The sequence below is a fragment of the Cupressus sempervirens genome, chromosome 4 (assembly GCF_028749045.1).
Source record: "Cupressus sempervirens isolate cs-2001-9-10 chromosome 4, ASM2874904v1, whole genome shotgun sequence".
NCBI classification, from domain to species: domain Eukaryota; kingdom Viridiplantae; phylum Streptophyta; class Pinopsida; order Cupressales; family Cupressaceae; genus Cupressus; species Cupressus sempervirens.
In genome coordinates this window covers 827,571,461-827,643,549 of record NC_143121.1, presented here as the reverse complement: position 1 = coordinate 827,643,549, position 72,089 = coordinate 827,571,461, and the positions used below count along the sequence as shown (strand labels likewise).

Below are 72,089 nucleotides of genomic sequence, written 5' to 3'. Positions count from 1 at the left end.
TCCATTTTTAGCATTTTTAAGGATAAAACATTTGCAACCAAATACTTTGAAATGTTTTACATTGGGTGAGTGACCATACCATAATTCAAAAGATTTTGTGTATGTACCTTTCTTGACTTGTACTTGGTTCAGTGTATGAACAACTATACTTACAGCTTCTCTCCAATATTTTAGAGCAACAGTCTTTTCCATCATTAGTGTTCTGGCACAGTCAATCACAGATCTGTTTCTTCTTTCAGCAATTCCATTCTGTGGGGGAGTTCTAGGAGCTGACATTTGTCTTTTGATTCCTTTATCATTACAAAATATCTCGAATTCATTTGATGTGAATTCACCACCTCTGTCTGATCTTAGGCATTTCAAGCTTTTTTCTGTTTCCTTTTCAACTCTAGCCACATACCACTTAAACATTTGAAAAGCATCAGATTTTTATTTTAAGAACATAATAGTCATCATTCTAGAATAGTCATCAACAAACAACATTATGTATTTATCTCCTCTATAGCTTTGTACTTCCATTGGACCACATAAGTCAGTATGAACTAATTCAAGTACTTCTTTAGATGTATAATTTTTTCTCTTGAAACTTGACTTAGTCATCTTTCCTAGCTGACATTGTTTGCACATGATATTATCAGGCTTCTTCAATTTTGGTAAACCTCTGACTTTCTTCATTTTACTGATGTTGACCAGATTGTCAAAGTTGACATGACATAATCTTCTATGCCATAACCATTCATCATCAAATTTTGCAATAAAACAAGAAACATCATCCATATCAAGGTAAAACATATTACTTTTTTTTTTATCTCCTTTTCCTATCAGTTTACCATCAGTATCATAGATTTTTGCAGTTTTGTTTCCAAATTCCACTTTGCATCCTATATTGCCTAACTGTGAGACACTTAGTAAATTGTAGTTTAATCCTTCAACATAGTATGCATTATCACATGAAATTTGTTCTGTGAGCTTAATAGAACCTTTTCCTTTGATTTGACATGGAGCATCATTACCAAATCTAACACTATTTCCATCATACTGAGTAAAGTTAACAAACTTACCTTTATCTCCTGTCATGTGATGTGAGTATCCACTATCTATGATCCATCTATCATTCTTGTTCATACATGTTACCAGTGTTGTGGGTTCTTCTTCATTAGATTGATCCTTCATGGCTACATAAACAACTTCATCATCATTTTCATCAAAATTTTCTTCAACAATGTAACACTTTTTACCTTTTTCTTTGTAATCTCTTTTGTCATCATCTCTTCTAAATTTTTTTTTGTTGCCTTCCTTGTAATCCTTTTTCTATGGACACCTGGCTACAATATGACCTACTTTATTGCAATTGAAACAAATGATAGGCATCTTACCTTTGAATTTTCCTTTTCCTCTGTGAAATCTTCTAGCAAGCAGTGCTTCCAATTGTTCCACATCTTCCTCATCAGTGTTGCTGTCACTGGATACATACTTCATTTTTCTTCCTTTCTTTGATTTTACCTGTTCAGCATCTTTTAGTGATAACTTGGCCTTAAAGGAAGATTCAACATTCTCTGTTCTGTAGTTGTCAAAATTAGATAACTCAAATGCAGTGAGTCTACCTATTATACTTTCAAAACTTAGATTGTTTCCTGGTATACATCTTAGCTCTTGTATTGCTGATACTCTAATAGCATAGATAGGAAGCAAGGTTCGTAATAACTTACTATTAATAGTATCTTCATCCAATTGACCACTCAAGCATCTTATTGCACTTACCACTTCCTTTATTCTTGCACCATACTGAGCAAAATTCTCATTTTCTTCCATTTTCGTGTCATCAAACTTTCCTCTGAGACTTTTTCTTTTTTCTCTTTGTACATTCTGGTCTCCTCCATAAATTTTTGATAGGGCTTTCCACATTTTGAATGCAATATCACATCCTTTGATATCATCAAATTCAGCATAATTGAGTGCAGAGGCAATTTCCAGCATTGTCTGATTGTGTTCTTGCTTGTTTTTCATATCTTCTGCAGTAGGAGCACCTGTTGGATCTGCATGTTCAGTGACAATTGAATTTTGGGCATAATCTCTTATGGATCCAAGATGTAGCTTCATCAAGCTTTTCCATGCAAAAAAGTTATCTTTATTGAGCTTGGGAACTTCTCTCTTAGACATTTTGATCTTTTTTGCTTATAGTTCCCTTAAACTGAGTCAGCAGTAAAGCTCTGATACCAATTGTTAGAATTCTTTAGAATAATTGAGGAGGGGCGGGGGTGAATCAGTTATTCAAGGTCCAAATGCCCTATTAATACTTTTTCACTACTTTTAATGAATCTATACACTTTTCATTCATCCAAACTTTAAATCAACCATATTAGCAAGTTACAGTAAATCAACATGCAAAGATAAAACATGCAAGATCAACACATGACACAATGATTTACTTGGAAACCCAATTTGAGAAAAACCACCTATAACATGCTACTTGATTCTCAATCTTCTGAAGTGATGCTCTATTAAAGGCTTACAACACACTATTAAATGTGACCTTGTTAGAGGATTTCACCAAATTGTTAGGAATGTGCCTTGTTAAAGGACTTTAGAACATTCACTTGGAATGTCACCCTGTTAAAGGATTTATCTCATGGCTATTAAACCAAACTAAGTCCATAGGATTTAAACTTTACTGTTACAATTGCTAGAAAGTAACGATAATGGTCTTTTGATCTGATATAACTTACAACATACTTTGCAGATTTCAGATCACACTTTCAGTTCAATCCTAATGCTTGGCTTCAATCACTTCAGCTCTGACTGCTTGACTTCTTCTCAAGCTTCATCTCCTTGAGTCTTCTAACTCATTGTACCAATGCATCCATATCAGGGGTCTTCTTACTGAAACAGAGTCACTATGCTCTCTTATCTCCTTAGTACCTCCTTTAGCATTTCATGCTTTCATGCTTGACTGCCTTTCTCTCTTTTTTTCATTAACTTATGACTCATGAAATAGAAATCTGATTTTCCTTTGCCGCTCATTTTTCCCTCTTCAATTTTAGGGTTTCGAATGGATTAGGTAGGATACAATGTATCTACCCCATATCTTGTTCTTATCTTCAAACTTCATTAGTTGTATCCTTAAGACATTTTACATAGTGTTCTGTGCCACCAGCTCATCATTCTTATCTTCCATTTTAATTCACAAACTTCTAGATAACAACCTTGTCGGCTTAGATCTGGCGAATTTTTGATTTTCAAAATAATGCAGCAACTTGACATTATTGATTTATTGGTGCTCGGCATCTCTGTGTTACTCGGCACTATTGGTTTTACTGGTGCTCGACATCTCTATGTTACTCAGTACCTGAACTTGCTCACCACTTAAAGTTTACTCAGCACTTGAACTTGCTCGGCACTTGAAGTTTACTCTGCACTTGAACTTTTTGGGCACTTGAAGTTTACTTAGCACTTGAACTTGCTCGACACTTGAAGTTTTCTCGGCACTTACTAAAAATTTGCTCAGCACATACTAGCTTGCTCAGCTCCTTCTCTCTAATGAACTTAGTTGAGCTTTACAAATATCTTAGCTAAAACCTTATATCTTTGATATGTTTCAGTGTGCCCATTCTCTGTATCTTATAATATGTCATCAAATACACTTTTTCATCAATGGCTTAGTTGATCCTTGTACTTCATTACAACATCATAACTTCAACCTTTCTCTAGGTGTTCTAGTTACATCTTATTGATTGCCTCCTCCTTGACAATCAACTAATTGATAGTATTTGGATCACTAAAGCAATTGTCATTCCTGCAAGTAGCAAGTTTGACATCAATGACAAAAAATGATTGAGAACATTCTTTACCAGTTCCATATATCATTCCAACATCTTTTCTTATGATCATTTCAATCATTTCCAACACCACCAACTCTCTAATGAAGTGATATATGATCTCTATGTGTTTTGCTTCTCCCATGGAAGAATAGATTCTTAGACAATGCAATTGAAGAGATGTTGTCACAATAAATTATGGTTCCATCTTCTTGCCTTTCATTCAAATCATTCAAGATCCTCCTTAGCCAAATTGCTTGATATGCTACTGCATTTGCTACTATGTATTTAGCCTCTACTGTAGATTGAGCAACAATGGGTTGCTTCTTGGATACCCATGAAATTGCACCCAATCCCATATGGAACATGTATTTGAAAGTGATCTTCCTATCATCTAAACTTCCAACCCAATCACTATCTATGTATCCCACCAACTTGAAATTATCATTTGCAGTATAAAAAATTATGAATCCCTTGGTACCTTTCACATACCTTAAGATCCTTTTTTCCATTTGCCAATAGGAATCCTTTGGTGTTTCTATAAATCTCAAAATCAAACTTACTACATGCATTAGGTCTGGTAGAGTTGCAATCAAATACATTAAACTTCCAACCATACTCTTGTATAGTGTTGGATCCACTCTCTTGCTAGAGTTTTCCTTGCTGAACTTTAGACCTACTGTTGTTGGTGTGGGGGCTACCTTGCTGTTTTTCATTTTGAATCTCTCAAAGATCTGCCCTGCATATTTTTCTTGAGAGATAAAGATGCCATCATGCATTTGTTTTACTTTTATGCCTAGAAAGTATTTCAAGAGACCTAGGTCTGTCATCTCAAATTCGTTTTTCATGGCCTCTTTGAACTCACCAATTAGAGTCTTTTCATTACCAATAAAAATTAAATCATCTACATACAAGACAACAACTAACACATTTCTATTTGATGCCTTGATGTAGAGAGTAGGCTCACCATTGCTTTTTCTAAAGCCATTGCTCATCAAATATGAGTCAATCCTATTGTACCATGCCTGTGGAGCTTGCTTGAGCCATAAAGAGCTCTCTTCAATCTATATACTTTGTTCTCTTCACCTACAACTTCATAACTAGGTGGTTGCTCCACATATACTTCTTTCAACACACCATTTAGGAAGGTAGACTTCACATTCATTTGAAATAACTTCCACTTGTGCTAAGTTACAATTGCTATGACAACATGCACAATTTCCATTCTTGCAACTGGGGCATATGTCTCGTCATAATCTCTTCCATACTACTATTTGTAGCCCTTGACTACCAGCCTTGCCTTATGCCTATCAATTTTGCCTTCAGCATTGCATTTGGTCTTGTAGACCCATTTCACTCCAATCACTTGCTTCTTGGGAGGCAATTCAGTTAGCTCCCATGTCTCATTTCTTTCTATAGCATCTAGTTCCTCATCCATGGCCTTGCACCATTTCTTCTCTTTGATTGCTTCTTCAAAATATATTGGATCACTATGAGAAAATAATGCAAAATTAACACACTCATCATAATCTTCATACCTTTCATCTTGGTATAACTCCCTAAGACTCTTTGTCTTTCTTGGTAATAGGGAGGAGAGTGTGAGATCAAAATCTTGACTACTGTTGCTTTGCCGACTAGCTCGATCTTCACTGTTACTCGGCACTAACGCTTGGTCATGTCTAGAGGAGCTTGGTAATGACTAAAGTTGCTTGCATTTTCTTCTATCTACTCCTTATTCTTTCTATTCATCAGCATATTCCCTCATAATTGGCACTTTACTTTTTGTGCTCGATGACTCATCAATTGAACCATACCAAGACTGATTTTCAAGAAATTCCACATCTCTTGAAAGAGTCATCTTGTTGTTCAATGGGTCATACAATTTGTATGCCTTTTGTTCTGAGTTGTACCCTGTGAAGATGCACTTCACACCTTTGTCATCTAGTTTTTGCCTTTGCTCTTTAGGCACATGTGCATATGCAACACATCCAAACACCCTTAGGTGTTCAACTATCCATCTTCCTCGTGACCATGCTTCCATTGGAATTCTATCACAGACTGTCTTTGTAGGACACCTATTAATTAGGTAAATTGTTGTTGCCATAGCCTCTCCCTAAAATTCAGTTGGGAGACCTTTCTCTTTCATCATACTCCTTGCCATTTCAACAATGGTCTTGTTCTTTCTTTCAGCCACTCCATTCTACTGTGATGTATAGCTGGCTATGAGCTCTTTCTTTATGCCATGTTTCTTACAAAAGTTTACAAAAGAATTGGAGGTATACTCCCCTCCTCTATCTAATCTCAAGACCTTGATATAGTGTTCACATTCTTTTTTAGCATAAGCTTTAAATTCTACAAATTTATCAAATGCTTTAGATTTATTCTTTAATAAATACACCCGTGTCCTACGACTGAAATCATTAATAAATGTCATAAAATAAGTACTCCCCCCAATGAAAGTAACTTGCATAAGACCAACTAGGTCAGTATGCACTAATTCTAATGGATATCTAGCCCTCTTAGAATTTTCAGAATTAAAGGGAAGCCTATGTTGCTTACCCAAAATACAAGCCTCACACTTGTCACATGAATTTCTTATTCATGGCAAACCTTCTACCATTCTTTTATTTGTCAACAAATTTAAACTAGCATAGTCTAGATGACCATACCTGAGGTGCCATAGTCATGAGGGGTCTTCAATCACACTTCTTAGAGCTGATTGTGTGGGAGGTGAAACACCAACTTGAGATGAGAAACATGTATCTATCCTCAAGGGAAACATTCTGTTCTTTGTCATTTGAACTGTTGCAAGTAAGTTCTTACTCCCATCCTTTTCTTGAATGACACATGTGTCATTCTTCATCAACACTTTGTATCCATTTTGAATGAGCTGACCAATGTTCATCAAATTATGCTTCATACCAGGGGTGAAATACACATTTTGTATTTCCTTCTTCTCAACTTTCTTGGTGCGGACCATAATAGATCTTTTGCCAACAATTGGTAGGGTTATATTGTTACCCATCTTAATTTCTAATTTGAAACTCTTGTCCATGAATGAAAAAAAGGTTTCATTGCCACTCATGTGGTTGCTACATCCACTGTCAAGGTACCAAACCTCAGGGCTTCCTTCTTCACGAACATTACACATGATGAAAGCAGTGACATTGTTTCCACTTCCCATGTTCACATCAGCCACATTTTCTTGTCCTGACTGATCATTTTGCTTCTTCCAGCATTCACTTGCATAATGCCCATATTTATGATAGTAGTATCATTCTACATTACTCCTATTTGAGTTATAGTTTTTCTTACCTCCTCTTGAAGTATTTTGTGAGCTAATTGCTCCATCTGCTCTTCCTGAGCTTTCTGCTGCAGCATTCCTTTGTCCTCCATTACCTCAGCCTCTGGAGTTTCTACCTGAGCTATTTCTTCCTCTCCCCCTTCCTCTTGGATTTTTCTGAGCTTTGAATTCTTTCTCTTGGGAAGAAGAAGATATAGATCTATAGATCATATGCTCATGGGTTTGAAGTGTACCCATTAACTCATCCATTGTCAAAACAATGAAGTATTTTGCCTCTTCTATGGTCATGACCAAATTGTCATATTTATGAGGTAAACTCCTCAATATCTTTTCCACTATCCTCTACCCTTTATAGTCTTCTCCATTTGACTTTATTTGGTTAATCACATTGGAGGTGTTTGAACTGAAGTCTGCAACTGATTCATTTTCCTTCATCTGAAGGTTCTCAAACTCCCTCCTTATATTTTGTAGCTTTACTGTGCAGAATTTATCAGTACCCTTGAAGTTCATCTCAAGGATATCTTACTCTTCTTTTGCATAATTTGTTGCTGCAATCTTAGGGAATACTGTCTCTGTCATTGCTGCTTCAATCAAACTTAATGCTTTTGCATCTTTTCTCCTTGACTCTTTCAAATGGGTCTTCTGTGTATTTGTGAGAGCAGCATACTGAGTTGGGTTTATCACATCATTGAACCCATTAATTATGAACTCCCATAAATCATTTGTAACCATTATGGTCTTCATCTTCTTTTCCCATGTATCATAGTTTTGTCCATTGAATGATGGTGGCTACTGCCATATCTTTCTTGTATCTACTACCATGTCAAATATCCCAAGAAAACAAATTCCCTAACTCACTGTGGATGTGAGGCCTCAAAGCTTTGATACCTTGTGATAAATATAAATTAAAGTTTAAAACTCACAACCCTAAACCTAAAAATCTGCTCGACACATGAAGGTGTCGAGTGCCAATTTTACTCAAAACTTGAAGGTGCCGAGTCATAGATTGCTCGGCACTTGATGGTGCTGAGTGAACTTGGCACAAAGAGGAGCTCGACACATAGAGTAAATGCTCGGCAATAATAGATGCCAAGTGAGCTCGGCTCCAACTGAGAAAGAGGATGTCGAGTGTTCTGTTCAACTAAAAAATTATAACTTAGGAAATTCCAACGTGAATGCTTTCACCATTAAAACTAGAGAGCCAATACTTGAAACTTTCAAACAAACTTGTCAAATGCAATAAACAAGGGAAGAGCAATAGATTCAAGTATGCCTACTTACTTTTCTATTCAACTAAGATTAAACTATTACAAAATCTAGGAGCATTTGGCTTTAACCAGAAAACCTTAAAACAACCCTAAACTAGTAAATCTTCAAACTTCAATAAACTTTAAACTTGCAACACTAATGGCTGCATACAATGGTGCTTGGAGCAATCCCTGCTTCAATAGGAAAAATCCAACAATAACAAACTTACAGAGAGAACAGGGGAGACACGTGCAACTGTAGCCACAAACTTCTTTTCTTCTTCCTTCTTCTGCTCTGCAACTACTGATCTGCTAAATAATCTGATTGAATTAAATGAATGTAGAAACATTCCCTTTTTTCACATTCTATTTTCCCCCTCATTTCTAATTTCAAAATCTCACCCACTGTATTTATGTCTCTATCTATTCTGAACGTCAGAGGTGGTAGGTGAGTGTTTGGCTCCAAGAAGAAACAACCACTGCATTTAATTTTCCAACAATAAGTTTATCGAAATCCCTCAGTACGGTGAAGAAATTTCTGGATAGATTTAAAAACCACATTTCTTAGGGAAAAATTTGTAACAAGTCATGTACATGGCTGCTGTTGAACCATCCTCTATTGCCTCCTTTTGGTAAGTAAACCCATTTTCTATTACGTAGGGGTCTTGCATAAGCTCTATCAAATAAAATGAGCCCCAAAATAAATGAAAAGCTAAGGTCTTTTTAATTATTTTTTCAGGGGGGCGAGGGTGCTCTATTTCTTCCCCTACATCAAAGCCTAACTAACAAAAAAAGTGATTAAGCATTCTCTCCAGCAAGATGAGAATCAAAAGGCTTACCAAATAATGTTAAGAGTCTATTTCAAGCCAAGGCCCCTTATATCTAGGGCAAGAACGATAACTGGAGAAAAAGTGGACCTTTATGCCTTGGCCTCGAGCACAGATGTCAACTCGGTTCCCATGATTCATAGCCCCTTCCCACATGATCTCCAGCCCAATCCATATCACTAGTAGGATATAAGCACCCTAGTGAGGCTGGGGATTAATCAGAACCTCAATTTTCATTTCACAATAAATCAGAGATGTCGAAGACTCAAATACTTTAAATCAGCTACAAGTACAAAAAATTCTTATTTTGGATTCAGCTACTATGAAATGATGAAAAATTTGGTCTTTACTTAAAAATAGGATAGGTGAAGAAGGTCGAAAATATGCTTTTCTCTAGAGAAAATTGCACTGACATTTGTCTGCCTTCTGCTAGTCTGCAGGGGTTCAATGCCGCAACTACAAAGTTTCAAAGATCATCCAAAAATATATTGACATCTGGTAGACATTTGAATAAATTCTAAGCATGAGCTATTAAAATTACTTAGAGCATCAATTTTGATGTTTCATTGAATGAGGAGATCAGCACGATGGATAAATTTGAATATAGATTTAAAAACCCCATTTTTTAGGGGAAAATTTTGGGGGATTTTAAAAGCCCCATCTCTCGTGTCAATGGATTTTTTTTAAGACTTAAAATATAATTTCAATAGCGTGGAAGTGAATCTCATATCCTTTGTTTTCTTAGTTTTAAGGTTGTAAGCATGCCCAACCTATAAAAAATAGAGGACAATCATGGTACAAGAAATTAGAAGCAACAAAAACATAGTATTATCCCTGCTAGAACATTTCTATCATGCTAGATGAAACCCATGTCAAAACCCTCAAACTAAAATGACTTGGTCAAGAGATGGCTCTAGCTGTACAACAACCCATTCTCTTCGACCAATCCATCCAAGAGAACAGATAGCCCTAGTAGGCCAGTGAAATGTCCCTTTTTTGATTTTGTATGATATTTCCAACCTCTAATCAGATCTTTAAGATCAAACAACTAATATCACAAAGATCCACCAAATTTCTTAAGAAACCCCAAATCGGGTATGTCGAAAATAGTGCCAAAAAGCTTCACAGCTTCACCTGTTATTAATAAATCTGAAAGTAGAAATTTTTACAGAAATTTGAGCAGCATAAAAGCCTATAAAATTTCATTTCCAGATCTATATAGCCTTTACAAAACAGCTCACAAATGTAGGACAAAAACTATGCTCATCGGGCTCCCGAAATTAACACAAAAATGCCCGGAAACACCACAAAAATACTAATAAACTATCTCAGAAGTTTAATCACGTCCCAATACATATATTTAGCTCTATTTTAACAGATTAAAGTCTGAAATACAGCAGCAACCAAAACTGATATGAAATGCTCAACTGAAAACACCAAACTCATGCAAAAAACCACACCCAAAAACCCACAAATCTACACTGTTCAGCACAAAGGCAAACTCTGTATGAGCATGCACATGGAATGGCTTCAAAATCTCATCCTTAGCCTTCTTGGAAACCTGCAAACTCCCGTTCTTGGGTCTCCCTAGAAACCTGCAAACTCCCGTTCTTGGGTCTCCTTCTCCACAGGTTTGGCAGCCTCTGAAGAATAACAAAGAATGAGCAAAAATCAAGTTTTGGAATGAGCCCAAAATCCCTCCAAACCCCTTAAAAGAGGGCATAACTGTAACTCACATCCAAGAGAGGTTAATGAAACTTATTTTAATAATAATTTTCATTTATTAGTCCAACGGTTTCCAAAGATTAACCCCCTTTTTCCGAAACTTCACTTTCTTGGGCCTGCCTGCCTTAGCAAAGATTTTTTTTTTTAATTATTTGAAAAGGGGACATGACAAGTCCTCCCCTCCCAATCATTGCTTGTCCTCAAGCAATGGCTGAACAATAAACCAATCAATCCACCTGGATCCCAAATGTAGTCATGAACTATACTACTACCAATTAACACAGGCTCTTGTAATATCCTCTGCAATATGACCAAGAGGAATCCATAATCAAATTGACAATTATAGCTCAACCAAACTCTGAAATCACCACTACCACAATCAAAAACCCATGAGGCACAAACTCTTAGAACATCAGAACCCAAGTAAAGTGGACAAATCAAACTACCAACACAGTAAATACCATCAACGCATCCCACTGGCCTATATGGAATGTACAATCCAACTCTGCAACAATGGTGAACCCTCTCGAATGAAACTGTACCAAGTATGGAGAATCCACACACTGTACAACTCCTGCAGTCAACACAACTCTGCAAATCATCGGCCACTATCTCATAACCATAACTCCCATACACTGCTGATGGTGAAAAGACATTACAAGATAAAGAGTAAGAAATGGAATCAAAACCAAATTTGTCTGCCATCAACTCCTTAGCACAAGGATCAAATGCTAACTGATGTACATACCCTGCAATATAATGTTGATAAAAAAAACCAACCTCAGTCAACAACTCACCATGAAGAAGTGATACAACCCACTGTGACTGATCACCAGCTAAGTCAAGAGATGTCATAGCCAAAGGAGTAGAATCAATAACAACACATGCTAAAGCATCACTCCAAAAATCCTGCTCTAAGTCATGTATTATCAACCTGTCAGTTGCAAGACCTATCACCATGTCATGCCCATCACAACTCTCATCCTGAGGCATCAAACTATCCCATAACTGATGATAAGCACTAGGAACCAAAGTACATCTCTGTATCATCATCTCATCAACATGGTCATCAAAGGTAGATAGATGAGCATACCTCACAGTGTAATGCTGATAGAATGCACCAATATCAGTCAGTGGCTTAGACTGCAATCCAGATGTAACTAACTGCAATCGATCATTAACCAAGTTGGAACTGACTACTACCTCTGAAGACATTGCGAAGGGAGTAGTATTACTAGTAGGAACCATGCCAACTATCAGCTCACCAACATCACACATGGTCTTTGATACAACATCTCTAGTCTTCATGCCATTAGTACTAGAGGTCACCACCATGTCAGGCACACCACAAAAATCTTCTACAGCACCCAACTCAATTGAACCTGACTCTAGTGGGAATGAACCTGATATGCCAATGTTAGTATCAAGGATGGATGCATCCCCATCTTCACTGTCTCTAACAATCTCGGCCATGGACATCCTCAGATCACCAAACACTACAGCTTGTGACTATATAGAATCAGGTAAAGACTGTAGTCGCTCTAACTCCATGGTCACCTTAGCCAAATGAAACTGTGACTCCTTGAGAGCCAATTGTGTACTCTCAAGAATCTCAGAAGTCACCTCAAGCTTCTCAGTAAGATCACTCACCTCATCTTCCTTGGCCAACAATGCATCATATGCTGTACTGCCCCACTCCATAAGATAATCTCTGTCGGCTACTAGCTACATATAATTTTTTCTCAAAATCTGAATAGCCTCCCATAAAGAGTGGATCTCTATCAAGGAAAGATAACTTCCTCCCTGCTCATCACTAGTAGGAGAACCCCATCCATAAACTGCTAACAACTGACGAGCAGCATCGAAATGTTGGCAAGTGATAGCAATGTCTTGGTCACTAACTCTCAACTGATTAGACACATGATGGCACTGGCTTGACTGTCTCCTACAAACCTCCTCTGATGCACTGTCTGAAGGAGTGTCCTCAAAGTTACTAGTCTCTAGAGTATTACCATCCATATCCTGTGAATCAAATCTAAAGCTCATATCAACATACGGAGTATCAAAAACATTAGCATTGCTGTCCAACTCCTCTATACCCAAGGAAACTAAGTCTTCAAAACTGCCCATTGCATCCTTCTGGATGTCATCAATGTCAATATGATCCCGGGACTCATCTATACACACTGCCAAATATGAAATATCATCAACACATTCCAGCAAGTATGGCCGACTGGATATATGAACAAAGCCCAACATTGGTGTATAAAAACTAATACCAACATCAGACAAGATACTGGCACAAGAAAAGACAACACCATGTAATCTGCTAATCAAATCCATGATAGCACCCAAACAAACACTGCTACCAAAAAGTGTTAAAGATCTCCAGTCAACTGAATCCCAAATGCCAATATAACAATCTCGAGTCCATATCCGTAAACTAGAATCAACTGGTAACTCAAGCAAACTCCTCACCTGAGTAATATGACCAATACCAACTAACTCCACATACCTGTCATGATGAGATAATGAAGTCACACTACTATCTTTGTTCACCTTCAGCTGGCTGGACAAATCATGTGAAGTACTACCAGCCTCAACCTCATGTGATGAAGCATCTAACTGTGTCTGGTACTCTTTCTCAGCAAAGTCATGAATGCTCAATGTCTGCTCATCTCTACCAGGTATCTCACCATCCTGCACAACAACATCCTCATAATCATCATCTGAACCCACTACACTGTAGTCACTGCCTGTTGTAACTATACCATCCTGAATACTTGTGGCATCACCCTTTGACGACCTGTAAACAATTGTCTCAATTTGAGTATCAAGTTGACCATTACTATCAATCTGTGTAATATCCCTTCCCACCACCTCCTGTGGTAGAGTAGAATCTGAGACCTCTACCTGGCTATTAGCTAGTTTCTCAAACTCCTCATGCAAGTTCTTGGGAATTGTGTCATCTGTCTTGTGAAAAAATTTGCGAAATACAAATCCAGTCAACTTATCCACATTAGCTGGGTCAAATAACATGTCATTCATTATACGGTGGTGCTCAACCAACTGTTTAGACATGTCATGGCTTATTTTCATAAGTTTATCTCGAATGTCTAAATAACCATCCTTTCTACTGTTTTGACTCTGGCTATCAATTTTCCAAGATCGTTTCCTCTGAGACTCTGTACTATACCTGTCCATTCTGGATAAAGTAGAGTGTAACCCCAATAGGATATAACTTCTTCAAACACCAAGAACTAACATGCAAATGATTAGAAGTAGCATGCAACCATAGATTTGGACATGCAACTGATTAGAAGCAACATGCAACTACCAAATTATGACATGCAAGATCTGGGTAGTTGTCAAAACTGACATGCAAGATCTGGGTAGTTGTCAAAACTGACATGCAAACTTCTACAACCACCAAATTCGCCAACAACTAACATGAAAATGATTAGAAGTAGCATGAAACCATAGATTTTGACATGAAAATAATTAGAAGCAACATGCAACCACCAAATTATGACATGCAAGATCTAGGTAGTTGTCAAACTGACATGCAAGATCTGGGTACTTGTCAAAACTGAAATGCAAACTTCTACAACCACCAAATTCACCAAGAACTAACATGAAAATGATTTGAAGTAGCATGCAACCATAAATTTTGACATGCATCTGATTATAAGCAACATGCAACCATAAATTATGGCATGCAAGATTTGGGTAGTTCTAAAAACTGAAATGCAAGATCTGGGTAGTTGTCAAAACTGACCTGCAACTTCTACAAACCCTCAGGCTGGCAAGATCATGGCTCTGATACCACTGAAATGTCCCTTTTTTGATTTTGTATGATATTTCCAACCTCTAATCAGATCTTTAAGATCAAACAACTAATATCACAAAGATCCACCAAATTTCTTAAGAAACCCCAAATCGGGTATGTCGAAAATAGTGCCAAAAAGCTTCACAGCTTCACCTGTTATTAATAAATCTGAAAGTAGAAATTTTTACAGAAATTTGAGCAGCATAACAGCCTATAAAATTTCATTTCCAGATCTATATAGCCTTTACAAAACAGCTCACAAATGTAGGACAAAAACTATGCTCATCGGGCTCCCGAAATTAACACAAAAATGCCCGGAAACACCACAAAAACACTAATAAACTATCTCAGAAGTTTAATCACGTCCCAATACATATATTCAGATCTATTTTAACAGATTAAAGTCTGAAATACAGCAGCAACCAAAACTGATATGAAATGCTCAACTGAAAACACCAAACTCATGCAAAAAACCACACCCAAAAACCCACAAATCTAGACTGTTCAGCACAAAGGCAAACTCTGTATGAGCATGCACATGGAATGGCTTCAAACTCCCATCCTTAGCCTTCCTGGAAACCTGCAAACTCCCGTTCTTGGGTCTCCCTGGAAACCTGCAAACTCCCGTTCTTGGGTCTCCTTCTCCACAGGTTTGGCAGCCTCTGAAGATTAACAAAGAATGAGCAAAAATCAAGTTCTGGAATGAGCCCAAAATCCCTCCAAACCCCTTAAAAGAGGGCATAACTGTAACTCACGTCCAAGAGAGGTTAATGAAACTTATTTTAATAATAATTTTCATTTATTAGTCCAACGGTTTCCAAAGATTAACCCCCTTTTTCCGAAACTTCACTTTCTTGGGCCTGCCTGCCTTAGCAAAGATTTTATTTTTTAATTATTTGAAAAGGGGACATGACAGCCAGTATAGCCAAATGTTTTGAGAAGTGTGAAGGTAGTAGCTGTAATATCAATATCAGAAACTAGCCCTTAAGAGTCCTACAAGTGATACATGTGATCAATATATCAGAACAGAAGGCTTTTCCATTTAGAGAGGAAGTTCATAGATATATATAACACTAGGATGTCAATACTCCAAAGTCTTGCTGAGCCTTCCAATATCCAAATCAGCATCCAAGTGTGGAACTCAGTGTTGGAAAATGACAACTCATCATGGTAGCACTTGATGAAACACTTGGTGAATTAAAGAGCCATAGAGTAGGCAAGTTCCTACCAGAGGTGGTGCAGGTTTCTTAGATGGAGGGAAAGATTTGTATGATAAGGAATAGGGTGCACACTTTTGTTGTTGGAGATAAATCAGACTCAAGAGGAGGAAAAAATATGTGTTGATTGCAAGTTTTCATAGGAAAATGAAGGTAGCAAGGCATGTGCTTGATATATTTGCCTTGGCCTATGATGTAGAATAATAAGTTCTAAAACATATTCCTCCATCACAATTTGGCTCCTTTCACACTAGGAGATGTATATTAAAAAATTTTCTCTATGTAACAATTGACCTGTCCTAACCTTGTCCATATTGTGTAAAGCCTATAACATGTAGGCCTAATTTTCTATAACTTATTCAAATTAACAGACCTGTATTAGAAAGGTAGTAATCAAGAGAAAATAGTCATATTTCTCAATCTGTTGAGCTATGCCTACATGTGATCTTCCAATTTGAAACCTAGATGGTTGAAATTCAACCTAAACTAAGCAGCAATCTCTTACCAAGACCGACCCCTCTGAATTGAATTCATAACTAAGATCTTAACTAGCCTTTTGGACTATTTAAGTTTAATAGGCTTTCCCTTAGGGTACCCCAGACACACATATATATCTATCATTTTGGGATTTGACTATAATCTATTTTTTTACCAATGTTTGAGACCAAAGCTCCATAATTTATGATCTTTTCTAGGACAACATTGAGCATGATTCAAAACTTAGATTAAAAAAATTAATCACAGTGAACCTAGAAATAGTGAACTTTATATATTTTTGTATTAATATAAATATATAATCTGATACAAATTATTTAAATTTTTATTTTTTCTGATTTAGATAAACATATAATCTGGTAGAAATATGATATAACAACATGTCATGAGGAAAGGATGATGAGGATTATAAGTATGAATAAATGAGGTGGGTTAATAAAACAAAGTCAATATAGGAACATAAGTGGGAGAAGCAAAGGTCATAACCAAGCCAGTATTATAAACATTGCCAACCCCTACTGAATTATCATCCTAAATTAGAGAAACAAGTTAATGTTACAGTCTATGTTTTTGGAGGCTTCATCCTCTCAAAATGTATTGATCCCACTCCACCTTCACTTGCTTAATATTTTGATTGCAAAAATGATGTTTGTAACCACTATAGTGGATATCTGAAAAAATCATGAGGTACTATGATACACTGGATCTTGACCCTAAAACTGATATAATCTATAACAAATTGCAATATTAGCCCAAAAATGTTCCAGGCAATAATTCATGGCAATTAACAGTAATGCGGGATGATTATTCACACAAACAACGCACCATATCATTGAATCCTGAGTTTTTGAAAGACTTCATTGGTTTGGACTTGAAGGCGACTCTGATTAAATTTTATAAACAATACTTAATATTTGAATTTTAAGTACAAAAAATTTTTAAGACCCAAATATTTTTATTAAGGTTCCCATCGTAAGAATTTTGAAATTGTTGCTCTTAAGTAAGTGTATTCCTACAAATTTACAACATGAAAATTGTGCATAGTTTTGGTTTCCACTGATATTTCTTTTTTAACACAATTTGTTTCCTGGTATGATAGAAAAAAAATATTATTCTATTTAGGTTGATGTTACAATTGAGATCAGGTAAAGTAATAAAGCTAGTTTATATCATGGTTAAAAATGAGTAGTTCTGGTGCAATTTGAATCTAGTGGATTTTCTGGGGAAATGGTGAACACCTCATGGGATTTAAGGATTTTTTTGTTAAAGCGAAATCTAAATTTAATGAGTTTTGTTCTTGCAATGTGTTCTGGAGTTGATTTTGTCTCTATTACTTCTTGTTCCAATTGTTCCAACTCATTTACTAATTTTGAGTAGAAGGGTATGTGCAGGATCATGGTGTGCCAAAAAACTGGCGATGTGAAAAAAATAGAGTTTGAAGATGTCTAAAAGCGCTTCAAAATTCACTCTAACTTTTTTCCACCTATCTAGGTACCAAACCTAGAAGGAAAGGCCTAGCCTTATCGGATATCTGATAATCAACGCCTTATAATAATATAAAAATATTATATTATAATAGTATATTATATTATTTAATATTATATAATATATTATTATTATACTATAATATAATAATATTATTATTATATTATAATTGTATAATATTATACTATAATAATAATATTATATTATAATATATATTAATGTAATATAATATATATAAAATATAATATAATATAATATAATAATAAAAAAGTAATATATTATAATATAATATATAATAAAAAAGTATAATATATTATAAGTTATAATAATATAATATAATAATTATATTATAATTTAATATAATATAATATAATATATTATATATAAAATATCATATAAAATATAAGATATATGTTATATGGTATATATGTTATATCTTATATAAAATATAATATACCATATCGGATATCCGATATCTATGACATTACATTAAAAAAAATTAGACCTGTGGGCCCTTATTTTGCATATTAGGGGGCCAATATTGTGCACCATGGTCAGATATCAGATCTACGATCAAATATTAGATATTTAAATATGTTTTTTTTTTTTTTTTAAATCTCATTTTTAATCTAAATTCAATAGATTTTAGCACATGATTTTGTTTGTTTTAGTTGAATCTAGGGTTTTTTTGAAAAAAATGGTTAAAATTAAGGTTTTTTTTTAATATATATTATGTTTTGCAATTCAATAGGAATGGTTGATTAGAATGATGACACTGAGGCAGGGAATAATATTCCTCGTAACCTCCCACCAAATGATCTAGTACCCCCACAAAACCATCCACCAAATGATCCTCTACCCCCTCAAAACCCTCCTCGAATCAAGGATTTGATAAATGAAAATCTCACCGAGTTGAGAGGTTTGCATAGAACATATAATAGTGTACCCGCATTTGCTCCTATGTTATTCATGTTAAACACCATAGTGGATAACATTGAAACCCTTATGAACCAACAAAATGGCACTCTTCATTGGCGTGATGAAATGCAGGAGATGTTTGATGATGGCTTGGACTATGATGACATTGCAGCCCTCAACATAACCAAAGACGATTTGGCTAGCCTTTTTGCAAACCTGAAAATGGGTTTACTAGTCGACCCAAAAAAATCCAAACTATTGATTAAATGGTGCACAAATGATGACATACCTGAAAAATTTTGGGATCGTTGGTGGATGGTCTTTGATATCCCTCTACATGGCAATTTAGACATACCATTTTATTTCCTTAAAAAATTATACGCAGAATTTGTGTTGAAACTTAAAGTGAACTATTGGAGCATGAAGCCCAACATGAGCTTAGGACTAGGAGCTCCTCAGGATAGACCCTCTTCCCAGCAGAAGAAACCTGGCACTTTTGTCCCCCCCACTGATATCTCTCCTCCTCCTCAAGTGTAGCATCCAAATATTATGATAGAGGCTAGCTCTCAGACCATCAGAGCCATTCATAGCCTGAGTAGCCTAATGATACATCAGGCTAGGTCAGTCTTGCCTCCTTGTGTTGATGATGCTAGTGCCAGTTCATCATCGGCTAGCTCATCACACTGTTGTGTACCTCATACTATTGTGTGCCTCACACTTGCATTACATGCAAGAATATTTGCCTAGGTCCCATGGGTGATCTTCCTGAGTATCATTTTGTATTAGATGAGGATACACCAGACACACGTGCAAAGGCTACAAACCTTGATGCGAGAGAGGAGGGGAATGTAGAGGCATGGACTCCTTTGGTTTCAGTACGTGTATACATTTTTTTGTTATGACATATGCGATTTAAAGTTAATTTTTATAATATAGTAATTTTAATTTTTAAGCCATATTGACTTTTATATGTATGTGATCTTCACTCATGTTTAGTTCATGATCGAGGAGGAGCTAAGACAGATTGATGATGCCATGCTCTCAGCCATTTCATTTGGCCTTGAGACATCTATGGTACATTATGTTTTGTTCACATTTTTTTTCTATTTGATATTGTAGCATATATGGTTGCTAATCTTTCTTTATCTTGCAAGTAGCACCTGTCTCAGGGGGGACAAAGTGTGGGGGGTGAGCCAGCACGCATTGACAAAGGAAAGGTAATTAGGAACTTTATATTTGATTAAATAACGATGCATTCTTGTAAAATGTTTTTGGTAATATCATTTAATTACATTCTTTATTGTATATAGGGTGTGGCTACTGGTGATGACCCTATACAAATTTTGCGTTGTAGACCATCAGGGATTTCCATTCGCACTGAGAGCCCCATTGTATGTATAAGTATCATTTATTTTTTATTATCCTTATCTTCATAAATAAATTCAAAATTGATTTCCCTGATATTAACAACTACTATTTTATATCTCATAGGAGACTCATAGTGCACATGAGGTCCGATAGGAGAGTTATGTAGATTTGATGATGCAGCCACTCACTCATGAGGAGGAGCCTACAATAGTAAGTTTTAGTTTGAATTCATGATTAAATATTTTATAAATTTAGCATGCTATGAATTATAATGTTATAGTTTAAATTGTAGATTCATCTGACAAATGTATTTGAACATATATAGCCCACAATCAGAGAGGTACCAACATTGCCGAGGGCATATGAGAGGACTCCTGACCAACGCAAGAGGTTGATGAGAGAGGTATTTATTATGAAATTTTGATAGTATAAATCTCCATTAATAAAAAGATCATTATGAATTTGAGTAATTCAATGTTAGATACGTAGAATCATATAAATTTAGTAGTCTAACTTTGGGTTTTCCTTTTTTGTTTATGTAGGAGGCATCTGATCCACCTAATGCAGCGAACAAGCTGCATTTTGATCATCCACCAACACCCTAGGATAGTATAGTTTTTTTAGGATGCATCATGAGACATTTTGAGATAGCATATGCCACATTGTATATAGAAACATTGATATTATACACATTCTGATGGCATGATCAGCCACATTTTGTATATGGATCTATGTATGTTGATATATATTTGAGTACTTTTTCTATGGATACATGATCTTTGATATATATTTGTGTAAAATTTTGTCTATGGATACATGTATTTTGATATTTTTTTTTCATTTATGTACACAATGATATACATATTAATTTAGTATCTAGTATTGTTCAATTTATCGTGGATCATGTGTATTGTTCATGTTTATGGAATATCATTAATTTTGATTATGTTTGTTATATTCGATTCAAATGAAATAATTTTTGAATAAAATTTTAGCAACCTTTATTATCAAATTTGGATGCAATGTATAATTTGAAGTGCTATCATGACATAAACACACTTGTTAATCTCCTACACAAGGTTCAAATAACCCCAAATCTAATTTTAAACTCTACCTTCAACCTTGAAACTAACTCTTGGCTTCAAATATAATCTCAACACAATTAAGGACTCCACTTTTCAACCATGGATTCTATTCCCAACCACCAAGTCATTCATAGATTCATAATCTTTGATAACTAGCACTTCACTTTGTTACTATCCTCATACTACAACTTGTCAATTTCAACATAACTTCAAAATATCTCAATGTAAGAGACTTGATTGGATAGTTCATCGATAGCCCTCATGAGCTCCGACTTATTTTAGGCCTCATCATCACCATCCTATAGCATTCAATGGTTCATTGATAGCCCTCATGATTTATGAGTTATGACTCTCGAAATATCGACCTCAAAATGCACTTAGAGCACCTTGGAGACTCCTCGGTACAGGGTGGCCATAGATGATGGATGGTCTCCATGGCCAGAACAAGGGTGTCACTAAGGTTCACCTGCCCTCCCAGAGCTAATGGTATTGACAATTTGATGCCAAGATCAGTGGTTTCAAAATTACGTTGTGGTGCACCTATGAACTGAGGCACACTGCAAGTTTTGGCATCAAGCAAGATCATTGTGCCGAATCTAAATGGAATGTGATTTCTCAAAAATGAGATAGATTATTTTAGGTCTCAGCATCATTGTCCTATAGCATTTGATAGTTCATCGATAGCCCTCATGAGGTCCAAGTTATGACCATCGAAAGATCGAGCTCAAAATGCACTTAGAGCACCTTGGAGACTCCTCGGTACGGGGTGGCCGCAAATGATGGATAGTCTCTGTGGCTGAAACAAGGGTATCACTAAGGTTCACCCACACATCTGGAGCTAATGGCCCTAATAATTTGATGCCAAGATCAGTGGTTTCAAAGTTATGTTGTGGTACACCTATGAACTGAGACACATTGCAAGTTTTGGCATCGAGCGAGATCACTGTGTTGAATCCAAACAGAATGTGATCTCTCAAAAATAAGATAGGTTATTTTAGGCCTTAGCATCATCATCCTGTAGCATTTGACAGTTCATGAATATCCCTCACGAGCTCTGAGTTATGACCCTCGAAAGATCAACCTCGAAATGCACTTAGAGCACCTTGGAGACTCCTCAGTACAAGGTGGCTGCAAATGATGGATGGTCTCCGTGGCCAAAACAAGGGTGTCACTAGGGTTCACCTACCCATTTAGAGCTAATGGCACCGATGATTCGATGCCAAGATCAGCGGTTTCAAAGTTACGTTGTGGTGCACCTATGAACTGAGGCACACTGCAAGTTTTTGCATTGAGCGAGATCATTGTGCTAAATCCAAACGAAATGTGATCTCTTAAAAATGCGATAGGTTATTTTAGGACTTAACATCACTATATTGTAGCATTCAACAGTTCATTGATAGCCCTCATGAGGTCTGAGTTATGACCCTCGGAAGATTGACCTTAAAACACACTTAGAGAGCCTTGGGGACTCCTCGGTACAAGGTGGCCGCAGACGATGGATGGTCTCTGTGGCCAAAACAAGGGTTTCAATAGGGTTCACCCACCCATCTAGAGCTAATGGCACTGACAATTTGATGCCAAGATTAGTGGTTTCAAAATTACATTGTGGTGCACCTATGAACTGAGGCACACTGCAAGTTTTGGCATCGAGCAAGATCACTGTGCTGAATCCAAATGGAATGCGATCTCTCAAAAATGAGATAGCTTATTTTAGGCCTCAGCATCACTGTCCTGTTGCATTTGATAGTTCATCAATAGCCCTCATGAGCTCTGAGTTATGACCCTCGAAAGATTGACCTCAAAATGCACTTAAAGCACCTTAGAGACTCCTCAGTACGGGGTGGTCGCAAATGATGGTTGGTCTCCGTGGCCAAAACAAGGATGTCACTAGGGTTCACCCACCCATTCAAGGCTAATGGTGTTGATGATTTGATGCCAAGATTAGTGGTTTAAAAGTTATGTTGTGGTGCACCTATGAACTGAGGCACGTGAGTTTTGGCATCGAGTGAGATCGTTGTCCCGAATCCAAATAGAATGTGATCTCTCAAAAATGAGATAGGTTATTTTAGCCCTCAACATCACCGTCTTATAGCATTTGATAGTTCATTGATAGCCCTCATGAGCTCCAAGTTATGACCCTCGAAAGATCGACCTTGAAATGCACTTAGAGCACCTTAGAGACTCCTCAGTACGGGGTGGCCGCAAATGATGGATGGTCTCTGTGGCTGGAACAAGGGTGTTACTAGGGTTCACCCGCCCATTCAAAGCTAATGGTATTGATGATTTGATGCCAAGATTAGTTGTGTCAAAGTTACGCTATGGTGCAGCTATGAACTGAGGCACATTGTGAGTTTTGGCAACGAGCGAGATCACTATGTTGAATCCAAACGGAATGTGATCTCTCAAAAATGAGATAGGTTATTTTAGGCCTCAACATAATCATCTTGTACCATTTGACATTTCATCAATAGCCCTCATGAGGTCTGAGTTATGACCCTTGAAAGATAAACCTCAAAATGCACTTAGAGAACCTTGGGGACTCCTCGATACGGGGTGGCCGCAGATGATGGATGGTCTCTGTGGCCAAAACAAGGGTGTTACTAGGGTTCACGCACCCATCCAAAGCTAGTGGGGCTGATGATTTGATGCCAAGATCAGCAGTTTCAAAGTTACATTGTAGTGCACCTATGAACTAAGGAACAGTGCAAGTTTTGGCATCGAGTGAGATCACTGTGCCAAATCCAAATGAAATGTGATCTCTCAAAAATGAGATAGGTTATTTTAGGCCTCAGCATCACTATCAACTAGCATTCAATAGTTCATTGATAATCCTCACTAGCTCTGAGTTATGACCCTAAAAATATCAACCTCGAAATGCACTTAGAGCACCTTGGAGACTCCTCAGTATGGGGTGGCCACAAATGATGGATGCTCTTATGTCCCTAGGGGTCCTAGGACAACTAGGGATATATTAGAATCATTCTTATAGGTCAAAGGGGATCATAGGTTCACCTATGACCCCCTTCGACCCATTACATGATGACATATGTCCCTAGGGGTCCTAGAACCCCTAGGGACATATTAGAATGCTTCATATGGGTCAAAGGGGGTCATAGGTTGACCTACCCCTAGGGACATATGTCATCATGTAATGGGTCAAAGGGGGTCATAAGTTGAGCTTTGACCCATTACATGATGACATATGTCCTTAAGGGTTCTAGGACCCCTAGGCACATATTAGAATTGTTCTTGCGGATCAAAAGGGGTCATAAGTTGACCTATAACACCCTTCGACCCATTACATGATGAAATATGTCCCTAGGAGTCCTAGGAACCCTAGGGACATATTAGAATCATTCTTGTGGGTCAAAGTGGCTCATAGGTCGACCTATGACCCCCTTCAACTCATTACATGATGGCATATGTCCCTAGGGGTCCTAGGACCCCTAGGGACATATTAGAATTCTTTTTGTGGATCAAAGGAGGTCATAGGTTCACCTATGACCCCCTTTGACCCATTAAATGATGACATATGTCCCTAGGGGTCATAGGACCCCTAAGTACATATTAGAATTGTTCTTGTGGGTCAAAGGGGGTCATAGGTTGACATATGACCCCCTTCAATGTATTACATGATGACATATGTCCTCAGGGGTCCTAGGACCACTAGAGACATATTAGAATCATTCTTATGGGTCAAAGGGGATCGTAGGGTGACCTATGACTCCCTTCGACACATTAAATGATGATATATGTCTCTAGGCATCCTAAGACCCCTAGGAGCATATTAGAATCATTCTAATGGGTCAAAGGGGGTCATAGGTTGACCTATGACCACCTTCAACCCATTAGATGACTACATATGTCCTAGTACCCCTATCGACATATTAGAATGCTTCATATGGGTCAAAGGGGGACCCATTACATGATGGCATATGTCCTTAAGGGTCCTACGACCCCTAGGGACATATTAAAATGTTTCATATGGGTCAAAGGGGGTCATAGGTTGACCTATGACCCCCTTCAACCCATTATATGACAACATATGTCCCTAGGGGTTCTAAGACCCCTAGGGAAATATTAGAATCATTCTTGTGGGTCAAAGGGGGTCATAGGTTGACCTATGACTCCCTTCGACCTATTAAATAATGACATATGACCCTAGGAGTTCTAGGACCTCTAGGGACATATTAGAATCATTCTTGTGGGTCAAAGGGAGTCATAGGTTGACCTATGAGCACCTTCGACCCATTACATGATGACATATATCCCTAGGGGTCCTAGGACCCCTACGGACATATTAGAATCATTCTTATGGGTCTTCGACCCATTACATGATGACATATGTCCCTAGGGGTCCTAGGACCCCTAGGGACATATTAGAATTTTTCTTCTTGGTCAAAAGGGGCCATAGGTTCACCTATGACCTCATTCGACCCATTAAATGATGACATATGTCCCTAGGGGTCCTAGTACCCCTAAGGACATATTAGAATCATTCTTATGGGTAAAAAGCGATCATAGGGTGACCTACGATGCCCTTCAACCCATTAGATGATGACATATGTCCCTAGGGGTTCTATGTCTCCTATGGACATATTAGAATCGTTCTTGTGGGTCAAAGGGGGTCTGACCTATGACCCCCTTCGACCCATTACATGATGACATATGTCTCTATGACCCCTTCAACCCATTACATGATGCACATATTAGAATCATTCTTATGGGTCAAAGGGGGTCATAGGTCAACCTATGACCCCTTTCAACCAATTACATGATGGCATATGTCCCTAGGCACATATTAGAATCGTTCTTATGGGTCAAAGTTGACCTATGACCCCATTCAACACATTACATGACAAAATATTTCTCTAAGGCTCCGAGGACCGCTAGGGACATTTTAGAAAGATTCTTGTGCGTCAAAGTGGGTAATAGGTGTACCTATGACCGCCTTCGACCCATTAAATGATGACATATGTCCCTAGGGGTCTTAGGACCCCTAGAGATATATTAGAATCGTTCTTATAGGTTAAAGGGGGTCATAGGGTGACCTATGACCCCCTTTGACCCATTAGATGATTACATATGTCCCTAGGGGTCCTAAGACCCCTAGGGACATATTAGAATCATTCTTATGGGTCAAAGGGGGTCATAGGTTGACCTATGACCCTCTTCGACCCATGACATGATGACATATGTCTCTAGGGGTCCTAGGACCCCTAGGGACATATTAAAATGCTTCATATGGGTCAAAGGGGGTCATAGGTTGACCTATTACACCTTTCGACCAATTACATGATGAAAAATGTCCCTAGGGTTCCTAGGACCCCTAGTGACATATTAGAATTGTTCTTGTGGGTCAAAATGAGTGATAGGTTGACCTATAACCCCCTTTGACCCATTACATGATGACATATGTCCCTAGGGGTCCTAGCACCCCTAGGGACATATTAGAATCATTCTTGTGGGTCAAAGGGGGTCATAGGTTGACCTATCACCCCCATTGACCCATTAAATGATGAGATATGTTCCTAGGGGTCCTAGGACCCCTAGGTACATATTAGAATCATTCTTGCGGGACAAAGGGGATCATAGGTTCACCTATGAACCCCCTTTGACCCATTACATGATGACATATGTCCCTAAGGGTCCTAGGACTGCTAGGTATATATTAGAAGTATTCTTATGGGTCAAAGTGGGTCATAGGGTGACCTATGACTCCCTTTGACCCATTAAATGATGATATATGTCCCTAGGCATCTTAGGACCCCTAAGGAGATATTAGAATTGTTCTTATGGGTCAAATACCTATGACCCCCTTCGACCCATTACATGACTACATATGTCCCTAGGGGTCATAGGACCCCTAGAGACATATTAGAATGATTCATATGGGTCAAATGAGATCATAGGTTGACCTATGACCACCTTTGTCCCATTACATGATGACATATGTTCCTAGGGATCCTAGGACCCCTAGTGACATATTAGAATGCTTCATATGGGTCAAAGCGGGTCATAGGTTGACCTATGACCCCCTTCGACCCATTACATGATGACATATGTCCCTAAGGGTCCTAGGACCCTTAGGGACATATTATAATAGTTCTTGTGGGTCAAAAGGGGTCATAGGTTGACCTATGACCCCCTTCGATCCATTACATGAAGACATATGTCCCTAGGGTTCCTAAGACCCCTAGGGACATATTAGAATCATTCTTATGAGTCAAATGGGGTCATAGGTTGACCTATGACCCCCTTCGACCCATTACATGATCATATATGTCCCTAGGGGTCCTAGGACCCCTAGGGACATATTAGAACCGTTCTTATGGGTTAAAGGGGGTCATAAGTTGACCTATGAAACCCTTTGATGCATCCCATGACGACATATGTCCCTAAGGGTCCTAGGACCACTTAGGACATATCATAATCATTCTTGTGGGTACCCCCTTCGACCAATTACATGATGACATATGTCCCTAGGGGTCCTAGGACCCCTTGGGACATATTAGAATGCTTCATATTGGTCAAAGGGGGGTCATAGGTTGACGTATGAGTCTCTTTGACCCATTACATGACCACATATGTTCCTCGAGGTCCTAGGACCCCCAGGAACATATTACAATCATTCTTGTGGGTCAAATGGGGTCATAGGTTGACCTATGACCCCCTTCGACCCATTAAATAATGAATATGTCCCTAGGGGTCCTAGGACCCCTAGGGACATATTAGAATCGTTGTTGTCGGCCAAAGGGGTCATAGGTTGATCTATGACTCTTTTCAACCCATTAAATGATGACGTATGTCCCTAGGTGTCCTAGGACCACTAAGGACATAATAGAATCATTCTTATGGATCAAAGGGGGTCATAGGGTGACCTATGACCCCCTTCAACCCATTAAATGATGATAAATGTCCCTAGGCATCCTAGGACCCCTAAGGACATATTAAAATGCTTCATGTGGATCAAAGGGGGTCATAGGTTGACCTACAACCCCCTTTGACCCATTACATGACTACATATGTCCCTAGGGGTCCTAGGACCCTAGGGACATATTAGAATGCTTCATATGGTTCAAACCTATGACCCCCTTCAACCCATTACATGATGACATACCTCCCTAGGTGTCCGAGGACCCCTAGGGACATATTAGAATGCTTCATATGGGTCAAAGGGGGTCATAGGTTGTTCTATGACCCGCTTCAACCCATTACATGATGACATATGTCCTTAGAGATCATAGGACCCCTAAGGACATATTAGAATCATTTTTGTTGGTCAAAGGGAGTCATAGGTTGACCTATGACCCCCTTCGACCCATTACATTACAACATATGTCCCTAGGGGTCCTAGGACCCCTAGGGACATATTAGAATGCTTCATATGGGTCAAAGGGGGTCATAGGTTGACCTATGACCCCCTTCGACCCATTACATGATGACATATGTCCCTAGGGGTCCGAGGACCCCTAAGGACATATTAGAATTGTTCTTGTTGGTCATAGAGGTCATAGGTTGACCTATGACCCCCTTCGACCCATTACATGATGACATATGTCCTTAGGGACATATTAGAATGCTTCATATGGATCAAAGGGGGTCATAGGTTGACCTATTACCCCTTTTGACCCATTACATGATGACATATGTCCCTAGGATTCATAGGAGCCCTAAGGACATATTAGAATGCTTCATATGGGTCAAAGGATGTCATAGGTTTACGTATGACCCCCTTCAATCCATTACATGATGACATATGTCCCTAGGGGTCCTAGGACCCCTAGGGACATATTGGAATTGTTCTTGTGGGTCAAAGGGGGTCATAGGTTGACCTGTGACCCCCTTCAACCCATTACATGATGACATATGTCCCTAGGGGTCCTAGGACCCCTAAGGACATATTAGAATCATTCTTTTCGGTCAAAGGGGGTCATAGGTTGATCTATGACCCCCTTTGACCCATTAAATGATGACATATGTCCCTAGGGGTCCTAGGACTGTTAGGGACGTATTAGAATCATTCTTATGGGTCAAAGGGGGTCATAAGTTGACCTATGACTCCCTTCGACCCATTACATGACTACATGTATTAGAATGCTTCATATGGGTCAAAGGGGGTCATAGGTGTACCTATGACCCCCTTTGACCCATTACATGATGACATATGTCCATAGGGGTCCTAAGACCCCTAGGGACATATTAGAATGCTTCATATGGGTCAAAAAGCGTCATAGGTTGACCCATTACATAATGACATATGTCCCTAAGGGTCCTACGACTGCTAGGGACATGTTAGAATCATTCTAATGAGTCAAAGAGGGTCATAGGGTGACCTATGACACCCTTCGACCCATTACATGTCAATATTATATTAAATAATTATATTATGTTGTATATTTTAATATAATATTAATATATTATTAGATTATATAACAATAATAATCATATATGTTACTAGATTATATATTTAATAATAATAATAACAATATATATTATTATATAGAATAATTTTGTCATATAATGCTATTAAATATATTTAATAATAATAATCATACATATTAGTATAATGTAATATTAATTATAATATTAATGTTCACACAGTCACGAAATACATAATTTCTTCTAAAATTGTCTAAAGTTATTGTTTTATGTTCATTTCCATTTAAATTTGTTTCCCTCCATATTTAAAATTAAAAAAAACTTGCCTTTTAAAATTTCCTATCAAATAGGCATGGGAAGTCACCGAGCCTAATCGGATATCCAATTAGACCTGGTGTTTACCAACCCTCCCTGGTCAACTAAAAAAAGGTGTTTGAGGAGGGTTTTAGTGACACTCAGACTTCGGGTAGCCATCTGACAATGTTATTTTGATCGAAATTGAATGAAACGAAAAGAATTTTTTAATATCACTCTCAAGATTCCATCAATATTATTTTTGTCAAATTTTGAGTTCGATAAGTATTTATTAGTTAATTATCAATGAAGATTATTGTAAAGTGTTGATTGACATACTGATTGAAAAGTAGCTATAATTTTCAAACGGTATAACATTTTTAAATCTAAAAGTTGCATCATATTCTATGCTTCGCCTAGTATAAGAAAAAAAAATTAAATTAAATTTGGTAAAATTTTCTATTAGTGAAGGTGGTCAGACACTAGAGTTTTTTTTCCAAAAATGTTTTAGTAGAAAATTCATATTTAATTATTTATTTGGAATAAAAATACTGAAAAATATGCGTCACATCCGGGCATGAGTCTACTTTTTATATCTATAATTATATTTAAAAATATTATCATTTGATTTTGGTTAAGGTGGTCAGACATACACTTACTTTTTATTTTTGCCCTGAAATTTTTGTAGTACTGCATTAAAATCCAAACTTTTGACCAGTCAATTTTTTTTTTCTCCTGATAAGGCCTAGTAGTTTAGAAACTACATTCAATTTTCTACAAATTATTTCCTTACAACTTTTTGATATAAATTCCATAACCAATTTAAAATTATGTGTCAAGTTGACATAACCCTAATTTGCTAATTTTTCACTGCCACTTAAGGCCATAGTTTGGTACACCATGATCCTACACATACCCAAAATTGAGATATTTTTGACTATTTTGTGGCACTTCTCACTACTTATGCTATGGATTGTGAGCCATAACTACTTTAGTTATTATTTTTTTTCTTTGCTCATAAACTTGCACAATTGAGTGGTTAAATGGTGGATGTATAGAAAGTGACCAGCTATCCAGGGACAAGTCTCTATTATAGGGTTGCTTTGTTCTAATTTGAAACTCAATTGTTCTAATTATGATAATAGGGTATGACTATCCATTATTGTTGTCTATTTATTCAATAGATCCAAGAAAAAACATGACCTCTCACAGATTTCAAATCAAACTGAAAATTAGATGTCAGTTTAAGCCCTATTCAATTATGTGCAACATTTTCTTGTTCAAGCACTTATCCAATTCAATTATAAATGTGTGCACCATTTTAAAAAGAATTATAAAAAAATTTATCTTAGAGGTTGAAATTAATTGGTCAAACTTAAAGCATTGAGTTTCATTGTGAAGACCTAGATTCAGATTCTTGTGGGGACTTTGAATATCGATGTGTGCTGACTTTGTTTTTAGTTAAGGAAGGGGAAAATGTTTCATAGATTTTGTTTTGTTCTACACATCTCTATGAATAAAGTTCTTTGCAAGAATGTAAGACAATATCCCATTACCCACCACAATATTCTTCACAAGTACTAATTTGACAGAATACGATCTGTTAAAAATATTTTTTGTATAAGTCATGTTACATGGTTTCCTTTCCTAGTGCAAAAACTGCCTAAAAAATGAATGTAGCATGTTTTGTTTATTTGGATTATTTTTTCTTTTTAGCGGCTTACATTTCTTTGGTAGTAGTTTTTGAACTTTTTGGATTTAGAGAATTTCTATTTTTGGAGATGGTCTTAAGCTATAGAGATCAAATGGCATATAGCTCCAAATTTTTCTTTTGTTAGCTTAGTAGCTTTATCTCCATACCTGTCATTTACAAGACCTATCATTACAACCAAAAAAAAAATTAGCACATCCTTTCCAGTAGCCTCAAATGCTTTACAAACTTTACCAAAGGAATCAAGTGAAGCAAGAACTATCTCCTTGGGTAGAAAGCTAAAGAAGTTTTTTCCTATTGCCGATGAATTTAAAATAGATCATGTTATAAATCTTGCTACTTTTACTACTCCAGATAGAACACCTACTTCCACCTTGTCTTACATTCTTGAAACCTGTATCTCTCTTTCACAATGTGCCCTGAAGCTACAAAAGTACTTTAATGTACAAGTTTATTGTAGTCCTCAATAATAGGAGTGGCCACTACAGAATAAGCCACACATTTTTCCCTTGTTACTTTCACCATAGAAGGCCCAATTTCCCTTCCATTGCCACTTCCCTTCTCACCAAAAACCCTCAAACTCTTAGAGACATTCTACAGTGAAAAAAGGGTATATCACTCCAAGTTCTTTTCCAACTCTTGCAGAGCATGCTCCTACCCTTGACCTACAATTGTTAAGCCATAGTTGAGAACATTTTTTATTGTTTCAGCATTATTATTACTATCATATTCCTCTTGGGGAAGTTGGAGGGAAAAAAATAATGGCAATGATCAACCTTGATGACTACTTCATCTTTGGCTAAGTGTCATGTTCACATTTTTATCTTTCAACCTAATTATATAATGACTTAATCTATATATCTCTTAATCCAACATGTTTCATTTTTCTCCATTTAAGGATCATCTCTTACTAACAAACAAAACTCCAACTCCCATTTTCATGAAGTAGCATTTATTACCCATGTAATGAGATTAGAATTTTAAGATCAAATCTTCATCATTAGTAAAACATTTTCTAATGTGAAAGTATAGCCATGGCTAGTCTACTAAGCTTCAGCCATTTAGTGCTTGTCAAATACAGTTTAAAATTGTATCTTTTTCCACTAAGAGTCCAATTTCTACTTGTACAAATTCAACATATTAACAAGTATTGTGATTAGCAGATTTGTAAGAAACATTTGACTAAAAATTATCATAAAAAATTGGAAGTTTACTAAATAACTGCATAATTTCACCCTTACCTAGATTAATTAGTCTAAAATTTTGATAAGGAAGAGTGAATATATGGCAGCAGAAGGCTGAATTTGAGGTGTTATTTAGAATTTGTTGTGTTCATTCATGGCAAAATGTGTATAATTAAAGTTCATTTTTCCATGGTGAAGTGTTACAAGTCTTTGTCAAAGCGAAAAAAGAACAACAATGGCTACCAGCTAAGGTATTGCTAATATTCTTCCACAAGCACAATTTGTGAGGTAAATACTAATGACATATTTTTCATTCATTTGCATTAACTATCTTCTAATTCACTTGTGAATTTGTGCATTTCACTCTATATACTATATATTTTTTTGTTTCAAATAGTGTTTTCTTATTCATATCTTATTATTGTTTTATATTCTAGTAGCTACTTAACAATGGAATATTATATCCAAATGTGTGGAAATTTTGGTCTGTGAAGTTTGAATCTATTTCTTCAGGTAAGTTGACTAAAATTTGCTACTAGTAAAGTACACTTTAGAATTTTGATTTTTCTTTTTTCTTTTTCTTAACAGAGTTCTATCCCTATTATATTTCACCAGCATATTACAAACCATTGATCATTGTTTATTTTATTTGCAATTCCTTCTATTCTTGTTTCCATAGTGAAGGGTTAGAGCTGTTTCTCAAAACAAAAAACAGAACAGCAGTGGCTACTAGCTAAGGTAGTGTTGATATTCTGTGGCTACTAGCTAAGGTATTGCTAATATTCTTGCATGTTTTTTTTCTAATTCATCTATGAATTTTTTTAGTTCCCAATGCATACTATTTATTTATTTATTTAGTGAGTTTTTTCTTATTTATCTCTGAATATTGTTTTATATTTCAACAGCTACTTAATCGTAAAATACTACATCCAACTGTGGGTAAATTCTTCTCTATGAAGTTTGAATCAGTTTCTCTAAGTAAGTTAACTAAAATTTTCTACCTACTAAAGTACTTTTCAAAATATTGATTTTGTTCATCTCATTTTCCTATTTTTCCCTATTTTAATTCATCACTGCATGACAGACCATTGGGTATTTTTTATTCTATTTGCAATGACTTCTTGCACCTTGTGATTAAGTGGATATGACCTATGAAATATTCAATTCTATATAAAATTTGCTACCATTCTCAATTTATTGAGCTTTTAAATTTAGTTGAATTTGTAATCTATAAATATAAGCTAGTCCATTGATGTCTAATGCAGAGTGAGTTTTGGATCTGGAAATCAGCTTCTCACTTCCTGCTTCCTAAGCCAATAGGTCCATCTAATAGTACCTAAGTTGGTATTCTCCAAGTGCACAAGCCTCCTAGGATCTCTTTCTAATCTTTCCTCCAAGGTATAGATATGTTCCTCTTGAGTGAGGTACTTTAGATTATCTTTTTTAAACATTACAAGACTCCTAGTTTAGCCCCTAAATTGCCATACAACTCTACATATCATATTCTGCTAGAGATTTCTATCCTCCAAATGAACCAAAGTGAATTAGACTTTGCGTACAGTTTAGCTATCATTGAGTGGCAAACTCTCCAAATATTCTGGAAAAAACTTTTCCTACTTTGGATTATCTTTTTCAAACATTAGAAAACTCCTAGTTTAGCCCTTGAATTGGTATAAAACTCCATAGATCATATTGTGCTAGAGATTACTGGTAAACTCTCCAAATATTCTTTAAAAAAAAATTCCTAATTTGGATTATCTTTTTGAAACATTAGAAGACTCCTAGTTTAGCCCCTGAATTGCCATACAACTCCACAGATCATATTGCACTAGAGATTCCTATCCTACCTTTATAAATGTGTTCTAAGTCTACACTTGTCAAGATTTAGATTCCAGCTTGCACCTAAATCATAATAGGGATATCCATGGGATTCCAAAATAGTCCATCTAATATGTATTCTAATCCTCATTTTTCTATCCTTACACTTCTTTCACAACACCTTGACTCATTTACTTTCATGATTGTATAAGCTACACTCCCTTGACAACAACAAAAAGAAGTTTTTATAACTTAGAAAAAAATGGTGAATTCATATACAAAAAACTATTTTTTGTACACAAAAACATGATCTCTATATCAAGCTTCCCCTTGGGTGTACTTTTAGTATCAACTTCATCATTCAGTATGGGGCATTTAAAAATAAATAAAATATCTATGCGATTAGAGACATTAGGATCCTAAAATCAATAATTTTGTTAATAAAATAACTCAAGAAAAAATTGCATAAATAGAAGAATATTCATTAATAATCAATAATGAATATCAACCATTAATGCAAATTTTCATAAAGTATATGTATTACAAATTATATTGCTCCTAAGACACAAAATGATAAGCCCTTGTGGCCAAATAACTAAGATTATAAAAATTGGAAGGAATAGATCATGTGAAAATGTGGAGCAATTCAAATTTTAGATAAACACAAGATCATGCAATAATATACTAGCTTCCTACAGAAAGAGGATATCAACTTAAAGCATGAAAAAAATTGCACACTATTCAAGGTTTGGCAAATCATCTAAGATGGGTTCACCTAAAAATGTCTCTCTTCCTATTCAATAAAAATCCCAAACAATAATTCTTTAGAGGAATATGTTTGTCAATATAATATATTCTACTTAAGGTAGTTAACAACATAAACTATCAAGACCCAAGTATATGATGACCCATACAATGTAGACCTACCCATAACAATAGTAATAGGCTTCCACATACTTCTTCGCTACCCATAACAACAATAATAGACTGCCCAACACAAGTGTATTTCTTCCTAAGAACTAGGTTGCTTAATTCCCTAATAGAGGATGCCATTTTAACTTACTCCTCCTTAGTTACCTCAGTTGTGTTGTGATTTGAATTCTCCATTTACATTGTGTTTATTTTTCAATATACTTTGACTTAAGCGTTTTCTTTTTAGACCTTTTACTAATTGTTTTTGTACCAATTTTTTTCAAAATATATCTCTTGCTTGTTGGTTAGGGGTTTGATTAACAACTCTCTTTCCTTTTGCATGCCCTCTTTTTTTGAGAATTTGTCAAAGTATGATGCAACTTGTTGACTAGTGTTTGGTTTTTACAAGATTCTTCTAAAGAGAAACTTGAATTATTCATGTAATGGAAGACCAGGTATTTATGTTTCTTTTTTTACTTATTTTTACTTGTGATGTAATTTCTAATGAAATGAAACACTAGACTGCAATTTAATATTAGCACATAGAGAAATAGTTCATATCTTCATTATTATGATTAAAATATTAAACTAATTAGATATTAAAATAACCTATTTGAGAGTAATGTACACATGAATTATGAAGCTCCTTTATGATATTAATAAAACCCTTCAAATTAGAAAACATCTTCAAGGCTTTCAAATTAAATGCATGCCACCTTAAAGGCACATTTTCAAAGTTTTGGATTTCTTAATTTGTAATCATATGTTCTTCAAGAATGTGATATGCAAGTTAAAACTAGTGCATTTATTGTTGATAGTACATGACACATTTAGGAAATTAGAACATCATCATCATCTGAATATTCAGATGAATGAGCACCAAGACCTACCCTAGGTACAAATGCATACTTCAATGAAATGATATATTGCACTTGCAAAAGGTGCCAAAATAGGAAACTAAAGAAGCAATGACTTGTTGGTATCCATAGAATGAAATATGGAGTTTATATAGAATAGGTAAATTATAATTAACATATTTAATAATAAATAATTTATATGCATAATATTTAATACATTATTATTGACCCTTTTTGTTATTTTTTGATGAAAAGCCACTTTCAATTCCCAATATTGTTGAAGAGCCAATAAACATTATTGATGGCAATCAATCCCAAGATGAAGAACAAGGCATGTTTATGGATGAAACTACTTCACATATAAATGAGGCTAGGGTTAATGAATTTATCCAAGACTTCTACACATCTTCTAAAGAAGCTATTGATTTACCTCTAGCTCAGTTGGCTAGGATGCCTATTTTTCCAAATGTTGATACTTTTATATTGGTGACACTTATGTTATTGTTGAACTTGAAGGTTACATGTGGATTGACAAAGACATGCTTTGCAGATATATGATGGTAGGATTTGATATTACTATAAATTAATATTCTTTAATGTCTTAAAATATTCAAGCATTTTGTATACTTATTTAAATTATTTATTTCATCATATAGGCTTTTGGCATACAAAATACTCCCAAAGGATAATAAGCTACCTCATTCTCATAGAGAAGTATCTTCCATAATGAAAGACATTGGGATAGATTACAATATATATGATGCATGTCCAAATGACCGCATGATTTACTATGGAAAAAATGCAAATTTGAAGCAATTCCCAATGCATCACACGAGTAGGTATCGTCAAGATCAAGTATCCAAGAAGGTTCCTTATGAAGTACAATGATATATTCCATTAAAACCAAGATTTGGGAGGATGTTCAAATGCAAGGAGTTGGCAAAATATATGAATTATCATGCACAAGGGGGAAGCCAAGATGGTGTTATGCATATGGCTAGAGATAGAAAATATTGGAAGGAAATTGAGGAAAAATGGCCACATTGAAGAAATGAGTCAAGGAATGCAAGAATTTCTCTAGCAATGGATGGTGTTAATCCGTTTGGAGATCTTAGGACAACATATTCTATTTGGCCAGTTTTAGTTATTAACAACAATCTGCCCCCTGGATGGCAATAAAAAAGGAGCATGCAATGTTAACTCTTATTATACCAAGTATAAAAATACATGAATACAATGCAATGTCTTCTTGAAGATTATATACAAATATTTCAATCCTATTGAACCTTAATAATTTTTTTGTTTATTTAAGGAAATATCAGGTAAAAAATATGGATGTGTACATGGAGCCCCTCATTGATGAGCTTTGCGAATTATGGAATGGTGTACATATGCATGATGTGTCAAGACCTATCACTGATAGAAACTTCCTCTTTCATGCAATACTTGTCTGGACAATTCATGATGCACCCGGGCTCTCTATTTGTTGTGGTAATATATGATAAATTAAATTTTGTAATTTTTATATTTACTATACCATTTACTAATTGTGGTTCCCACTCTTATTTTAGGGCTACAAACAAAGGGGAAACATGGTTGTCCATCATGTGGGCTAAACACTCTATATAGGCAATTAAAAGATCTCAATAAAACTATGTATGATGAGTATAGACATTTCTTACCACAAAATCATCACTACCAACTACATGACAAAAATAAGTTTAATGGAAAAGAAGTGGAAATGTGAAAACCAAAAAGGATGAACCCTGCTAGGTGGAAAGAGATGGATGACAAAAAAGAATAGACGGGCTTTCCACTAGGAATGAAAAGACTCATTTTTTTACAAATTAGAATATTATGTTGATCTACCAATAGCCCACCTGTTTGATACTATGCACATTGGGAAAAATGTGGCAGAGTGCTTGTAGAAACATCTAAATGGAACTAACCTTGAAGCACAAATAAATTTACCGAAATATTTGCAAATTGCCAATGTCATGCCAAATATGTGGTTGCATGGAGACAACACTTATGTCCATGCTCCATGGACTCTTACATCAAAGGAAAAAGATAATATCATAGATAAAATGAAAATAACAAAAAATTCCTTCAAGATTTGGTGCAACATTAAAAAACTTATTCACAAGGGATGGATCAGAGTTGTCAGGACTAAAAGCCCATGATTGGCACAATTGGATAAAGGTAATTTTGTAGTATGCGATAATTGTTGATAACATAATTGGAAATTTGAGTATGTGAGTGATAATATAAATTCTTGCATATGTTTACATATTTATTTGTCAATGTCATGTAGTACGTGTTGCCTATAGCATTACCAAGCACTTTTGATCCTAATATCGCATTAGCAATTTACAAATTATCCAAATATCAGAGGTATTAAGAATTTTTGATGCATACTCTTCCATGAATCTTGCCATTTGAAGCATATAATTATAAAGATATTATAAAGGTTTATTTAATACATGTTAATACTTGTAGGTGGGTCTCATCTAAAGAGATACATCAAGATGACTTGAAGTATTGGAACAAGAATTTTTTTTTTTTGATGTGTGACCTTCAAATGTGCTTCCCTCCAAGTTTTCTTAATTCTCAAGAGCACTACCTTGTACACCTAGTAGAAGAGATTGATTTGTGTGGCCCTATTCATATTTGAAAATGTGGCTAGTTGAAAGATATATGAAGTTGTTAAAACAATTTGTGAGACAAAAGGCTCGACCAGAAGGTCTATGGTTGAGGGATACATGGTTTTCCAAGCAATGGTTCATTTGAGGGAGTACTTACCTTAGTTGCACCTTGTAGCTCCTTAATTATGGAATAATAGCCCACTTCAATCATTTGAAGGAGAAAATTTGGAGGGCCAAGGAACTTCTAAGAGGATAAAAGGTATGCATGAATTTTGTACATAATAGTTTTTTATCTTAATTTTTAAAATACACAACTTCAAATAATTTTTAATTCATTAAAAATTCTAATTTTTTATTGTAGATGCTAAGGAGTGGGAGGCATTACATTTGTACATTGCATACAACTCTGACTTTATGCTAGAATGGATGGAGAAATATGTTGAACAAAAGAAATTAGAGGATGAAAAGGCATGGGCCAACATATATAATAAACATGGTCAAAACACTTCTTGAGGACTACTAGCCAGCCATAAAAGAAAATGGCCAGAGAGATGCTCATGGAACTGGCAAAAGACTAATATCGAACATAAGGCAACAAAATGAAAGAATAGAGTGACACCACAACAATTGAATTTTGTTTAAGGATCTATAAAAGGGGAGGTAATAATTTATATTAATATATTGTATATTTTTAATAAATTAACTTTTAACTTATGTACCATTGAATCTAATTAGCTAAAATTTATATGAATTTAGGTAACATATTACAAAGCAATGTGGAATCTTGGTCATCATTTTCAAATAAGAAAAGTTGATGAAAAGATACAAACTTATGATTGTGGAGTTTCAACATCATTTGAGGTGGAATGTCGTTCACATGCAAATGATAAACAACCAATTATGAGCACACTTCGATATTATGGAGTGTTGGAGGATATTATAGAGCTTGATTTTACATCTTTCAAGAAAGTTCTTTTTTGTGTAAAATGGTATAAGCTTACCAAAGTGGGCGAAGATAAAACTATCTTGTTGCACAACAATGGATTCCATATGATCAATGCATCTAGGTTTGAAGCCACTTTTGAACCTTATGTGTTTCCAAATCAATGTGAAAAAATATTTCTTATTCCAAATTTAGAACAACCTAGATGATCATTTGTGATTGATTATGATCCAAGAGGATGAAGAGGAACACTTGTTCAAGATGTGGAGGACCACAATTTACTTGAAGATGCAAAAGCCTCCCTTGAAGACATAGATGACCAAGATGGAGATGAAGGTTTTAGTGTCAATGAGCCATGTGACCAAGATGAGGAGCATGATGATCCTACTGAAGTGTTTGAAGGACATGAACAACCATATGGGTATCAATTCCATGAAGATGATGAATTGATTGATTTTCATTTACCTATATTTGGAGATGATGAAGATCATGGAACTGATAGTATTAATCTATTTGTAGATTTAGGTCCCATTAATTATGGGGAATATATTCTAGTAGACAATGAAATTTCATGTGAAGATGACATTGATTGATCACCATGTTCAATTTAAGATAGCTATGAGGATTCAACACAACTTCAATAAACATTTACAAGTTAACTATTGTGTTTTTTTTTTTTGTACACAACATGTGATGCAAATAAAGTAATTTGAATGTTATGATTTTTTTTGTGGATGTCTTTAATCTCAATTCATTGTGATGTTTATATCAATACTCTTAATGTCCAGTCATCATATCAAGTTTTTGATCATAGTTTGATGTTCTTATTCAATAAATTTAACAGTGATCAACCCTTCAAATTCTATTTAAGTTCGTTACATTTTATTTGATAGTGACACCTCTAATGTTGATAATTTGTTGTTGTTACTCATGTTATTGTTGACTTTGAAAACATAATTATTTAATAAGATTGTTGAATTCATTTTGACATCAACATATTTGATGCCTTCATTCCATAGTGTTAAGAGTGCATTCAAACTCTTGTACAAGTTTTTTATCTACTATTACGTGACTTGGGAAGGTAAAAGCCTTTAAGAAAACATTTTGGTTGTATATTTTGCATCTATTCATAAATAAACACTTTTCCTTGATGATGATAATCTTGAACTAGTGTAAATAGATAAATTCTTCCTAATAGTGCTTTGTTAAGCTTGTAGTTTAGGCAAATCATGAGGCCCTTTCAGTTTTTGAGACTTGGATTCTTAGCATGATACTCAACCACATTGTAAGATACAAATTAAAGAGATCAGATTTCCACAATCCATTCCATAATATATTTTTTTCTAGATTTGATTTTGTAGAGATTTTTACCATCAATGTTTCAAATCACACTACGTGATCCATCATGAGGATGAAAAGAGAGCAAGAGATGCAAAACAAAATATATTTTGTTTTGCATCTCTTGCTCTCTTTTCATCCTGATGATGGATCACGTAGTGTGATTTGAAACATTGATGATAAAAAGCTCTACACAATCAAATCTAGAAACAAATATATTAAGATACAAATTCCTTGTTTGGATGTCAAAATCCTTTGTGAAGTGGCTATGAGTATGGGCTATTACATTATTTGTTTAAATTTTATATAATATTTTAATTTTAGAAACTTTTTATTACAATTTATAATACTATAATGGTATTTAATGTTACTGTAATAAAATATTACTACAATTTGTTATAGATTTTCTTCTAGTTCTTTTAGAATTGCTTGTCCTTTAAATCTTTATCATGATTTTCCTCTTTGAAACTGATGTCTATTTATTGATATTTTGCATTTGAATGAGATCTTTGAGTTTATTCTTGAAATTTGCTAAAGTTTCCCATTAATAACTACAATTCATGCTAAAAAATTTATTATATTTCTAATACCACTTGTATATATTGTCTAATTAATATTCAATCATTTTATGTCATTATCTATTTCTTTAAGAATGTGCATGTGGGTGCTCCTAATTCTACTATGGGGGATTCAACAATCTTAAATGGCCTAATCGAAATTCTAAGAAATGGTCAAGGTCAGAACATCATTATGATGGTGCAAGAGGTAAGTTTTAGAATGATCTTTTATAGTTTTATAGGTTCAAATACCCTATGTTTCATATTATATCATGTTAATTTATGTTTGTTCAATGCAAGTAATTTCTAAAGTTGTTCAAACCCCTATTACGACTTTTGCTACTACTAATACTATGCAAGCAGTAAGATTTTTATCTAAGTTTTTGTGCACTGAATTAACTTGTTTCACCTTTATTATTTTGTTAATATTTTTGGTTTTACCAAAGGAAATTTCTAAAGTAGCTCCACCAAACACACATCTTATGGGCATGCAAGACCCAATTATGCCATCTGATACATCAAATGATGTGCAAAGGGCAAGATTCAATGATATGTTTGTGTGGGTTTAATTATGTTATTTACCTTTTTATACCACTTTGAGATTTATATTTGTGCCTTGTAGAATACTTCAAGATGTGTCATTCCCTCTACATCTAGAGTGGATAAGCCCATCACAAAAGTGACATCAAGTACAATACCTCAAAGCATGCCATCTACATCAAACATGGATACTCCTAGTATCCATATGGAAATGGACATTCATGCCCCTATTAGAAGTACACCAAGATTAATAAATAATCCATCATGTGTTGGTTCAACCAGAATTCTTCCACCAACACCTAAACAAGTTTCCTTGAGGAGTGTTATGGAATCAAAATCGAGAATGTTGAGGCTCCTACCAGACACTCTTAAAAATTTTGAAATGAGAAAAGAGATACAAAGACAAATTGAGTTATGTGAGAGGACATTATTGGGGACTGGAGGGATTGCTTTAGTTGGATAGGTACAATTATCTAATTATTATCTTATTACTCTTTTGTAGATCATCTTTTTCTTCAACATTATCTTATTACTCATTTGTGGAACATCCTGTGATATTGTAGTAAATTTTTTGTCTTAGACATTCAAGGAATTCAAAATTAAAGTCAAAAAACTATATTTGATACAATAATCTAAAGATTTACATCTCTTCATGGTCATCTTCACAAATTCCATTTGACGCATTCCATTTAGCCCATACCCTATCTACAATCTCATGAAAACTCTTGCACCTTTGAATGACCAGCAAATCATACTATATCACCTTCATTATGATTCAACCAAAAGTCTCCTTATCTTGGGTAGTGTCTTCAACATCTCAATTCCTAATTATTTTCTACAATAATAGTTTTTCTCATGATAACCCTCAAACTTTAAATATCCAAAGAATGTATGGAGATAACCCTTTTAGTTATGGATGAATCAGAGTTACAGCATCTTAGTTCCTACCTTAAATGCCCCATCACTAAATCATGCAATCTCTGGCAACAAAATTAAAGTAGTCTACTCTTTAGACCTTCAAATAACCACTCATGAAATATATTATGTGCTAGATAAATCCAGCCCATCAAAAACCATTGAATAGGTAGGGAATAATAAGTTTTTAAACTCGTGATATACATCAATATCCAGATTACTTTACTTTTCTAATTTTAAGATTAGGTAGTTTACTACTGAACTACAAAATCCTTATATTGATATAACCATTTGAATAGAAATTTTAGAATTAGTACTTGACCTATGTTCTAGATTGCTCGATGAATAACTATCTAAGATAACATAAATGACATCTAGCAATTATTGACCTATAATTAATCAATTCAGTTCTTTTTAAATCTAACTCTTGTCTATCTCAATTATAGTTTTTAAATATGGAAAATCATTGACATTTATATCCAGACTTGACAAGGTATAACTACTTACATCATTGAAAAGGTAATAGTGCAACCTTGTCACTTGATTGACACTTTTCTCTTATTCTTTTGCTATTGGTTCTTCATTGTAGTTTCCATTACATACCACTTGTCCTTCCAGGTATGGTTGCAATAGTAATTATTTTGACATGTTTAACTTGGATCAATATAATTTACTGTTTACATCTTATCTTTACATGGTCCATGCATTGTAAAATGTATTTCTTTCTCCATGTTTATTTTTCATTGCTATAACCTGCCATTTGTTGTCCAGTAATGATGTTCACTATTTGTTCCTCATTAAATTTGTATTTTCATAAAATACTTTATACATGATTATTGATAATATATTATCTTTCTATTGCTGCCATAACCTTACTTGGATCTTGTAGGGCCCATTTGTCGTTGCACCAAAAGCCATGACTGTTAGTGAACATGGAACACCACATAATTAACCACCTGTGGGTATGGGAGCACATCGCATCACCCAACAATCTCCCCCTCGACGTGCATACCAGGTGCTTACGCAGGTCGGGAAGGCACCGGGGAGATTTGAACCCATGACCAGGTCGAAACCAGGCTCTGATACCAAGTTGCACCAAAAGCCATGACTATTAGTGAACATGGAACACCACATAATTAACCACCTGTGGGCAGGGGAGCGCGTCGCATCACCCAACAGATCTATCTTGTCTTGGATCAATCTAATTAAATATTCTTGTCTTAGATTTACTTGGTCCATGCATTCTAAATTGCATTTCTTTCTCCAAACATGATTTTCATTGCCATAACCCACCTTTCTTTGTCCACTAATAGTGCTCATTGTGTCTTCCTCATAAAATATCCTCTCATTCTCTTGAACTTATTGTCCTCTTAATGGTTGTACTATTTGAAAGTAATAATGTTGTTTCCTTTATTTGCATATATTTTCTTGTCCTTCAAATTTTTTGGTTCATTAAGAGAAATTTTCCTTATTTTTCAAGAATTCCCTTATCTCTCTATGCACTTAACTAAATTTTCAAGTTTGAAAATAGTTGCATATTATGGTTTTCTTTCTAATAGTTTTACAATCTTATTGTAAATAACGGGAAAAAATGAAGAAGTGACAAATGTACCTATGATGGCATCTACCTCAACACCTAAGACATCAACAATATCATCGATCACTACAAAAGGGACTCAAGAAGTTACAATTTTGCTCTCCTCTTATGGAAATGTTTTGAAAGATGAAATTGGTATAAAATTTTATCACTTTATTTATCATCGAGCAGAGCATTTATTTGGAAATACAATTCAAATAGATTGGAGAAAATAGGTGAGTGCTAACAAAGATCAACTTTTTAAAGATGTAATATTAGCATTTGGAAATCTTGGTTTCAATCAGGAATTTATTTTGGATATTGCAAGAAAATGCATTCATTCCAAAAGAGATAATTTAAGGTCCAAGTTGACAAAGGATCTGAAATATCCTCACCCAGCTTGGATCACAGACCAAGTGACATGGGATGAACTTATCAAAGATGCCAAATTCAAGAGGAAATTATGCAATAATCAAAACTATTGGCCATCTAATCTAAAAGACATCTTTGAGATACATCAAAAGCAACCCAAGCTAGGGTATCAAGTATTAGGATCTGGTGGATACAATAGTATTTGTGGTGGCTTAGTATGTGAATATTTTTATCTTTAGTATTTTCTATTCTATGAAAAAAGCATGATAACATTGTGTGTTAATTGTATCTTTTGATTTAATGTACCTTTAAAATATGATTATATTTATTTATGTAGATTCACCAATTTCAAAAGGAGGCTTCAAAGTAGGACTTAAAATATGCCTTATTACATGGTTCCCAAGGCCTTTGACAACACTTGGTAAACCAAGGGGAGAAATTAGTCACTAGCCTTGAATCTAAGGTAAATTATTATAATTCTATGGCATGTAATAATTTGATTAAGAGAAATATGTTATTTTATTAAGTTAAATTGTGTTTTGTATATAGGAAGCTCAAAAATCATACTCATCAAGTAGTGAGCGTGAAGATGAGCTAGAGGAACATGTTGAAATTTTTTTTGCACATAATGATTCAACTAGTATTCCTGAACTTCAAAAGGAAACCATCCTTGAATTTCAAAAAGTTGATAACAACAATAATAATGAGGGTGTTCAATGTTATGAAAAATCCACACTCACAATTACAATAGTACCTCAAAGAAAGAGGACACAAAGGAAGAGGATGGAATAAAGACAATGTTGAAATTGAAAACTAGGTATGCAATAAGAAGTTACTGAAATATATAACTTTTGGATTCTTCAAGACTCCTTGAACTTGAAGACAAACTTTATTTTTGCTATTACAATATTTTTTTCATGATTTTTTCTTTGAAACTCTATTGAGGTATGCTTTATTATAAGCCCTCTTTTATACTTTTGTTTGGTATTGTTCATAAATGGATTGGTTCTCCTTTCAAATAAATTATTGTTCATTAGCATATGAAAACTACTATATTTGCATTCTTCTTGTTTCTCTCTTTAAAAAAATCATCATTCTTATCTAAAAATTATTGTCTCATCTTTATTTTAGGTTATTGGAGAAACACAAAGAATATGAAATATTATTGGGGTATTGCATCTTCAAGTGGCCACTGATAACTCAAGCACAAATGAAATGTTTTCTTTTGGCCATTCTCACAAAATCTTATAGTTAAATTAGAATTTTCAATTAACAAGAAACATTGGTTTTTGCTACTTACAATTGGTACTACAAGCCAGTGCAAAAGATACACTATGGGCTGAAAATAAGGAGTACACTGTACAATTTTGAAATCTGAAATTTAATCAAATAATTAACTTTTATTCTAATGTTCCTTTTATATATATCCAAACTTTGAGGTTAATGACATTTGTGTCTTTTTATTTCTGCACTTCATCACTTTTTAAAAATTCATAGTCTATGTTCCTTCTTTGAAGATGGTTTCTTATCATCAAGGTGATTTATATAGAGGATCACTCATCTACACCAATTGATACTTGAAGTATGATATATTCATTCTAATTTAGAGAGTTAAATGTTTTATGTTGTTAAAAGTTAATCTCATATGTATTAAGAAAGAAATAGGAAATCTAATATTTATGTTTTGACATTTAAAAGTTATCCCAGCCAACATGAGATTGACCATGAAAATCTGATCAACTCCATGCATTTTTCAGCACACATTGTGGAGACTAGTTTTGGGTAGTAATGGAGTTTTCATTGTATGAGTATCAATTTTTTTGTATTCTTAAGCATGGTGAAAAAACTTGAGATGGTGGTAAACAAGTTTATTGCTGGAGCAGTTACGTGTCCAACATGAGAATTTGTTATTGGAGGATATGCACATATCAACACATGCTACAGATTTAAAAAAATGTTTCCCATGCACTGCTAACCATGTTTCTATGTAGGTGGATGAGGTAGAACGTGTTTTTTCTCAAGAAACACAACATATGTAGGAAAAATGTACAAACCATTAAATTTTTAACTTGATAGCAAGGTTTGTTTCTTTAAATATTTGAGGTTGCACATCAACAAATATCTGTCAATTGTTTTTATTTTTTATATGATTTCACACATTCAGTAAAATATTAAAACTCCATAGAAAGGAATAAAGTGCTAAAAATATCATTAGACGAGCTTCTAAGTGTTGGGCTTTGATTTGGTTTGATTTTGTAAATCAAATTATAGATTTTAGAAATCTAATACTTTTAGTGATATCAATTTGTATTTTATGTCTTATATTTAGATTTGAGTTTCTAATTTTTATCACATTAGTCTTATTTCAGCACTTAGTGTTTTCCATGAACTCTAATAAAAATATTCCTGCAAGATATGGTCTACCCTTGATTATCTCATCCCAATAAATTGCTTATGATATTTCAATATTCACAAATGGAGGAAATGATACATATGTTTTTTTTATTGTAGTATTTTTAAGCCTACACCAGGTTGTTGCAATTGTTTCCTGAGATGCTCGTTATCTAAAAGAAAGGAGAGTTTTTGGTATGAACAACAAGATACCATGGTATGTATGAATTCACTACAGTTACACATAACTTAGAGTGTAACTTTTTAGGGGTTCTCATAGTTTGGAGTCACCTCATAATTGCATTTTAGCAAAGGCTATAACTTTATCTAATCTTTATACTGGAAATGTTTCTATAGGACATTTTTATTGTTCTAAACTCAGCTGAAACCAGCAATATATTTTCATGGAGCTTCAACAACACATAATGACAAAAAAAAATGAAGAATATTCACAAAAGAAGAGAATGATGTAGTGCCTCTCATGTTTGTAATATGTACCTTGTCTATTTTGATTCAAGAGATATTTGATACTCTTATTTTGTACCTTATGTTGACCCGAGGGTCAGATGTTATACTTTGATTCAGTACCATAGATGCTTTCCTTCTATACTGTTCAATTTATCATATTTGCATGTTGATGCTATTTTGAGATGACAGTAGATCTATAATGATATCTGGTTATATGATGTATTGGACATATTTTTTGATTATGTTATGAGATGGATTTTATGTTATGGGTATTTACTTCATTTATGTTCTTTATGCTTTCTACGAACGTGAGTGATGTAAATGGATTAATTAGTTAATTAATGTTTAAATTGCTTTGGCTATTATATTATATGTAATTGCACTTGATCGTGTGTTTTAGTGTGTAGGAATTATATCCCTGGCAGTGGCCTATGGAGTTAGTGATTCAGCTATTCATAATTACCAATGTCATCCCTGTATGGTCGACTATCCTTATTTAATTGTTCTAATTAAAACTTTTTGATGATTAGTAAATCTAAACTCATTTGCATTATGTGATTAGACCAGTGAGTGTGTCTGTGCATTTAGAAGTTCACATTTGTCGTGAAAGTGTTAAGTGATTTTCTGTGATTTTGGATTTTCGAGTTTTAAATCTTTTCGGATTTAATTTTTGGCAGCTTTGCCTTAGATGAATTTTTGTTACGGATAATAACCTATTTTCGCTTGGGTCAATTCAGAGTTTAACTACTCCAGCTAGCTATTTTCTATAATCGACTATTCACTCAAAAATGAATAAGTATTGAAAAAGTGAATTCATTATTCATCTCTCACATTTTGGAAATTAATTTTGGAGAGAAAATTTGGAAATCCTCTTCTAAAGGATTTTTTTTTGTTCGTTGTGGGAGCTATGAGCATGGAATCTTTGCGAGGTTGGTCTTGTTGGATTCATCTTGAGGAGTTCCTTCTTTTTCATTAGTTTCAGCAATTTCAACAGATTATTTGTTTTATTCTATGGGTTTCAGTTTTGGCCCCTTTTGTTGTTAGTTAGGGCCTTCCCATTTTACTATTTTTGATTTGTTTTTGCTTCCATTTCTTGTAGCAATATGTTAGGAGGTTGAGAACTAGTGTTCTCCTCCATTTTTGTTTGCTAGTTCTACTCGGTTGGTCAAGTATGAATGTTTTCCCTATTTTCAGGATGGGGGTTTGAGATTTTGAGCTGTTATGCTGGCCGTTTTTGCATATGATGTCCAATTTCTTTTATTTTTGGATTTTCAGGGTTTTTGCATCCAAAGGCCAAATGGGTTTTAATTTTGGAATTTTTCCAAAATTTGGGGTTTTTACCTCATTTTGCATGTTGCCCTATTTTCTTGGGTTTTCTTGGTACATTGTGGTTCGTGGACCTGGATGATCTGTTTGGATATCAGTCATACCACTTTCGCATCTTTTGTTGCATTGGGATGGGTGATGCACCCATCCTCTTGATTCTATTTCAATTGATGGATTTTCTACTTTGCGTTCTCATCCAGTCCTTTGGTATGATCTTCATGATGGTGGTGCGCCACACACGAGTACATTTGTCGGGTGACCTGCGGGGCTTGATCTTTCATGGTACTTTCAAAAGTTGTGATCATTTGCGATGGGTTGGGAATTTGCATGCTTACGGGTACTCATCATTGGATAAGCATGGGTAGGGTAGGGTAGCATATGGAGGGGGCTTCTACCTCGCAGCTTGGTGATCATTGTCCCTCGAGGGTTGGCGAAGAAAGCTTTAATTAAGTGATAATTAAATAAAATATTGGGTTAATAATCTTAAGATAATAAAATATCTGAGGTGCTAGAGCCTTTCCATTGAGGGATGTTGAATCTACACAAGTCCTAGCTTGGGCTTTTGATGCCAAGTGACTCTCCATGAGGTTAGTCCCTATATAGTAGCCCATTGAGATGTCTGACTAGGACCTATAGTTATGCATTGTCAATGTCTTGGGTTCAGTCATCAGACTGCCTGGTGTGAGTGTTAGCCATGGATGTTTGTTTTGCATGTGTGTGGTTGGATCATTATCTCCATCAGCACGGTGGGTGTGGACCTACGGGTGCCATGTGGTTGGGAGGCGCAGCTACCTTCACCACTACTAGGGACTGGCATACAAAGACGGTCTCGTATCCTAGTGCGATCATTGTTGGATGTGTCACTTGGTACTTCAGTCTACGGAGTATGCTTTCTTGTGATTTATGCTTTCATTGGAATGTTGTTTATCATGTTTAATTGATGTAGATTTAACACATTCCTTATTAAGATGTTTAGCATGTGGTAGGTGATGTTATCTGCTTGCAGGTTTATCTTATGCTTACTACTAGCATGTTAGATTTTCTTTGTTATATTGTAGCATGTTTAGTAGTGGCATCCCTATCACGATAGTACCGATGATCTGATCGATGCCTTGGGATGTTACATGCAGGGGATGGCTAGGGCCCATGATGGTCTTATGATGCCATTGATAGTTGGGAGGAACTGCGTACCTAGTTTGGTTATTTCATTTATTGCTATGTTATTTATGCTTAAACATGATGTGGTTGTTTTCAATTCACTGCGATGTCCCCTTTTCATTCTTCCTTTTGCTATTGATTAGATGATTAGACTTTACTTCCAATTTTTTTTCTGTTAGCTTAGATTCAAGTGTTCTTGCCTCAAAATGTGGATCTGGTACTCCCTAGTGTGGAGGAACTTTGTTTCATAGTTTCGTTGGCTTTTTATAAAAAAAAAATTGTGTGTGTGCTGATTTGAGTTCTCGTGCAAGATTGCAAGTCTTCGCACGAGGATGCAACTCTTTGGGCGAGGATGCAATTCTTCATGATGAGGGATGCAACTCTTCACACGAGCTTGTGGACTTCTTCCTGCAAGATGCATCTCTTTGTGCAAAATTTTGCAGTCCTATATTTTTGTGTAAAAAATAGGGGTTATTTAGGCTTGTCAAGAAAAAATTTGGAAGTTTTTTTTGGATACCCTTTTAATTCCTTATACTTGAGATATATTTTAGTATATGCGATGATTCATTTGAGATATGTTTCAGACCTCTGCAAGCTAAGATAAAGATTCTAGAAAATTTTAGGGCTTCAAAAATTCAGACTTAGCCAAATTTCAAGGCTTCAAGATTTCAGACTTAGTCAATTTTTAGGAGTCAGCTTTTGTCATTAGCTTGGTTGATCTCTTATGATTCCTTTTTATGTTTTGGTTGGTAGTGGCATTTGGAGATCCGTTGGTGTGAGGTTGTTCATTGTCTTTCGTTGCAATCTTTATGATCTGTGTAGGTTGTTATCATGTGCACTTACACTAGGTTTTTTTTTAAAAATATATCTTGCTTTTATTTCATCCTTGTTTCCAAGGATCTCCAGGAGGGGAATTACAAATAGTGTTTGTAAGTATTCACTTCCACCATATTTAGCATTTAAATTAGGGCCTGCTACTACACAATTGGTAGAATGAGATTTATGTTTATATTATTTTCCTTTTGAAAAGAATAGTTTCTATAATGGCTTGAGTGACTTTTTCAACTTGTACATTCAGTTGAGATTTCAGATTTAATGTTCTTATATTCAAAGGAATGGACATATTCTTTATTGTGATAAAAAAATTTGTACATTGATAAGGATTCATCCATATTATTTACATACTTTTGCTACAAATTCTCTCTTTAGCTGGCTAGCTTAATAAGAGTTATGAAATTGCATTTGTTTACTTTATAATATAGTTGTCTACAACATGTAGATAGAACATTGGATGCCCCAAATCTTGTTGGTGATAATCATTTGGATCTGCTGGATTGGAATGAAAGTAATGTTAAATGTTGATAACTCTTAGCAATGTAGTTTATGTATGGGATGTAAACATGAGCATTAACTTCCAACTATGAAGTATAGATGATGATGTTTCTTTAATAAGTAGTCTTAATTGAGCACTCGATGGGAAAAATATTTCCATTGGATTGACTTCTATATCTAATCAACAGGTAAATATTGTGAAGTTTTTGATGTATTTCTTTTCTTTTCTTTTCTTCAAGTGCTTACTTATTGAAATAGTAGATTTATCACATTTCAATGTAATTGACATATTTGAAAGGTCATTGTGCCTATGTATGCTCTCTTTCCTAGAATGATATTGTTCTTGCAATTGGTGGTGAAGTTAGTAAAGTAATACTCCTGCGTGTTTGTATTGGTAATTTTAATGTTAAGACATAGATAGGACATAAGCGGGAAGTCTATGAATTAAAGCGTATGTCAACCTCTAACATTAGAAATTGGTATCTTTATAGGATGGAAAAACATTATGATGCAATCATAGCCTTGGCATGGTTCCCTTTGCAACATAACCTTTTGGTATTTCGTGCAAGTCTTGCAGACCAATCAATTAAGTTTTGGAATACTCTTAGAATGACTTTGGATCTTTCATGAGTTCTCTAAACATAGAAGTAAAGGGAATTTCAAGTAAGGAGCGAAGCAGCATTCTTCTTATCAAACAACTAGTGCATATGTTCTTGTAAAGTGAGAATTTATCATCTATTACCAAGTTTGGATTTCATATACTCTAGACATGCTCAATTCAAGTTTTAACTATCTGGTTATATTTGTGTATCTTTTTTTTCTTGGAATTTTGTACCTTACAGAACCAATGGGAGTGCATATGTTGTTTTAATGTTGGGTGTTTATAAACACCACCTATGTTGAGGAAGTGCATTACTCTTGATGCTTTTCATGCTTAAACTATTTATATTTTGATTTTCCCTTCTCCAATCTTAAGTTGAAGTTCTCACTGCATTCATATTGATTGCTGGACTACTTTCAAAAATTCAATACTACAAGGAGGGTTGTGTGAGAGACAATTTTTTAGATGACTTTATAATGAATTGTCTTCATTTGAGATGAAAAAAAAAATTTTGAATCATCTCCAATATGTCTATAACTGAGTGTCTTAATATATTGTCTTACATAATTGTCTCTGTAAGACAAAAAAATGTCTCTTCCATATTGTCTTATAGAGACACTCTGTAAAGACAATATATTAAGACACTTGCTTAAAGACATGTTTGAAACGATATGCAACTTTTTTTTCATCTTCGATGAGGAAAATTTATTAAAAAATCGTCTCTAAATTTGTCTTTAATGCCCCCTCTTTGTAGTAGTGAGAAGACAAGAAAGTAGAAAAATATTTAGAGCAGGGCACAATAGTTAATAAGAGTCAAACAAGAATCATCAAGAAGACTTTCATTGAGGAGGAAGACTTACAATTACAGTGTACAAGGGGTGAAAAGATGAAGGATGAAGAGGAGGAGTGTGAAGAATAGAATAAACTAAGGGACACATTGCATTGCTTCAATGTTTCAATGAAGGATGAAAGGAAGGAGCGAGAAGAATGGATTATGCTGAGAAACATGGGAAAGGGAACTGATATGTTTAGTAATAGTACATCACACACATACACACACACGTGCACACACACACACACACACACACACACACACACACACACACACACACACATAATGTATTTAACATGTATATTATTTCATTTATTAAATGTTTCAATTTGACTAAAGTTACAATTTTAACACTCCTTAGTGAGAGAGAAATGAATCATCAATATTCTCTCATTGTAGTAATATTCTCAAGTAAAAGTACAAAGTTGTGTCACCTTTTAGGGTAACTTATTAGAACAATTGAATTTGAGTATTTCTATCTAAAAATCAAATTTTTTCAAACATATCTACATATATTCATTCTATCCAAGATATATATGATCTCACATTTTTCCAATTAGAAATGTCTATTAAATTAATATTTTATACTAGTTTGTATCCAATTACTAAAGAAATAATTATTTTAGAAAATTGACTTTTTAATAACTCTTACTTTTTTCGATGATTTTTTTTAAATAATATATAAACACAATTTTATAGAGATCTAAGTCAAGAATATTCTCATATAGAGTTTATAGCATTTTAACTAGATATAGTATATTTGTAATTAAAGAATATTGCAAGTACATATTTTAATACCTGAGAAGATGTTGATTTTGAGAAATGAGAAAATATTAAATCATATTAAAAAAAGCTAAAAATCATATGATGCTCTAGATGAGATTCTTTCAGCATGCATAATTTTTCTTTAGGTTAGAATAGATTTGTTTTGGAAAATGTGGTGGAAGATGCAAACTATTGATTTTAGGTGAGCTAAAATTTGAATTGTTATAAAAGAGAAATCATAGGTCAAAAGCCAAATTTTATTTTTAATTGATCTAGCTATGTATGTCATCTATAACATAATATAAGATCAAAGGGAAAAGCATTTATTTCTATATAGTTTTGTGGTGGGAACTAGACCCCTAATATTTACCATTTTTATGAAACTAAAAAATTATTCTTAATAATTAGAAAAATATATTAATTATTATTTCAAATAATCATTAAAAATATTAATCCTTAACTTTATCCATTTCTACACATTTCATTATTTTACTTCATTTGCAATTTCTAAATAATAGTAGGCTAGTTTTATGTCTTTAAAGTTGAATAGTGATAATTTTTTTAGTATTTTCCTTTATAAAAGGGTGACATAGGTTTGTGCTTTTACCCTCTCCTAATACATGCATTGACATAAACCTTGTTGATGCTTATTAGTAGAATAGGTTATCTTATTTTTGTCACTTTGGACAACAACTTAATGTAGTCTATTAGATAACAAGTAATCAAAATGTCATGATCTCTACAATAGTAAGTATCACGATCTCTGGCACCCCAGGACAAAAATATAATGTAGTCTATCATGATATATTTGTTATTATAACTTTTGACACTTTGGGACAACAACTTAATGAGTTTGTGGGGATAATAGGTCAACCTATTGTTAAGATTGTCACCTTACAATAACAACCTTCCAAATATATATCAATGAAAGATTATCACCTTTCATGACATAATCCATAATTGAAGGATAGTAACTCTTTTGACATCACAATTCAAATGTGTGTATGTGTGTGTGTAACAATTAAACATAATTGAGATTAATTCTGAGGAGTTACAATCACATTTTAATCAATCAAAGTTTACCTCTAAAATGCTCCACTTTTGGTTTAGAAGGAGGTTTAGTGAATATATCAACAATTTTCTCATCAGTGCTTATGTATACCAATTTGATGGCATTTATGTCCACCTTGTCTCTCATGTAGTGACAAGGAATCTCAATTTTCTTTGATCAGTTGTAGAAAACCAGATTTATTGATAGTTTTATACAACTTTGATGATCAAAAGACATAGTTGTAGGGTTCAAAGACTTCCCAAATAATCCAACTAGTAACTTCCTTAACCTTACTACTTCTCTAGATACCATAAAGCTTGTTATATATTTAGCTTTAGTGGAACTCCGAGAAACTACTAACTATTTTCTGCTAAACCAAGATATCAAAGTAGATCAAAGGTTAAAACAATATCCTATAGTACTTTTATGATCAATGGAATTGCCGACCTAATTAGAATCTAAATACCCTTGTGCTTGAATCTCAAGATGATCATATTTTAGACCAAGTCCAATGGTACCATGCAAGTATCTCAAGATGTGTGTGGTTTCCATGAGATGAATCTTCTAAGGTTCACAAAGAAATTGACTTAATGCATTCATTGGATAAAAAATATCAGGATGAGTATTTTCCAAGTGCATTAGAGATCTCTTTATTTTCTTGTAGTATGTTGGATCTATAGATTTAGATTCAATTGCATCACTTTTAAGATTATGAAGATTTTTTTCCATTAGTGTGAATACAGGCTTAGTCTATCATTCCAAATTTGGTCAAGTTATCAATAGTGTATTTTACTTGACTTAGGAAACTCTAGTTCTCCTTTTTCCATACTTCTATACCCTAAAAATAGTGTTGAAGTCCAAGATCTTTCATATCAAACTCAAACACAAGATCCAATTTGTATTTTACAATAAGATGATCTTCCCTTGTTATTAGTAAGTCATGAACATATAGAGAAAGAATTAACATATCACCATTTGATATTTTGAAATATATATTAGGATCAACTTTATTTTTAGAGTATCTTAGTTTCGTAAGATAATTGTTTATCCTTTCATATGAAACCCTAAGGGCTTGTTTAAGGCCATAGAGGACCTTGTTTATTTTACACACATAGGATTTCTTATCATGAGTGAAAAAGCCTTCTCATTGTTCTAGATATGTGTCTTCATCAATAACACCATTCAAAAATATAGTCTTGATGTTTATTTGATGAATCTTCCATCCTTTGGATACTGTAATAGAAATAATGGTTCTAATTGAGGTGTATTGAGCAACCAAAGCAAATGTCTCTTCATAATAAAATTGAGTTTAATCATAAAATCCCCTAGAAACAAATATTCCTTTGTGTTTTTCAGTACTAGCATCTAGTACATGTTTGATTTTGAATAACCATTTAGAAGAGACAATTGATTTGTCCTTAGGTCTAGGTATGATGCCCAAACATCATTATTTAATATAGATTGATATTCTTCAACCATTGCATCTTTCCAAGCTTGACATGATAGGGCCTTTTCAACAATTGATTGTTCAGATTTGATGAGTTTGGATATGAGAGAAAACACAACATAAATGACTTTTAGTTTTTTTACTTTCTCTAAATATTTCATCAGGTTCTATATTGTTTTCATCAATTATCTTTCTTATTTCCCATAGTGGCCTCTTCTTGTTGTTAGGGATTTCAACATTTCCAATAGTTGATGATAAGGATTAATGATCTTCTAAACAATTCTCTAGTTGATTCTCAACTATAGTGTTTCCATCTAACTCTATAGTTGATTCCTCTTTTGATTCTTCAATGTTTTTAGAGATGTTATATGTAGTGTCTTCTTCAATTTTAACATCTCTATTGATTTCAATAATTCTTTGTCCTAGAATATAAATTTGCAACCTTTGGAGGACTCGCTATATCCAACAAATATGCCTTTCTTCCCAAAGGGTTCTTGTTTGGATTTGTTTTCTTTAGGGACATGAATATATACAAGATAGAAAAAGATTCTCAAGTGATTTAAATATGGCTTGTTTCCTGTAAAGGCTTCCTCATGATTTTTATTTTCTATGATTGAGTGGGGATATCTTTTTTGGATGTATACTGTTGTATTTGAGACTTTGAGCCACAATGAGATGTTAAGATTTTAATCATGCATGATGGCTTTAGCAGATTCAATGATGAATTTCTTAAATCTACTCGAGTGTCCCCATGTTAATACTAAAAGGTGCCTCCTCAAAATCATGTGTAGGATACCACTCCACTGAAAAGGACAAGTTAGGATCAACTAAGGATCAATGTAGAACATGTATCAAAGACTTAAGTGTATCCTCTAAAGAGAAGGTAACCTCCTCCAACTATTGTATCAAACAATCTACCATCATGTCAACCTCAAAAGATTGATCAAGTAGAGGATGAAAATGAGGGTTAGCATGCTCCCTCACAACAACTAAAGAAGGATCATCTTCACCAAAGAGAAGATGAATATCATCAATAGTGTCTCCCAAATATGCAATGTAGGATGCCATAAATAAACCTATAATTTCTTTCAAGTAGTCATCCCATGTAACTGAATCTCGAAGACAATGAATATCCTACTGCACTAAATCACCTGAATCCATGGATAGGTGAATACAAGTATCATCAAGATTAACAATATATCAATAGGAGGATAAGAAATGGAAGGTTCAAGAACTTGATCATATGTGAGAACACCCAAGTTCAAGTAGCCAAAGTTCTCCTCAAAGTATGAATCATCATTGCAAATGTGACCAAAATCTATTTTAAAATCACTATCATCATCATGACCAAAGTCTAGTCCCCAAGTCTCTAATAAAAATTGAATCAGGTGTAGATTCCATAGTCTTGTATGGGTGAAAATGAACTACTACTATAAAAAAATTCATACATGTATCCTTTTACTATTATTAGTACTTGTTGGTAGGCTAAGTGCTATTGTGATGATTTTCAGATTTAATGCTTTAACTAGTGATTTAAAATAAATGTATGGGTGATTCATAATTTATAATATATTTTTTATGGTATTACAAATTTTATATTTGTATAATATAAATGAAAGATATTTAACTTTATAAATTATTAAAATTATATATTTTTCATTTGATTGGTTAAATTGGTTTGAGTCTTACATTGTTCATCTGATTAGTTAAGCGCATTCAAGGTGGAGTAGTACTAGGATGGGTGGAAGTCCCAATGCTTCACCTTGTGAGCATCACCTAGACCCAATGATTGCTAAGTGTTCCATTTATTTTGATGAGAGATGGATTCGTATGAATCATTACTCATGAAACATGAGTAATAAGCTTGACTCAAAACTACACATTTATATCTTGATAGAAATATCACAAATTGATTTCCCATAGAAAAATATCTCGTACTTATCAAGAGCAATCCTATTAGTGTTCTTAAATCATCATTCTAGCTACTTATATATTTGAATAATATAGATTATGTTTAATAATATATTATTTTAATTTTTTATTTTTTAAATTAAATAATTAGTAATGTAAGTTTTAATACATTTAGTGTCAAATATATTTTTAGAATTTACAAAATATAGTATCATTTTTTTATCAATTTTATTTAATATATTCTTATAATTTCAAATACCTTAATATGTTGCATAGATTTAGGATTTATTGAGGTTTCAATGGCAATCTTAAATAGTTCATTCTCAGTTGGGAGGCTCCCTTTACGCACCCCCTCATAAGAATGTTATGGAAGGTGTTAAGTCATATTCATATTGGCAACTATGGAAGGAAAGAAATAACTGCATTAGTGTCAACCTCTTACGTAGATGCATTCTCCATTGAAAATGGAAGACTCTTCCCCATCTTGTGGTGCTTAAAGAGTCTATTATTGCAAATAATTGGGACTAATTGAGTTAACTAATAAGTTTTCTAATTCCAAAGTTTTGGCTAGGTAGAAAGTGAGATGCAAACCAATCCCAACCTCCTAGTTCAAACTTAACTTTGATGGCTCTATAAGGGAGGCTCTTGTGACAATGAGAGACATTATAAGGGATTCCATAGGCAACTTGGTGGTGGCTTATTTTTGAAATTGTAAAGAGAATACTAGCAACTCTACTAAATCTATGGGCCTATTTTGGGGAGTTAGACACACCAAGTTGATTGGGATTCAAAGTATGGTGGTGGAAGGGGACTCACAGCTTATAATTGAGGTAGTCAAAGGGAAAAATAAAGTTAACTAGAACATTGCCCAAATCATTAAGGATGCCCATACTCTCATCTCAAGATTTTAGGAAGTGACAATACAACATATCTAATGTGAAGGTAATCAAGTGGCAGATACCCTGATGACGATTGGTCATGTGATGATTGATGAGTATAGATGGGATAATTTTGACCCACTATCAGCTCACATTAAGGCTTTAATTTTAAATTAAATAAATTAACCCCATGAAGTTAATTATTTATTGTTATAAAGATCCCACTTTTGGGGCAATTATTATATGGAGCACCTTTTCAAAAAATTTCCAAAATATTATTAATTAAAAAATGGACATGATTGGTTGTTTAGTTGGAAATCAAGTTCGGAATGATTTTTTCCTTAAAAGAAACACTTTCTTTACCAAGATTTGGTGGGATCGTGTCAAAAGTAGGTGGAAATGTATTTTAAATAATAAAAGTATTGGCCTTGTTGGCAAGGGTGGATAAGGCTAGCATCAAACTAAGAAGGTTGGGGCTCATAATGAATTTTCATGGTCTATGCCCATAGCTCGTGATTATTACTTGGGGTTTTTATATTCAAATGACCACCACTCAAATTTTTTCATTCTTAATTTTCTCTATGTTATCTTTACTTTTATTTTCACTCTGCATTGTGGGAAAGTTAGCGTAATGTCAGATACCTCTGAATATTTCATTGAGGATATGGGTGAGAGTGGAGAAATGGGTGGAAACCCTATGAACATTGAGCTAAGCTCCATCAAAAAATATAATAAAACTGCTTGGGCTTATTTGAAGGAGAGTGGGATGCTTCTATTTGTAGACACCTAAATCTGATTACAATAGTAAGTAATCATATTTAGTCATCTCCTAGAACATTATTGATTAAAAAATAAATATTTAGTTAATTAATCATCATCCCCTTGTTAATTAATTAATTTAATTAACTATAGTCCAATTGATAAAATCAAATGATAACCCAAAATCAACTTATCAATTAAATCCCTATTCCTCTATTAAATTGAATAAACTCCCAAAATCTATTTAATTTAATCCCATATCTCTTATTTATTAAATAAACTATTTAATAAATCATCTAGGCCCCTAAAACATCCCTAAACCCAACCTTTACCCCTAGTCCAACCCATTCACCCATACTAACCTCACTTAACCTCCTAACTAACCCATCCCATCAAAGCTAAGCCACTTGCCCCCTAACCCCCTTTCTAAGATAAGCCTAATCCCCCTCCTAAACATGTGCACAACTTTAAGCAAGGGTTAAGACTTGCTAACCCAAGCCAAAGTCAACAATCTCATCCTCACCCTCACCCTCAAGCATTTAGCGCTCTTACACACGCATTAAAAGCTCTTACAAAGAATTTATCAACATTTATGAAGCCCTTATCTCTTGAGCCTCCTTTGTTGACTATTCATCTTTCCCTTCCCTCCATCTAATCACCTTGTGACATGTGTCACCTCCTAATTGGTTCCAAACTAGCACAATCCATGTGCTTCCTTTTAGGACATCCTGGCCCTCCATAAGCTTTTTCCAATCCTTGCATCTTGGCCATTCATTCATCTACCCCTTAGCCTATAAATAAATCCCTTCCCTCTCACAATCCATCAACCACTTTTATGAAAACTTATGATGCTCCACTGATCACTACATCACAGTCATTTTATACCATCATAATGCTAAAACTCCTCCATACCTCCATTGTTTGAAACCCTCACTCATCTATGCACTTAGTAAAAAACGCCCACCAATTGGAAGCTTGAGCACACTATGAGCATACATCTCCATCCATCAAGGACATATCTATGTCATCTTAGGTTATACCATAAGGAGCCTAGCATTCTTAGTTTTCTTTCCTTCTTGGTGATAACTTTGGCCCTATCTTAAGTGTTAATCATTTAGTTGTGTGAATGTTTTTGTTTATTAGTTAGTATTCAATATGGCACTACTAGATTAGGTGATGCACAATTTATGTAGTGTCTTGAGGGCTATGATGAGTTAGTTTTAATGCAACTTTCCAACACTTGGAATAATAGGTGGGTGATTGTGAATGGGATCTCATTTGAGATCAATGAAGAAGTCATTGCCTAGGTGGGAAGTTTCTCTTTAGATGGTTGGAAATGGAAAAAGCAGCCTTGTATTGTGGATGAAGTCAACTTGAATTAGTTATTTTGCCCCAATGAAATCCTAACTCATGGTCGTGGTGGGTTTGTCAAAATGATCTTGCTGGACCCTTGGAAGGAGGTATGCTATGCTATCATGAGTTATATCATAGGTTAGAGGGTAGGTTCCATATTTTTTACTATTATTACTTTCTTATTCTATATATAAAATAAGCCAAGAGATATCCTTCTGAGGCACCTATTGCACTTATACAATATATTAAAATAGGCACATGGAGAAGGATATCTCTCATATTATTATAATGATAAAATCTCTTAGATATATAAAAAATATATATATCTCTAAGGATATCTCTCAGATATATAACAAATTGGAGAGTTTAATGATAAAATCTAGCAAGTTTTATTCCTTTCCAATTTGTTGGTTTGTAATCCAAGAGGCATAAATCCCATTTGGGAGACATTATATAAATACATATAATGTCTATCATGTTGGTATGTGAGATTGATATAATCTCTATTTGATTGACATGCTTGAGATTGATCTATAATAAATATAATTTTTTGATGATGTCAACATATGAATATATGATAAGGTCTTAGATAGAGAATGTCCCTTCCAAGAACCTTAATGGGTACACTCCAAGGAAGACAATGGGATAACTAAGGGTTACAAAACCTTATTTGGATTCCTGTTTAAGATTTGGGATTAGAATAGAGGGTAGAATAGTATATCTAGACTTATTATTGTTTGCTACTAACATTTATTTTGCAGGTAATATTTGTTTAAAGTTCACACACACACACACACACACACACAGATTTAATCTAATAATATAATATTTATTGTATTTAGAATTTCAATTTACTTTTACTTTTTATATAAATTATAATATAGAATCTTTTTGAAACAACAAAGTTATATTCATGACAAATAATTTTCTAAAATAAATTAAACATCTTTTCTAACACAAGAAATGGATACTACTATTTTTAAAATATTATATTTATATCTTTCCAATATAGAAATATTTTATTATCTTTTAAAACTTCTATATCTCCAAGAGAAAAAACACATTAAAAAAAGCAAAATAAAGAAATGCTTACTTAATAATGCATAGGGTTGCTCTTGAAATATTTTATAAGAATTGTATTGTCAATACATTTTGTTAAATGATTTATTACTTAGATATAAAGCTATTCTCTCTAGCATTTTTTCTTTTGACATTATGTACAACACCCCTCTCTTGCTAAAGTCTTAAAATACAATAGCTACACTTTAGAATTCAAGACATGGCTACAAAAAGTTTAGTCCCAACTTATAGCTATGAACATCATTACAAAGGAGGATGCACTTGATACTCTTGAAATAAAATATCAATTTATTATATAATTTAAATTGGACTTATTTTTAAATTATGTTTTACTGAAATGTTCTTCCTTGTAAATCTTTAGTCCATATAATCAAACTTAAGTTTCTTCTTTAAAAATTCATATCATAAAAGATATTTCTATTGTATTTTTCCAAAAGATTATTATATACCTTCTTATTATTAAAATAAGGCCGAAAGAGATTTCAAAAGTTAGCCAATCCATTTCACATAAAATATGCCTTCAATTGTAAATATTAACATAATATAATAAAATTTATTACTCTTTATTAAGCCGAGAGGCTTTCTACAGTGGGAGAAAATTTCAATGTAAACATTTTAGCATTTTAAATAAATTTAATGTTCATTTGATTGTTTTTGCCGCGTCCAGCTCCGCTGGCGAGAATTGAAGTCGTGTGCATTTTTGTTAAACTCGTGTGTTTCAGTTGTTTTAGTTGCATGTTTTGATTTCTTTCTTTCTTTACAAATGCATCAATTGCACTTATATATTATATATTAAAGAAACGCATCAATTGCACTTATATATTATATATTAATTAAAAAAACTTGCATGCAGGTACATGGCATATCTATTAAAAGTTATATTTAACACATAATAATGAATATGTTAAGAAATGAATGGACCACTCCAAGATATTGAAATGTTTGTAACGGATTAAGCTCTCATTATATAACAATTTGCGGCTCTGACTAAAAACAACATACAACTTTTAACTTTGTTCTTTTGGCAAATTTTAAGAAAGTATGCTTTTCATCTCTACTATTTCCATTTCCATGATGTCTTTTTTGAATAACACTGCAATTTTAATTGAGGTTTAATTTTATCATTTATTATTGCTTATTACCACATTGAATTTGTTTTCCCTACATTTTATTACCAATGTTTGTTTTCAAAATAGATAGAACACTGTTTCACGTTCTGTATTCATCTATTGGACAGGTTTAGTCATTTTGGATTTAAAAGTGATCCAGTCCACAATTACGAAAATAAAATGTGACTGAAACCATGCCAATTGTGTCCTACTATTTATATTGCTGGTGACCTTCTTCAGATTTCTATAGGATTTGAGTATTTTCCTTTTCACAAATTACCAAAGAAGAGATAAGAAACCTTTTGTTTGATATCTACTTTTTAAAAACCATTGGGACTAAATACAGCACAGGAATAAGGATGGATGACCTGAACATTAACGTCCTTCATGAAATCATACAGAATAGCCAATGAATACATCACTTACATCTAGTATGGTTTAAATACCTTCTATTTAGTTGTCTCAATTCCAAACTATTGTCCTACACAAAGTACACTAACTCAAAGCAATTCGTATTGTCATCTGAGGATTACTTACCATTTAAAAAGCTTTTGGCTTTGTTTCAATTGCTATACCACCAATTCAAAGGATCAAAATCAACCTATACACATTCGACTCTTAAGCTACATGAAAGTTCTGAATAAACCTTTCACCAACTCCCTCAATGATTTGGATTAATTCTAAACTTTGGTAAAGATTCAAACTTACATATTTCTATTTTTTTAGCTATATATTGAACAAAGAAAATTTGCAATGAATGAGACTTAAAGAAGTAAAAATTTTGAAAAATGACAATCACGATTGATCATACGCATGCAAGAAACCAAACTAAATGAAAGTTGAAACTTGAATAAACCACTTCACATAAACCAAAAGATTGTTGATTCGTTGTATTGAAAAGGCAAAACCAATGGATTCCCTGGCCTTCTCAGAATCCCTCAAACTAATCATGTTGAGGACCATGAAAAAACATGCTAATGCTTCCAAAAACCAGGAAAAAATCATGCCTAGCCAAGCATAGGAAGTCTCATATAGATTATATAGATTGAAGAGTACATTCAAGTTAATCTTAGATTTAGTTATTTTTTAGAAATATTTGATTTAGTTATTTTTTAGAAAGATTAGATTTTTTTTAGAAAGATTAGATTTAGTGATTTTTTAGAAATACTAGATTTAGTTTTTTTTAAGAAATATTAAAATTTAGTTTTTTTTTAGAAATAAAGAGATTAGTTTTTTTACACAAATCAAATAAATATGAAATATAATGAAATAGGAGCCTTTTTATTTTTAAAATCCTATGATTTTTCAAATTTTGATTTCCATGTAAATGATTAATAAATGATGAAGTTTTAAATTTCTTTTAGATATTTAAATTGATTTTTTAATAAAATAGCAGCCTTTTTATTTTTAAAATCCTATGATTTTTCAAATTTTGATTTCCATGTAAATGATTAATAAATGATGAAGTTTTAAATTTCTTTTAGATATTTAAATTGATTTTTTAATAACATTATTTAGTTGTTTTTTTAGAAATATTACATATGGTTCAAATTTAGATATATTTAGTAAAGTTTTGAATTTCATATAGATATTTAATTTGATTTTTTTTAATTAAATTTATTTAGTTTTCTTTTTTTAATTTTAAATATTAGATTTAGTTATTCTTTAGAAATATTTGATTTAGTTATTTTTTAGAAAGATTAGATTTTTTTTAGAAAGATTAGATTTAGTAATTGTTTAGAAATACTAGATTTAGTTTTTTTTAAGAAATATTTATATTTAGTTATTTTTTTAGAAATAAAGAGATTAGTTTTTGTACACAAATCAAATAAATAGGAAATATTATGAAATAGGAGCCTTTTTATTTTTAAAATCCTATGATTTTTCAAATTTTGATCTCCATGTAAATGATTAATAAATGATGAAGTTTTAACTTTCATTTAGATATTTAAATTGATTTTTTAATAACATTATTTAGTTGTTTTTTTAGAAATATTACATATGGTTTAAATTTAGATATATTTAGTAAATTTTTGAATTTAATATAGATAATTAATTTGATTTTTTTTCAATTAAATTAATTTAGCTTTCTTTTTTAAATTTTAAATATTAGATTTACTTCAAATTTTAATAGTTTGTCTTACAAGTTAGATTTAATTTATAGTATAGTAATATATAGTATATTAATATTAAGTGTAGTGTCACTTAAGGATAGTGCTCCTAAAACAATTTTTAATTAATAATAATATATTCTTAGGCACTATGTTTAAATTATATTAATATTTTGTATGTATTGTGAAAGTTAATTTTCTAAATCTTAATTTCAATTAAGTTTTCAAATAGATTTTTCCTATATTATATTTATTTTAAATAAATAAAATTTAAAAGAGTTAGTAAAATGAATAAATATTCTATTATTTGAAATTGACAATTTCAAGAAAATATAAAATTTGAATAAGTACTTAATAAATTTTTTTGGACCTAAAATTATGAAATTAGTAATTCAACTAAAATGCATTAAGATCTAAGAGAAAATAGTGTAATATGGAGTAGTGTTTTTACATTCTAACATTGAAATCAATAATAGAAACACTCACTGCAATAAATTCTTACTCTTTTCAAATAGTGAACCATTCGAATATTTTGGAATTATAATGTTTAAGGAAATTTTGTTTCTATATACTTCATCTTTAAAGGGTATGGATTCTTAGATAAAATAAATGTATGTTTCTATATAATAAAATAAATATCACCATATTTCTTATACGTGATATTTTTTGTGAACATAAATTGCAAGATATTTCTCATTAATCGAAGATTTTATTCACTTTATAGCTATGAGTCTATCAACACCAAATTTTTAATCTGATGAGGAAAGGAGACAATATCAAATACAACAATGAAGAGCGTATCAGAGAGAATATCAAAGGGAATATCAAAGACGTCAGAGAGAACAAATGATAGAAAATCAAAGACAAGATCAAAGAAGGAGGAGTAATGAAGTCCAAAGATAAAACTACGTGAGGCGAAGGGCATAACTTTCAGCGCAAGAATTGGAATCTGAAAATAGAGATCAACAAAATAGTAACAGAAGTTGTCGTCAAAGAACATCCGATGGAGTATCACATTCTGAGATACAAGGAAGACATCAAGTGGATTTACAGCTCAATGAGAGGTATAATCAACCCTTGACTACAAATATGCAATTGGATCTTCAAAATGAAGTATCAAGGACAATTGAACGTGTTCCTGAAACACCCCATCATACAACTCAAGTTGGGATAAATTTGGCTAGAAAAGATAATGTAGAAAATGCACAAAACCCGAATGGAAAACTTGGTGATAATTTCTATAGATTCCAAATGCAGTTTCACCAAAAATTGGATAGCTTAAGAATGCCAAACATGTGTTATATTTGTCAAGAATGCTATCTAGGAATGAAAGTGTCACGCACCTCTAAAGATCCAATGTGTAATAGATGCCGACAAGTGAGAGGAAATAACAGATTCTCAGCTTCAAATAATATGGACCCAGGACCTCAACCAGAGGAGCTTGCAAACTTGACACATTTTCAGGAAATGTTAATTGCACGTTTCAATCCCATATTGCAAGTGACACATGCAACTAGTGGCCAATTTAAGTACAGAGGACACACAATAAATTTCCCACAAAACATAGATCATGTTTCAAACATATTGCCACATACAATAGATAAGTTGCCAATTATTATTGTTCGAAGGACAGATCAACATGGGACATGATATAACTTTACTGTGAATAGAGATCGTGTATACAAAGCACTCAAATACAAAGTAGAGCATGATAAATTTTACTCTGATGTTCAAATTAATGAAAATGCACTCAATGATCTGCCCAGAAATAGAGATGAAAATGTTTTTCATAGATTGAAGACGGTGAATATGGAGTTTGATACAGATGCAAATGATATTGTTTTTCTGGGTCTAGTTATGGAGACAGATGAAGGGAATGTAATTGAGCATACAACATTAATGGCTTCAAGACCTCCTAATGCACAAAAGGAAATGGAACTTATCCATGCATGGGTTAATAATCCTGACGCAAACCCAGCATCATTGATAGATTGGCCAAGTATTGGTGTGTCACCTATTAATGAGTATGTCACATCAGGATTATTAGATATGGCATTCCCAACACTATTTCCTAATGGTACCTATAATTGGTTAGAACCACGGTTACGACATGTATATCTTCATGAATTTGTAAAGCATCTTGTGCGATATAGGAATCATCATTTTGGAAAACATCCTAGATTTAGATGTTTCACAAATAACATGATCATGAGACATCGTGCACAGAGTTCAACCTCTGTGTTTGTAAAGAGAAACTTTAAAGACATGCCAATCACCATCAATGAGTTGCGGCAACATATAGAAACTACACCTCACTCTAGATTGGCAGATAAATTGATGCGGTTTGGTACAATACTAAGGGGAACAAGGTCATATTGGGCAAAATCTCATGTAGAATTGACAGATTTGCTTCATCAAATTGGTTGTCCTACAATATTTTTCACATTGAGTGCAGCAGATATGTATTGGCCTAATTTACATGCTTTAATTCCAAGAACAATGCCAACTGATCCACGTGAAGCTCAAAATTGACATAGGCAAAATATAATTGATTATCCTCACATTGTGGCACACTATATGCACTTGAGACACTCTATGTTTAGAAAAAAAATTCTAGAAAATGGAATGAATGTCAAAGATTTTTAGTGTAGATACGAATGGCAACATAGGGGGTCCCCACATGTGCATGGATTCATATGGATTGAAGGGGTACCTAATATGGAGAACATTGATTGGTCAAATGAGGATGAACGCAAAAGTGTTGAAAGATATTTTCATTCTATTGTTCATGCATGGAACCCTAGACAAGATCCTCACTAGCGAAATATACAGGTATGTTTATAAATATGTATTCTATGGTATAATTTGATATGACCTTATTTTCTCATTCAACTTATTTTCAATTGTAGCCTTTCATGAATTTTCAACAACATTCATGTCTCAAAAACACGAGACAACTTGTACAGGTCAATCTAGATCATGACTATGAGGAGATCCTAAATTGTGTAGAAAGACACACAATTTGTAAGGAGGGTGCATGTTTGCGGAAGAAAAGGGGGCATATGGTTTGCAGGTAATCATTTCATTACATTGCGATATTTAAACCAAAATTAGAAATTGGTCACTAGTGTCACGTGACTAACTACATATCTCTCTTATATTTATTATAGGTATAATGCACCTTGGCCATTAAACCTAGAGGGATCAAAATTATATGAAGACAGAGAAATAGGTGAAAAAAAATTTGAACCAGCCAGAAATGATGACAAAGTCAACTCACATAATCGCCACATACTACAACTATGCAGAGCGAATATAGATTGGCAACCTGTTCTTTCCAAACATGTTGTGGTGAAATACATTGCCAAATATGCAGCAAAAGCATAGAAAAGCTCAGAAACATACCATCAAATGTTGATGTGCCTCTCCAACATGGAAAACCCAGATGATTTAGCTACACGTGCATATAGGAAACTTCAATTATAGAAAGAGACATTGGTGCTCAAGAAACATGTCATATGCTATTAGAGCTTCCATTGGTAGAGTGTAGTAGAAGATTTGTTAATCTAAATGTGTCCCATGAGGTCTTCAAACCTATAACTATAAATAATGAAAATGGAAATGATGAAGACAATACTAAAGAGCAAACAAAATCTTTCATTGATGGGTACAAAAGAAGGCCCCTATGTATGGAAGTCGTCACATTAATTGATGCAGCAAGATCATGGATATATAATCCTAAAAGAAGAAGAGAGAATAAATGGGAGCCAAGGGACAAAGTAGCAATAGTCAGAGTCTTTCCTAGATTTGTATCTATACCTTCATGCAAATCAGCTAAATGGGTTGACTTCTGTTTATCAGAATTATTGCTCTACAAGCTATTCCGCGATATAGAACAAGATATTGGTCATAATGATAATGCCATCATACAAAACTGGGAGACATTTAATTACATTCCTTGGCATGTTCAACATACTGTGGTGACAGACAATGATGAAAACCCAAGTGATTCTGACACTAAAGACAATAACAATGTTCAAAGAAATACAACAGAACATGAATGGGAAATTATATCTAGGTTGCATCGTGGTCAAAACATAGAGTGCTCAAAAATAGACATGTTGGGGAGAAGAGACATTGACAAACATACAAATTGGTCTATTGATTATAAGGGAGAAGAGTATACTACTGCAGCAATCAATTTTATAGGTAATGTGAAGAATCATGGTTGTCTAATATATGATGACATTCCCCAATGCATCAACTACATGACCCTTGGTGAAAAACAGAAAAAGGCAGTTGACATTATTATGACACACTATCATAGAAATCAGACTGTGGAGCCATTGCTCATGATAATTCAAGGAACAATAGGCACTGGAAAGTCATATCTAATTGGTGCAATTAGCCAATCTCTTCAAAATGCAGCAATGCCCTCTCTATCTCCCCTTCTATTACTTGCACCAACAGGAGTTGCAGCATTCAACATAGGAGCTTCTACAGTTCATTCAAAATTAAAAATACCAATACAAGGTTTTTGTCAATTAGAAGGAATAAGACTCACCAGTTTTCAAGAAGAAATGGCACATATCAAGTATATCTTGATTGATGAAATGAGCTTCATTGGTCAAAACATGCTGGAGAACATTGACTCTCGACTTCGACAAGCATACAAATATTAGCTTTGAAGGTAAAAGGCTTCACTTTTCCTCATTAACAAGTGTAGCATGTATAAAATATAGACTATTATGTTACTAAAATGTAATTACAAATTAATCATTTTGACATAAATATTTTCATTCTTATATTTCAGGTGTATCTATAATTTTGGTGGGAGATTTGGGCCAGCTTCCTCCAGTTGGTGACAGACCAACATATGACAATAATAGAAGGGCAAAGTTGCTATGGCAAGAATTCAAGATTGTTGTTACTTTGGATAAGATATTCAGACAAGATGGGGAGAATGAGGATCAACAAAGATTTCACCAAATTTTGAAGAATGTAAGAGATGCAAACCCACAGATTGATGATTGGAGGTTTCTAATGACAAGAACCCCTATCAACATAGATCTTCCAACAAATTTACAGTTTGAAAATTCTGTCCATCTATTCTCAACAAATGAAAATGTTCATAGTCACAATAAAAAAATGTTGCATTCATTGAAGTATCCTGTTGCACGTAGTGCTGCGACAAAAGAAAGACATGGTAATGCATTGGAAGATTATTCAAATGATGAGCTTGATCTAGAATTGCTACTTTGTAAGGATGCAAGGGTCATGCTAACTTCTAATCTATGGTTACAAGCAGGTCTTGTAAATGGATCTTTGGAGTATGTTCGAAATATACTCTACAAACAAGGCAACACTCCACCTGAACCTCCAACATATGTGATGGTTGAGTTTGACAACTATTCTGGACTACCATTTGAAGACCATCATCCAAAAACAATTCCAATAACACCAATACATAAGGGTACAACACTTCAATTGCCTTTAAGATTGGCATGGGCATTGACTATACATAAATCACAGGGTTTAACTCTTCCAAAAGCGACAATTGATATAGGAACAAGAGAAAGAACAGGATTGACATTTGTGGCAATTTTTCGTGTTAAATCTTTACAGTGTCTAAGAATAATGCCTCCATTCACGTATGATCGCTATGAGAAAATGAAAAAGGGTCAACAAGTTGCCAAGCGTAAGGATGAAGAAAATAGACTTAAGTTGTTGGAAGAGAATTGATGTAATATTTTTATTTTTAATACTTCGTCCAATGCAATTACAATTTTGATTTGCCACTTTAATATTTTGTAATTTTTATTATATTTACTATACTATTGTATGATTGCAGTATTTAAATAAAGTTTTCATTTACTTGTATACTACTAAAAATCACATTTCAAATGTTTCAAATACATGTTTTCACATCCATAAATATATAAATAGACTTTTAATATACCCTTGTAATTTGTTTTTAGTATCCTTACATTAAAGAAAATGATCACTTATTTTGTTATGCCTTTATAAGTTTGTATCACACTATGTCAAATAATTTTTTTCAAGACAAAAAATACTAACATTTAAAAAATGTGTGTCAAAATATGAATTTGATCAAATATATTTTATGTTTATTTCATGTAAAATATCTTAGTTTAAAT

At 33.9% G+C, this 72,089-nt stretch overlaps 1 protein-coding gene and 1 pseudogene across 1 annotated transcript; one reads left to right on the top strand and one right to left on the bottom strand.

Annotated features, from left to right (window-relative positions):
• Positions 1-31,711: 31,711 nt before the first annotated feature.
• Positions 31,712-64,239, bottom strand: LOC149563941 (protein EARLY-RESPONSIVE TO DEHYDRATION 7, chloroplastic-like; annotated as a pseudogene).
• Positions 64,240-69,620: 5,381 nt separating this feature from the next.
• On the top strand, positions 69,621-71,673 carry LOC149563940 (uncharacterized). The gene is made up of 3 exons (XM_089828273.1): positions 69,621-70,464; positions 70,745-70,932; positions 71,098-71,673. The coding sequence occupies exons 1-3, from the start codon at positions 69,621-69,623 to the stop codon at positions 71,671-71,673; spliced, it is 1,608 nt and encodes a 535-aa protein (XP_089684399.1).
• Positions 71,674-72,089: the final 416 nt, after the last annotated feature.

What these genes read in the sequence shown, in the direction of transcription:
- LOC149563940 (XM_089828273.1), top strand. Translation starts at nt 69,621, where the DNA reads ATGGAAGTCGTCACATTAATTGATGCAGCAAGATCATGGATATATAAT. An exon ending in ATTAAAAATACCAATACAAG is followed by an intron (nt 70,465 to 70,744) that starts GTTTTTGTCAAT and finishes CTTATATTTCAG; the next exon opens with GTGTATCTATAATTTTGGTG. An exon ending in TTCACCAAATTTTGAAGAAT is followed by an intron (nt 70,933 to 71,097) that starts GTAAGAGATGCA and finishes CATTCATTGAAG; the next exon opens with TATCCTGTTGCACGTAGTGC.